Source organism: Nicotiana sylvestris, chromosome 11, assembly GCF_000393655.2.
Source record: "Nicotiana sylvestris chromosome 11, ASM39365v2, whole genome shotgun sequence".
NCBI lineage: Eukaryota > Viridiplantae > Streptophyta > Magnoliopsida > Solanales > Solanaceae > Nicotiana > Nicotiana sylvestris.
The window spans coordinates 162,242,923-162,315,011 of NC_091067.1; the positions used below are offsets into that span (position 1 = coordinate 162,242,923).

The 72,089-nt window shown below is 37.8% G+C and overlaps 3 protein-coding genes across 6 annotated transcripts; 2 read left to right on the forward strand and 1 right to left on the reverse strand.

Moving 5' to 3' along the window:
- Positions 1–11,765: 11,765 nt before the first annotated feature.
- Positions 11,766–24,046, forward strand: LOC104246832 (E3 ubiquitin-protein ligase BRE1-like 2). The gene is made up of 19 exons (XM_009802720.2): positions 11,766–12,191; positions 16,975–17,136; positions 17,235–17,322; positions 17,444–17,674; positions 17,853–18,020; positions 18,484–18,677; positions 18,753–18,836; positions 18,954–19,073; positions 19,154–19,340; positions 19,420–19,580; positions 20,179–20,250; positions 20,337–20,413; positions 20,897–21,091; positions 21,545–21,617; positions 21,698–21,784; positions 21,899–22,036; positions 22,120–22,322; positions 23,010–23,172; positions 23,513–24,046. The coding sequence occupies exons 1-19, from the start codon at positions 12,072–12,074 to the stop codon at positions 23,642–23,644; spliced, it is 2,655 nt and encodes an 884-aa protein (XP_009801022.1). The 5' UTR covers positions 11,766–12,071; the 3' UTR covers positions 23,645–24,046.
- Positions 24,047–25,764: 1,718 nt separating this feature from the next.
- LOC104246831 (uncharacterized) lies at positions 25,765–29,091 on the forward strand. 2 transcript variants are annotated; one of them, XM_070162806.1, is made up of 4 exons: positions 25,765–26,067; positions 27,227–27,295; positions 28,495–28,667; positions 28,755–29,091. In XM_070162806.1, the coding sequence occupies exons 1-4, from the start codon at positions 25,830–25,832 to the stop codon at positions 28,947–28,949; spliced, it is 675 nt and encodes a 224-aa protein (XP_070018907.1). In that variant the 5' UTR covers positions 25,765–25,829; the 3' UTR covers positions 28,950–29,091. The 2 variants fall into 2 exon arrangements, with proteins under 2 accessions (XP_070018907.1, XP_009801021.1); XM_009802719.2 differs by having other exon boundaries at positions 25,768–26,139.
- A 1,747-nt stretch (positions 29,092–30,838) lies between these two features.
- LOC104246829 (uncharacterized) lies at positions 30,839–36,535 on the reverse strand. 3 transcript variants are annotated; one of them, XM_009802716.2, is made up of 9 exons: positions 36,378–36,535; positions 35,081–35,406; positions 34,142–34,267; positions 34,023–34,062; positions 33,851–33,933; positions 33,184–33,252; positions 33,020–33,073; positions 32,651–32,779; positions 30,839–32,497 (listed from the first exon to the last, which is right to left on the reverse strand). In XM_009802716.2, exons 2-9 carry the CDS (start codon positions 35,363–35,365, stop codon positions 30,872–30,874), a joined length of 2,412 nt encoding a protein of 803 aa, XP_009801018.1. In that variant the 5' UTR covers positions 35,366–35,406; positions 36,378–36,535; the 3' UTR covers positions 30,839–30,871. The 3 variants fall into 3 exon arrangements, with proteins under 3 accessions (XP_009801018.1, XP_009801019.1, XP_009801020.1); XM_009802717.2 differs by lacking the exon at positions 36,378–36,535 and adding an exon at positions 36,207–36,365; XM_009802718.2 differs by lacking the exon at positions 36,378–36,535 and adding an exon at positions 35,795–36,190.
- Positions 36,536–72,089: the final 35,554 nt, after the last annotated feature.

Genomic DNA, 72,089 nt, shown 5'->3' on the forward strand with positions numbered 1-72,089 from the left:
TTCTGCAAGGTTCATGGGATCTCAAGACATAGGACTGTCAGGCATACCCCACAGCAGAATGGAGTTGCCGAGAGAATGAACAGAACTCTTCTTGAAAAGGCTCGTTGTATGCTCCTACAAGCCAAAATGTCCAAAGTATTTTGGGCTGAAGCAGTTCACACTGCTGCTCATATTGTCAATCGATCTCCAGCATCGGCAATTGACTTTAAGACTCCGAATGAGGTATGGTCAGGTGAACCCTCTAACTATTCATACTTACGAGTATTTGGGTGTCCAGCTTATTATCACGTTAATGAAGGAAAGCTTGAACCAAGGGCTGTCAATGAACCATACACAATTGCGAAGGGGAGGGAGAAGAGGCAAACACGAGAACCGGAACGCCTTATAAATCAAGCAAACTTGATTGCATATGCGTTCGTAGCTGCACAAGAAGAGATTAAAGATCTGGAGCCCTCCTCGTATATTGAAGCAACTTCTTGCAAGGATGCCGCACAATGGCGGTTAGCCATGACTGAAGAGATGGAGTCTCTTCACAAGAATCAGACATGGGTCTTAGTGAAAAGACAAAAGGGGAAGAGGACAGTTGGATGCAAGTGGGTCTACCGAAAGAAAGAGGGAATTCCTGAAGTGGAAGATGCTAGGTTCAAGGCGAGATTGGTTGCAAAAGGATTCAGTCAGAAGGAGGGAATTGACTACAATGAGATTTTCTCTCCAGTCGTGAAGCATAGCTCAATTCGCGTGCTACTAGCATTGGTTGCCCAATTTGACTTGGAGCTTCAACAGCTTGATGTCAAAACTGCTTTCTTACACGGTGATCTAGAAGAGACAATCTATATGGATCAGCCTGAAGGTTTCCTAGCTGAGGGAAAAGAAGATCACGTATGCCAACTAAAGAAGTCTTTGTATGGTTTGAAACAATCCCCTAGACAGTGGTACAAGAGGTTTGATGCATTCATGACTACACATGAATTCTCAAGGAGTGCATTTGATAGCTGTGTGTATCACAAGAAGATGTCTGGTAACTCAATGATTTATTTACTGTTGTATGTTGATGATATGCTTATTGCTGCTAACAACATTACAGAGATAAATGCTTTGAAGAAACTGTTGAGTAAGGAATTTGACATGAAGGATTTAGGAGCTGCAAAGAAAATCCTTGGTATGGAGATTTCAAGAGAAGACGGTGTTGTACATCTTTCTCAGAAGAGGTATATTGAAAGGGTTCTCAAGAGATTCAATATGCATACGTGCAAGCCTGTAAGTACACCATTAGCTCCTCATTTTAAACTTTCAGAGTTACAAATGCCTCAGTCCGAGGATGAGGTGGAGCATATGTCAAAGATTCCTTATGCCAGTGCAGTTGGTAGCATTATGTATGCTATGGTATGCACACGTCCAGATATTGCTCAATCTGTAAGTGTGGTAAGTAGATACATGTCCAGCCCAGGAAAGAGGCATTGGGAAGCTGTCAAGTGGATATTGAGATATCTCAAAGGAGCTTCTGGTGTTGGTCTGACCTTTCGAAAAAGTGGTGGAGGTATTTCAATTCTTGGTTATGTAGATTCTGACTATGCAGGAGATCTTGACAGAAGAAGGTCCACAACTGGATACATCTTTACCCTCGTTGGCAGTGTCGTTAGTTGGAAGTCGACTCTACAGTCGATTGTCACTTTGTCTACGACAGAAGCAGAATACATGGCAGCAGCGGAAGCGGTGAAGGAAGCTATCTGGTTGAAAGGTTTAGTAGTGGAATTGAGTTTGGTTCAGCTGGAATCAACTCTTAGATGTGATAGTCAGAGTGTTATTCATCTAATGAAAAATCAGAGATTTTATGAGCGGACTAAACACATTAATGTCAGATTTCATTTTATTTGAGATGTTGTTGAAGAGGAAACTATCAAGGTCGTGAAGTTTATCACAGACGATAATGCTGCAGATATGTTGACCAAGATAGTCCCACTCGCTAAGTTCGCACACTACAAGGACTTGGCGGGGGTATGCATCAATTGATGCAACTTCGAAGAGAATAGTTGTTAGGTGGATGTGGTATGTTCAACAATGGTTTGATTCTTCTTGTTTCTTACAACGGGGTTGCCTAGTAAGCTTAGAAGTTTTGGCCAGAGTTGTTCACACGCACGCTCGAAACGCAAACCAAGGTGGAGATTGAAGGTGTTGGTTTATGTTTAGTCAACAATGGCATGCCAATTGGAAGAGTTGGTGGAAAGAGTTGGTGTGGATGCTAGGAGGAAGCTTCCTCCTTTGATGTCACCCATGACATCAATAGGAGGTAGTTTGATGTCACCAATGACATCAAGAGGAGGTCTTTACCTCTATAAATAGATGCACTCCTTCATTTATAGAAACCATCCCAAAAATAATACAACACATTGTAGTGAGTAGAGAGTTAAGAGAGAATTTCTCTTAAGTGTAATTGGGAACTCTCCCCTTCCCTTGTTAATATTAAAAAGGCAACTGTTCTCTGGTGGACGTAGGATTATTTTGATTCGAACCACGTTAAATCTTGTGTTCTTTCTTTTACGTTTCCGCTAACAGGTTTTTTATGGGTATATAAGCAATTGCTCTTCTTCTAGCTCTTAAAGAGTTGAGAAGAAGGCAAGCCTCGCGCCGTCGTCATTGCTCGCTCGCTCGGCTCGGCTTCGGATTCAGATTTGGTCAAATGATCGATTGATTGATTGATTGATTTTTTTGACCAAATTTATTAAATATTTGTCTTAATAACAACATATTAATATTAAATCCAATCCGTTTTTCTATTTTGGTAACAGAAAATTAACTACCCTCTTTATTTTCCCTCTTTAATGTTGAGTAAATAGCCATTTATCTTATGTCATTTATGTTGTGGCCGTTTTTGCATAAACAACCATTCTGAAGAGTTGCACCTCTTCAGATTTCAGCCCAACTTTAGCTATAAATACAAGGCTATTCTGCTCAGAATTTCTATACGATTTTCTGAGTTTCTCCTCCTTCTTATGCATACTTTTAGTATCAAACAAAGCAACAGTAAGTGTGATTTGCTACCGAACTTTGTGTTCATTGAAACACTGGGTTTGAAGTACCACTACACCAGTGTGTAATTCGTTCTATCCTAGGAGGAAATAATCCATAACCTTGGGTTAGTAGGGGATTAAATTCCTTAAGGAAACACTATGAATTCAGTGGGCTCGAATTGGTTTTCTGTTATTTCATTGTTCATTCCTATTTATGTTCATTTATATTTCCAGAATTATTTTACAAATACAGTTTACTAACAAGCTTAAGGAATTTAAAATATTTTCTGTATTTGTACTCACTATTTCTGGAGAGTAAAACCTTTGTGGTTTTGTATTATATTAAAATCTACGTGATTTTAACGTTTGTGTCATTCTTTTACAGAAATAACTAATGATAATGTGAACCAAGTTGTTCCAACAGTGACTGCCAATGCCTCAACAAGCTGAACAACACCGGCATTATTGGCACCGGCGGAGAAACCCGAAAAAAATTTCGGGATTGATTTCAAGCGCTGGCAGCAAAAGATATTCTTTTATTTAACTACTCTAAGTCTCCAGAAGTTCATAAAGGAAGATGTTCCTGTGATGTCTGATGAAACTCGAGAAACTGAACGCTTTCTCGTGATTGAGGCGTGGAAACATTCAAATTTTCTGTACAGGAATTATATTCTAAATGGGCTGGAGGATGCTTTGTATAACGTCTACAGTGGCGTGAAAACGTCAAAAGAACTGTGGACTGCGCTTGAAAAGAAATACAAAACCGAAGATGCCAGGTTGAAGAAGTTCGTTGCTGCAAAGTTTTTGGACTACAAAATGGTGGATAGCAAGTGTTATTACCCAAGTTCAGGAATTGCAAGTGATTATTCACGATCTCCTTGCTGAAGGTATAAATCAAATTAATATTAATGTTGAAAGTAGTAATCTTAGTATTTTTACTAACAAAAAATTCACTAAAGATCTTGTCATCAATGAAGTATTCCAAGTAACAGCGATGATTGAGAACTTGCCTCCTTTGTGGAAGGACTTCAAAAACTACTTGAAACACAAACGCAAGGAGATGTCCCTTGAAGATCTCATTGTTCGGTTGAGAATCGAAGAGGACAACAAAGCTGTTGAAAAGAGAGGCCGTGGAAACTCAACACTAATGGGAGCAAATATTGTTGAAGAGAACAAAAAGAGGAAGAAGGCTTCTAGACTGAAATACAACCCAAGCAAGAAGCGGTTCAGTGGAACTGCTGCAGCTGTGGAAAAATCGGACACAAATCTACGGAGTGTCGTGCTCCGAAAAAATACAAGAAGAAGGGTCAAGCAAACATGGTTGAAAAGCATGATGATGTTGATGACTTATGTGACATGCTTTCCGAATGCAACTTGGTGGGCAATCCTAAAGAGTGGTGGATTGATTATGGAGTCACTCGCCATGTTTGTGCTGTTAGAGAAGATTTTTCTACTTATGCTCCTATTGGACCCGATGAGACGATTTCTATGGGAAATGCTGCAAAGGCCAAGATTGAAGGATGTGAGAAGATATTTCTCAAAATGACTTCCAGCAAAGTGGTGACTTTGAACAACGTCCTTCATGTTTCTGAGATTTGGAAGAATTTAGTCTCTACTGGGCTTCTTGTTAAGAACGGTTTTAAATGTGTTTCTGTATCCGATAAGGTTGTAATAAGTAAGAACGAGATGTTTGTAAGAAAAGGTTACCTCACTGAGGGCCTTTTCAAGCTGAATGTAATGGTTGTTGAAAATAATAATAAAATTTCAGCTTCGTCTTACTTACTTGAGTCAAATGAATTATGGCATATATGTTTGGGTCGTATTAATTATAAAACCTTACAAAAAATGATTAATTTGAAAGTATTGCCTAAGTTTGAATGTGACAAATCAAAATGTCAAGTATGTGTGGAATCTAAGTATGTTAAACATCCTTATAAGTCATTTGAAAGGAATTCAAATCCTTTAGACTTAGTTCACATAGATATTTGTGACATGAAGTCAATACCATCTCGCAGTGGAAAGAAGTATTTCATAATTTTTATTGACGATAGTACTCGATATTGCTATGTTTACTTACTTAATAGTAAAGATAAAGCAATAGACGCATTCAAGCAATACAAAAATGAAGTTGAAACACAACTTAATAAGAAATTCAAAATGATAAGAAGTGATAGGGGTAGTGAATATGAATCTCCTTTTGAACAAATACGTTTAGAATATGGAATTATTTATCAAACAACGACCCCTTACATGCCCCAAACTAATGGGATTGCAGAAAGAAAGAATTGTTCATTAAAGGAGATGATGAACGCATTATTGATAAGTTCTGGTTTACCACATAACTTGGGGGGGAGCCATTCTTGTGGCTGGCCGAATACTAAATCGAGTACCCCATATCAAAACAAAATTCATTCCATATGAAAAATGGAAAGGAAGGAATCCCAACTTGAATTATTTTAAAGTATGGAGGTATTTGGCAAAAGTGCAAGTTCCTAAACCCAAAAGGGTAAAAAAGGACCGAAAACTGTTGATTGTGTTTTCATAGGATATGCGACTAATAGTAAAACATATCGATTTCTGGTTCATAAATCAGAAAATCTCGATATTCATAATAATACGGTTATAGAATCAGATAATGCTGAGTTCTTTGAAAATATATATCCGTATAAAAAGGAATGTGAGTCGATTGGTGAAGGATCTAAATGACCTCGGGAAGAAACAAAAGAAAGTACACTTAACCAGGAGGATCCAAGACGTAGTAAACGTCAAAGAACGTCTACTTCATTTGGACCAGATTTTGTGACTTTCTTATTAGAAAATGAGCCTCAAACATTTAAAGAAGCTTTGTCTTCTTCGAAATCATTGTTATGGAAAGAGGCAGTCAATAGTGAAATAGAATCCATACTGAACAACCATACATGGGAGTTGGTTGATCTTCCTCCTGGAAATAAACCGTTGGGTTCTAAATGGATCTTTATGAGGAAAATGATAGATGATGACACTATCGACAAATATAAGGCAATAATTGTGGTCAAAGGGTATAGATAACGAAAAGGTCTTGACTATTTTGATACATACTCTCCAGTTACAAGAATTACGTTCATACGAACGTTAGTAGCGTTAGCTGCAGTTTATGGTCGTAAAATTCATCAAATAGATGTTAAGACAATCTTCTTAAATGGAGAGTTGGAGGAAGAAATCTACATGGAACAACCTGAAGGGTTTGTGGTTCCAGGTAAAGAAAAGAAGGTCTGTAGACTTGTTAAGTCCCTTTACGGACTAAAACAAGCACCCAAATAATGGCATGTGAAATTTGACCAAACAATGTTGTCAAATAGGTTTAAGATAAATGAATGTGATAAATGTGTGTACATTAAAAATGTTCCAAATCACATAGTCATTGTTTGCTTATATGTGGATGATATGCTCATAATGAGTAATGACATTGCCAACATAAATGCTACTAAGCGTATGCTAACTAGCAAGTTTGATATGAAAGACTTGGGAGTTGCTGATTTAATTATGGGGATTAAGATCCATAAGACTCCTCAAGGTCTGGCATTGTCACAATCTCATTATATTAAGAAAGTGCAAGCACTTAAGGTTTAAAGTTGCAAAGACTCCAATTGATGTGAATCTTGCATTAGCAAAGAACAAAGGCCAAATCATATCACAATTGGATTATGGTCGTGTGTTGGGATGCTTAATGTACATCATGAATTGTACACGACCAGATATAGCTTGTGCTATAAGTAAATTGAGTCGATACACGAGTAATCCAGGTCAATCTTATTGGATGGCAATAAAACGAGTTTTGGGATATTTAGAACATACCCAGGGCTTTGCTTTGCACTACAGTAAATATCCTGCAGTGATAGAGGGATACTATGATGCAAAATGGATCACTGGTTCAACTTATTCTAAGTCCATAAGTGGATATGTGTTCACTATTGGTGGAGGAGCGGTATCTTGGAAGTCATCCAAACAAACTTGTATTGCCCGCTCTACAATGGAGGCTGAATTCATAGCCTTGGATAAAGTCGGTGAAGAAGCTGAATGGCTCCGCAATTTCTTGGAAGATATTCCATTTTGGCCCAAACCGTTGGCACCAATATGCGCACATTGCGATAGTCAAGCGGCAATTGGAAAGGCTGGGAGCATTATGTATAATGGTAAATCTCGTCATATACGACAAAGACATAAAACCGTTAGACAATTACTCTCTAGAGGAATTATCACGATTGACTATGTAAAGTCAAGTGATAATGTGTCGGATCCACTTACAAAAGGCCTAACTAGAGAGGTAGTTGAGAAATCATCAAGGGGAATGGGACTATGGCCGTGAACAAGTCATAGTGGCGATAACTCTACCTAGAAGACTGGAGATCCCAAGATCTAGGTTCAAGAAGATCAAACAAAGTCATTAATGACGGTTCAATATTGTCAACTAAACTTTTGGTCCATTCTCGTGATGAAACAATGTTCAGTATCAAAGATAAAATATTAAGGCCTTTTAGTGATTTCTAAATTTGATACGGGGTATATCAAATAGTGTATATATGGGATGACACATTTAGGAATCACCTATGTAAGTGTGAAGTGTTAGCCGCTTCTAGGAGAACTTTGTAAGGCCAGTTCTCTACGCACTTATGAAACTAGGCGGTGTTCATGCCTGAAACGAACACAATAATGAGAACCAAAGACGGTTAAGGGTTGGTTGTGTGACTTGTGGTTGCCTAGGTATACACCAAAGTTCGACGGTTCAAAGATATCAAATCTACAGATTGATCGAGTATATCTGACATATGTTCACTACGGAAAGTTTAAAGGGAAACCTACTTATCCAGATGCAATTAATCCTTGCTTGCGAATCACACAGTTTTTATGTATACTTTCGTGATATAGCCATTCCCCATTCATGTGGGGGATTGTTGGGTTTTTATGTATTTAATATATTAAATACTTAAAAGAGGGTGAATGGGAAATGGAGGAAAATGAAATTTTTGAGTGAAATTTTAAGTTCCCCCCCCCCCTTGGCAAAGGGACATTGTCCCATATTGGAAGAGGAAGAGGTTTTTTGTGAGTATATAAGCAATTGCTCTTCTTCTAGCTCTTAAAAGGTTGAGAAGAAGGCAAGCCTCGCGCCTTGTTTCCCCCATTAGCAAAGGGACATTATCCCATATTGGAAGATGAAGAGGTTTTTTATGGGTATATAAGCAATTGCTTTTCTCTAGCTCTTAAAGAGTTGATAAGAAGGCAAGCCTCACGCCGTCGTCGTCGTCGCTCGCTCGTCTTTGGATTTGGATTTGGATTTGGTCAAATGATCGATTGCTTGATTAATTTTTTGGACCAAATTTATTTGTTAATAGTAAAATATTAACAGAAATGTTATTAAATATTTGTCTTAATAACGGAATATTAATATTAAATATTAATATTATCCAATCCGTTTTTCTATTTTGGTAACAGAAAAATTAACTACCCTCTTCAATTTTCCCTCTTTATTGTTGAGTAAATAGCCATTTATGTTATGACATTTATGTTGTGGCCATTTTGCATAAACAACCATTCTGAAGAGTTGCACCTCTTCAGATTTCAGCCCAACTTTGGCTATAAATACAAGGCTATTCTGCTCAGAATATCTATACGATTTTCTGAGTTTTCCTCCTTCTTTTGCATACTTTTAGCATCAAACAAAGCAACAGTAAGTGTGATTTGCTACCGAATTTTGTGTTCAATAAAACACTGGGTTTGAAGTACCACTACACCAGTGTGTAATTTGTTCTATCCTATGAGGAAATAATCCATAACCTTGGGTACTAGGAGGGGATTAAATTCCTTAAGAAAACACTGTGAATTCAGTGGGCTCAAATTGGTTTTCTGTTATTTCGTTGTTCATTCCTGTTTATGTTCATTTCTGTTTATGTTCATTTATATTTCCAGAATTATTTTACAAATACAGTTTACTAACAATTACTAACTTGTTAGGTTTTGTTATTACGCTTTGCGACGAAAAACTGTGAAAACAACAATTCTACAACAATGACTTTTTCATTAGATAATTTAATCTAAATAGTCGTCCATCTAATCGATTAAATTAGAAATAAGCGATAGATATATAATATATTTCAAACAGTTGTATTATATATATATATATATATATATATATATATATATATATATATATATAGTCTGTGTTTAGTCTATGTACATTGGCTAGGAGAAGTAGACAATGAATTTAACCGGCTATTTGTGTAAAGATCCCTTCATTCATTTATGAGTGACCATTTGATGGGCCTCTAAAACTAAACAGTAAAAATTGCACGGGGCGCCCTATTTGGTCGCCCCTATTTAACTTATACCCATTTTTAAATTTTTTAATTTGTACCCACTTTTTAAACAACTTCAGCCCCCTTTCTCATCCTCCTTCTCCTCCTTCGTTTTCTTCTTCTTCTTTCTTCTGCTACTATTGGTGCTGCTATGAAACTTCAGTTCATGGGATGATTTCCATAGATATGTTTATTAGATTATTTAAAAATAAATTATAAATAATTACGTAAGTTAGTATACAATAATTTGTGAATATTTTCACATACATAAGTTAGTAGACAATGATAATTCTGTTCTTTTCACGTTTATTGTTTCAGAAATTTATGATTTAGATACTGTTGGCAATCTGATTATTTATCTAGTATATTAGAAAGTTTTTTCAAAAACTTCAGCTTATATAGTGCCGAAATTTTTACAAATGAACTAAATAACTTCAGCATCTTCTGCTGAAGTTTTTGAAAAAGCTTTATGACAAAACTAATGTATCGAGGACAAAAAAACTTCAGCTTTTAGTGTTGAAGTTTTTACAAATGAAGTAAATAACTTTAGCATCTTCTGCTGAAGTTTTTGAAAAAGCTTATCCAGGACAAAAAAAAATTTCAACTTATTTAGTGCTGAAGTTTTTATAAATGAACTAAATAACTTCAGCATCTTCTGTTGAAGTTTTTGAAAAAGCTTAATGACAAAACCAATGAATCCAGGACAAAAAAACTTCAGCTTATTTAGTGCAATTACAAATAAAAACTTCAGCAAATAGAGAACAAAACTTCAGCTACTATGCTTAAGTTCAGCAATTACAAACAAAAACTTCAGCAAATAGAGAACAAAACTTCAGCTACTATGCTTAAGTTCAACAATTACAAACAAAAACTTCAGCACACTTGGTTCAGCACACTTGCTACTTCAGGCCCGTCTACTAGAATGCTGAAGTTTTGCGTGATTGTCTTTGCTACTTCAGCCCCGTATGCTGAAGTTACGCGAAAAAAGGGGTACGTTTGCAAATTTTTTTACAAAGCGGACACAAGTTAAAACGTGACACAAAAACGGGTATAAATGCAAATGCCCCTAACTAAACAGTTAATGCCTTCTTGGGCCTAGATGGGCCTATTGACATTCTTTGGGCAGCTCTTGCAAAGTTGGGTGCGGATTAAGCCCAACCTTTCGAGCCCAAAATAAGCTCAATGTCTTTTCCTTAGCCCATTAGAAGAATTTGGAAATTGGTAAGTATAAATGATTAGTTGTGCCTAAGACTAATATCTAATGATGTGGTAAGAGATGGAAAATAATGTTTTACTAATTAGCAATTACTAGTGATTGATATCTAACAAATATAGTTTTCTTAAGTAATCATTGAAATTTAAGATAATTAAACGTATCTATGAGATTGAGTTGATTTGGAATTTAATTAAATAGTTTGGATTGTTTATTATGAAAACATAATTACAAGGAGAAAAGAAAAGGTAAAAATTGACTAATGTCCTAAAATTGAAATTTTTCCCTTGATTTTCATAAGGTCAATAACACGCAAAAAAAAAAAAAAAAAAGATTTCTTATCCTAATATTATGAAGCAACAATATCCAGTCAAAATTTTCCTCAATCTAAATAGTTTGGAAAGTTTTTCAAATTTTGTTTTCTTTAAGTACATTCTAGATTAGCAAAATATATGGCATCAAAAGGAAAATTATATAAAGATGTGCATAAAAAGAAATGCTGTTACACGCGCACATACCAAATATGTATGATTTCTTTTTCTTCTTCTTTGTACTTAATGATTTTACAAAGTTAGCAAAGACCTTAATTTTCTATACAAATATGTTAGTCAACAAAACAGATATCATTGTTAAACTGAGTTTTCATAATTTCTATAATTACTTAATATAGTCTCATCATAATCAATTAATTAAAACAATTAATATCCTTCTTAAACAATCGGTATTAATGTATGTTAGCTAAATTAAATACTAATCTTCAAATTCTACAATTACTTTATCGCCATCGCAATATCCTACAAAGTACAAAAGATCGTACCGATGAATTAAATACTAAAAATCGAATTTATAGATTATATACAATCTATATTTAATTTGCGTCAATATTCATCTATTTCTGAATCAACATCATATAATCGTCATTATTCGTACCTTGAGTCATTCCTACTATACCTCTAAACTGAACGTTAGCATGCAACAAGTAAAAAATCGTTATTGTTTAATGCTTGCAGACTCGAAAAATAATCTATTTTACGCCACAATAAATCACATATTTTTCATATAAATAGTCAAATATGAAGATTTCAATTATCCAATAAAAACCAAATTTGGAAAAAATGATAAATAAGGCCCAAAAAATTAATTTTCAAAAGCCCGAATCAAATATATATAATGGCCCAAAAATCCCCAAATATTACAAATTTTCAGTTTCTCCAACTGAACTATTTTCTCTCTCAGCACATCGGGCGTGCACACAAAAGCACAAAATACACACACACACACAGTTCCTCCATTTTAGTGAACTATTCTCTTCTTCAACCCCACCACCCCCTTAACCCACCCACCCCAAAACAATCCCCACCCACTTCCCCCTTCTGGGTTTTATCAGTTTTTATCATTTTCTTTGATTTTTTTCTCACAAGTTCCTACCTTTAATTTCAAGAATTTGGAAAATTTGAAGTCTTTAGAATTGAAAATTTTGATTCTAAAGTCGGGTTCATGAAATTAATATCAAAGATTTAAATGGAGAATTCTGCTGCTGCATCTGACGAGCCTCAAAAGAAGCGTCCTCATCTCAACACTGTTTTAATCTCCTCTCCTACGATGGCTCGCCATTCTAAAGCTTCTTCTGATAATAAAACTGTAAGTTTTTTTCCTTATTCTTTAATAGCCACTATTTGTTATTATTGTTTTTATGGTTATTTCTGTAACTGAATTTTTTTGCTGTATTTTAGCTTAGTTATATATATTTTTAGGGTTCTATAGTTTAAAAAAGAATGACCCTTTTCAATGTTTCATATGTGGTTCAATTTATTTTAGCTTAAGGCGATAAAAAGTATTTGTCTTTGCTTTGTTTGTTGATTTTTAGCTTAATGCTTTTATGGTTTTTGTAATTGAAGTGGTTGTATTGTATGTTAGCTTAGTGACATATGTTTTTAGGGTTGCATAGTTTGAAAAAGAATAACCCTTTTCATATGTGGTTCTATCTTTTTTAGTATAAGGAGATACAAATTGGTGTACTTTATTTTATTAGTTTGATTTTTAGCTTTAGTTTTTTTGTGAAAAGGCTTGTTGAGCTGTAAAAGCTCATTTGGTTGCTGACTAGTTTTCAGTTTTATGGATGAAATAGAGTGTGGTAGTTTATGCCATTAGAATCGATGTTTGTGTTTTTGCTATAAAACCTAAAGTTAGGACTTTATCTGCGATAAAGTTGTGATCTTGATGAGAGCTTGTTCAAGGATGATCAATTTGTTGTATGGATGATCCATTAGGGTATTATTTGCTGTAGTGGGCTAGTGATGAAAAGCACACCCAAGGGTTGTATCTTAAAGGTGAATGTCAATGAAGGTGGAATGTAAACCATGGCGAGCTAGGTTTGAATCCTAACTTTGGTAAAAAAATTAAGTTTATCTTCCCCCTCCCCCCCAAGTCTAGGTGGATAGAGGTACCTTATACAAGTATTGGTGGGAGGACGTAGGTACCCACTGGGATAGTCGAGGTGTGCGCAAACTGATCCTGATACCAAAGGTTTAAAAAAATAATGGAAAGAAAAAGAAAAGCACATCCCTAGCTATTGGTTTAAAGTTACTTATATGGAAAGAGTTGATCTTGATATCAAAAAGGAGTTTTATTAGGTTGTGCCTGCATGGGTGTTTTCTCTCTCTTGAGGTTCTTATTGCCAGATACTATCTTATCTCCTGTTAGTCTCAGTTGTTGCCTTATCTAAGTCCTATACATGTGCTGCTTTTTTTTTGTTCGATGTTTTGAAGGTTCTGGTTAATCTAAATGTTGAACGTCAAGTGATTGTTGTTCTATGATAACTTGGGGAATAACTGATATAAGTAAAATGGCGAAAGGCTCTCTCCCTCGCTTTTATTTGTCTAATAGAGTGAAAATCTTTTAAACAATGATATATCTTTCGAAATTTTAAATTTTGTGGGACTAAAGTTATAGAAGTTACAGTCTCAAGGGGATGGCCTAATGGTCAAAAGATGAAGCAACAGGTTTGGGAACAAAGGTTTGAACCCCAATAGAGGCTATATTAAGGAATTCTTTTGGTAGGCCCGCATTTTACGGGTGCCCCTTTGGATTCGGTGAGGACGTGAGGTTTACACAAGCTGACTGGAGAGTGCCATTACTGAAAAAAGTTGTACAAGTTACGGATGTACAGAACCGTCTATCTTAAGACATTCCTTTTTTGGGCGACTGTGGTATTTCCCTAGAGGTGCATCCTTGTTGATTGCTATTAATTACACATCTATCTCATACTATTAATTTCCCTCACCTTTTGTATAAATGTACTGCTAATCCACTAGTGCACAAAGTAACTTTCTGTTAGAAAATTGTGAAATGTATCATTGATTCATTGTTTCGCTAATTGATTTTAACTTTATTGCAAGAACTTCTTCTCAATTAAACACAACTGATTATCAAGTAGTCTTTGGTTAATGCGGTTTGGTGAATATAGAGCAATAACTGATAAAGGATTGCATATTGTTTAATCTTCACGTGGAAAACTTTGCCAATTTCATTGTGCCAGTCACTTGCTTTTGCTTATGGTGTGATAGTTGGTTCAGATAACTGAGCGTATATTGCCCAAAATAACTTGTCACTTGCCTTTGTATGATTGTGTATCCTACATATTACTGGACCTGCCATGAATTACTGCCCTTTTCTAGTTAGGTAAATGCTATTGTTTTTTTTTTTCCTGTGTAATTATTAGGAAGCCTTTATTATAAGATGTGATCATTGTGAACCTTAAGGGGGTGCACTTTTAAACTGCTTATGCCTTCATTAACTAGTTGCTAAGTTAATACGACGATAGGTGCGAAATGCCAAAAGAAATTTGCACTATTCTGCCAACTTAGAGGAAGAGAATGGAAAGAACTTCAAGTAAAGATGGATGCTATAAATGGAGGTTGATTTTCTGCGTTGCTTCTTCCTCTCTTTGGCATGTTCTTCCTTGTCCTTATCCTCTCAAATACTCTCCTCAGTTCTCCGGCCTAAAAAATGTGAACCACCATTGAATATGTTTCACACGGTTTTCATTTTTTGCAAAATATTATCCATTCAACTAGAAGAGCTCAAACATATCTAGGCACTTAACAAGCATCCAAGGGTGTGGCCTAGTGGTCAATGAAGTGGGTGAGAACCATGAGGTCTCAGGTTCAAATCCCAGTGGAGGCAAAAAATACTAGATGATTTCTTCCTATCTATCCAAGCCTTGGTGGATAGAGTTACTTGGTATCAGTTGCTGGTGGGAGCTGGCAAGTATCCCGTGGAATTAGTCGAGGTGTGCGCAAGCTGGCCCGGACACCACAGTTTTAAACAAAATATCTAGGCACCTAACAAATCTGAAAATAAAACCTTCAAAATAGTTGAACGACGAAATCGTCAATAATCATCATTTTAGTAGCAAAGTGAATTTGGACACTGTAAAAGAACACAAAGCTTGTTCAATATTGTGTGGTCATGAAGAAATGAAACTTCTGAACAATTGGAGGACGTCATTCACTTCTAGTTTGTGTACAATTACAATTTTGTTTGGCTTGACCAAATTTAGGATGAAACTAAATCACCATACATCTTATTTACCTTTATTGTGGATCAAATCAAATTTAGTTTGACGAGAGAGTTGTAGCAAGTACTCGGAGTAAGAAATTTTCTCTTTTAGCATTTCAAAACAAATGCGTCTTCCGTAGCCATCACACCAAAAAAAGGAGGGAGCTATGAACATCAAGGACTACAAGCCTCTAAGTCCAATGGGAAATATCTACAAGGTAATTTCTAAGGTGCTTTCTAGTAGAATAAAGAAGGCGTTGGATGAGACAGCGTGTGCCTCTCAGAATGTATTCGTGGAAGGATGACAAATCTTAATGCAACTTTAATGGCAAACAAAGTGGCTGACTCTAGAAGGAAGCAGGGAGAGCCGGGGATCTTGTTGAAATGGGAACTTAAGAAGGCCTGTGATCGTGTGAACTGGGAGTTCCTGGCTTTGTAATGTTGAAAATGGGATTGCAGGATATGTGGCGGAATTGAATTTAGTTCTGGTATCAACACTCAGATTCCTGGTCTTAGTGAATGGCAGAATTAAGTTCTGGTATGAACGGTCAAATTCTTGGTCATAGTGAATGGCAGAACATGTAGTTCTTTTGGTAGCTCGAGGGGTTTGAGACAAAGGAACTGCTATCTCCTGTGCTATTCATTTTTTTATGTTAACATATGTAGGTAACTAGTTATTCCGTCCATCTTAAAGTAATAGAATTTTGATTTGATAGAGCTGTCTTGAAGGTTGGGAGAGGGGGGGAAGTGGACATCGGTCCCCAAAGAAGGAAGGTTACAGCTTTTGGCTGTAATGAGTCTAACTTTAGGTGAGCTGATTTTAGATATGAAATTTTCCCTGTCTAAAATAGTAAAAATTATTTTGAATTTCAAATTTGGGACATCTGCGGACAGGTTGGTTTTGATTTGAATATCTGCCTTTTGGGGAAAATCCTGCTCACTGTGTTACTTAATTATCTGATTACCTTTTTTGTTTCCTTCTGTCAGTATATGAACGTCTTGTTCTTTAGTTAATTTTTTTATGGGGCATATCTCAATTCCTTATCAGCACGAAACTTACTAAATCTTGTGATGATAGTGACACTAACAGGACTATCATGGTTATCTTGTAAAAGTTCTTCCTAGAAAGTAACATTACTCACCAGGAAAAAAATTAAAATTAAAAATAAAATCAGCAAGAACTTTATTGGTAGAATCTTGCACAAATTTTGTTTCCTTTAGACGCATCTGTTGCGAAAATACAAGAGTGCATGTATGTATATATATATATGTGTGTGTTCCTTTAATTCAGAGAAGCAACATTCTTATATTTGCGCTACTGGTCAATATATGCTCATAATTGTGCAGGGATAACTCAATTTAAGAGGTAAAGTAACATATCCTTAAGAGTTAAGTGTTGCAGATGGCTTTGTGAAATTACATATTTTTTTTTAATCATCTTCCTCTAACCTGATGTACAGTGTTTTCCTCTGCTTTTGCTTAAGAAAATAAATAACTCTTGATGTTTAAAAATTACATGATATTTTTATTTGGAAACAATGTTAATGAGAAATTCCATTTTCTTTGTTATATGTGGATGAATTGAAGGTATAGCTTGGGTTCCAAAAATGTTTAATTTTTTTGATAACCAAGAAATCCCCTAGGGTTAATGGCGCATGGTTCGAAACTCAGTGGATGATGGGCCTGCCTCTACACTTCTCCAATTAAATGCCATGCTTTTGTCCGCCAGGGTTCGAACCCGTGATGTGCGCCTAACCCACACATTACTCGCTGCACTCTTACAACTAGAACAAAGTCTTAGGGGCCCAAACATGTATGAAATTTAATAAAGATGGATGAAAGATTGGGTTTCTTTTTTTGACAGGTTGATGCTGCAGTTCTCCATTATCAAAATCAAAAACTAGTTCAGCAGTTAGATGCACAGAAACATAAGTTGCATGATCTTGAAGCCAAAATGAAAGAATTGAGGGACAGACAAGCTTCTTATGATAACTTCTTGGTTAAGTTAAATCGAATCTGGAATCAGGTAACTTCGTTAGGTATCCTAATTGTGTGGTGATTGATCTAAATAGCCTAACTTGTGATTTGCATTGGTTTGATGGTCTTCTAAATAATTCCATGTAGCTAGATGATGATCTGATTCTCCTTGGAGCATCCAGTGGGGCAGATCAAATTGCTTTGAAGAGCTTGGATCATCTAGATTATTCTCGAGGTTGGCTGTTACAAGTTTAAGTGAATTTGGGTTTCTTTATTATCCTGGAAGCTCAATATAGAAAAGATAAGCTCCTTTGCATTATATTGGGAATAACTCGTTGATTTCTAATAACATTTAGGTTCAGTTCCATCTTGTCCTGCGGAGGAAATGTTCCTGTGTAGGGTGTTGAAAACCAATGATATTCCAGGCGACGCCAATGCTGGATCCATTGTGAATATCAAGGAAGCTCTTGATCTGCGCCATTCTTCTACTCTTGAGTTGATGAAATCGTTGGAAAACGCTATTGATGCTCAGCGTATTAAAACTGAAAATCTTACTCATGTTTTGGAAGGAAAGCCATCAGCAGAAGGTTGGGAACCTGGAAAGACCTTGATGTGGTCCTACTTCCCCCCCTCCCCCTTTATTCTCTGATTACTTTGCAAGCGTTAGTTTTCTTCAGAATTTATTTTGTTACTATGTACTATGTATAGAACTGGTGCTTGAATCTGGTCTAATCTGATTATTTTACCATCATTGGAATTTTTCAGATGCTATCATTCTTTTAAGTAAGATCGATGATATGATGAAAGATGAGGCTAATTATCTCCGTCAAGTAATTGATGTTCTTCATTTGAAACACAAAGAATATGCTGATGCAATCGAAGCTTGTAATCAAAGCCATTCAGTGGATCAATCTGAGTTAAAGCGCCTTGAAGGTATTTGCAACATTCCTTTGTTCCACACGTGAACACAAGTTTTTAGCTCATACGCATTCATTTGTGAAGTCTCTTAAGTACAATCAGTGTTATGAGTTACAGATCAACATTGATATCAAATTCTGGGGCATATGTATGTGGTTGTTCAAATTGATATGTAATGTTTAGCTTTAACCATTGTGTATGATGGCATAGATGTGCATGTCTATTTTTCAGCTCATACATGTACCTAATGTAAGGTATTGAGTACAATCAGTAAAATTAATTAGCATTGCGAGTTAGAGTTCAACTTTGATATCAAATTGATTGGTGTTTGGTATATGAATTTCAAATTGGAGATGTAGCGTTTAACTTCAGGCATTGCATATGGTGACATGGATGTGAATATCTATTTGTATTGGCTAACGTCTTTTAAGCAGCTGCCACTGTGCCTTGAATATGTCTCTTTTGCTAATGGTAAAAGGTGAGCTGGAGGAAAGCATGTCAGAACTTGAAGATAGTAGAAGGAAGTTAGTTACTCTGAAAATGCAGAAAGATTTGGCATCTGGGGGGCAGGTAACAGTTTCAAGTGCGGTAAATGGTAGTATGTCACCAGAGAAGCCTACAGACCGAACAAAAGGTGTGCGGGAACTGAAGGAGTCTATAGAAGAGGCAAAGGTACCGTCACTATAACTTACCCTGTGTCTTGCCTGCGTGATGTATGCACATTTAAATGTGATGTTTTGATTGCAGGCGCTGAAAGAGGACCGCCTCTCTGAGCTTCAAGATGCCCAGGAAGATAATCTACATTTGTTGAAGCAGTTGCAAGATCTTCAGGTTTTCACCAAGAATTTCCTGGATTCAGTTTTTCAAATTTAAAATGTATTTGACATTAAAATGCCAAGTGCATTTATATGTTGTGAGGCTAAATTGTGATTTTTCTTGACCATACAGAATGAACTAAAGGATGACAGATACGTGTCTTCATCTCGTGCTTATACCTTACTCCATGATCAACGTCACCATTGGAATGCTGAGGCAGAGCGATACAAAGCTCTGACAGACTCTCTTCAGGTTAAGCTACATTACTCTTCATTTCACATTGTGGTTTAGATGGTACCTAGCTTGTCGTCTTTGCTTATAATTAAATTCAGGCTGACAGGTCTTTCATCGTACGGAAGGAGAAAGAACTGGTTATGAAAGCAGAGGCTATGGATTCAGCAAGGAAAGCAGTTGATAACTCCGAGTCAAGGATTGAGGAATTGGAGCATCGCATGCACAGATGCATTATTGGAAAAAATGAGCTGGAAATCAAAATGGAAGAAGCAATTCAAGATGCAGGTCGGTGTATTTTCGAGTCAGATTTTTCTGTTGGTATGTTTATGTAATAATCTGCTTACTTGAAGGTAGACTTTTGTAGGAAGAAAAGACATTAAAGAGGAGTTTCAGGTGATGGGCTCTGCTTTATCAAAAGAAATACAAATGATGGAAGCTCAGCTGAATCGTTGGAAGGAGACAGCTAAGGAAGCTGTTTCCTTACGTGAAGAAAGACAGTCATTGGAAGCTTCAATAGGAAGAAAGGTTTGGTCTTGGTGCCATAATATGATTTATATCTTATTACTTCTCAGTTAATGAAAAGGAGATCAATTTCTTAACTAGGAAAAAAGGGATTGGGGTGTCCATTAAGATAACTAATGGAAGATCTTTTTTCTTTGAGAAGGTAATGGAGAGTGTGTTACATCAATGCTGCTGTTAAATCTTTGTGGAATTATTTGCCTTGTGATCTTGTGTTTTGGGTTCTTCGGGTTTCTTTTGGGTGGGGGTGGCGGGTCTATCACCAGAGTGTCCCTAGTGAAAGGTCAAAGTTGTAAACCCCACTTGTCTCTGGTTTCCCTTGCCCCTTCCCCACAAACACCCAAAATAAAAATAAAAAAGGGAGCTGAAAGAATAGGGAACATACATATTATATTTCAAGTGATTCCATTTTTATTTCTGAGCCTTGGTGGGCACTAGCCAGTGTTACCCGATACTTGTGCTGGTAGGAGATGGCAGGTATTTGGTGGGAATAATCGAGGTGCGTGTAAGCTGACTTGTACACCATCGTTTTGGAAAAATAGGCAGATGTTATTTCAAGTAACTCCATTTTTTTGTTCTGAAATGGTTCAACTTGTTGCTGTAGGCTACTGAGCACAAAAACTTGATCAATAAATGTGCTCACCAGACTGGGGAGATCCGAACGCTAAAGGAACTTGTAAGTTCTTTAGCATAGACCTTTGCTTGTTCGTTACCAAGTTCTGTCCTTGTCATTACAAGTTACATGCCCGAGTCTTCTTGCAGGCTGAGAAGATGCAGAGGGACAAACAGGAACGTCAAATATTCTTGGACATGCTTGGCCAGCAAATCTATGACAACAGGTAGATTAATTTATTTCACTTCTTGGGATTTAACCTGTGATAAAATAGAAGTATCTGTGGCTCTATTTTATTAATCGACACAACACGTGTATGTGTGTGTGTGTGTTGTATGTATGTGTTATATGTATATAATAAATATATGTCCTCGTGTTCTATTGGTTGTCATATGTTACTAGAGATGATGTGAAAATAATTAAGTGGCAATAAACGATCTCACAAGCGCATATGAGAATCAAAATGTTTGGGGATTGCAACTGATATAATTTAAAAAAAAAACATTTGTGGAGGTTGCAAAGACTGGTTCCACTTTGTCGACCTGCAGTATTTAGTTGGAGAAGAGTATAGGGGTGGGCCCATTATTTATCGAGTTTCAAACCGTGTGCCAACAGGCGCTCGGGGACTTTCTCAGTTAGCAAAAGAAGTATGTTTTCACTAAATTAGTAGTCTCCTGTATTCACAACAAGACTTTGACCACTTTGCTAGAGACATAACGGAAATCAGAGAGTCGGAGAAAAGAGCTCACGCACAAGCTGAAATTTTGAGAGCTGCTTTGAATGAACATGATTTGGAATTGAGAGTGAAAGCTGCTAATGAAGCTGAGGCTGCTTGTCAGCAGAGGCTTTCCGCTGCTGAGGCAGAAATTGCAGAATTGAGGGCAGAACTGGATGCTTCTGACAGGTTCCTTTTTCTGATGCTTGCTTCTAAACTTATGATGCATTTTCAGGTTATCATAATTTGTGTCTTTCTGGAATGTCTATGTACTTGCGTGAAAATTGTGTCACCTTGATGCACCAACAACAGTTGGCCAGTCTGTCAAATGCCTTTTATCTTTTTTTTGATGACGGTGGTGTCCGCCCAGCTTGCGTCCACCTAGACATGAATATATCTGCTTTAGACAACACCTATTTAGAAATAAAAATAAGCAGCCAAAAAAAAAAAAAGAAGAGGTACTAGCAGTAGGTATCCTGCTACCAATGTATGTCCACATGTATATATCTGCTTTATCCGGTGTGCATCCATCATCTATTTAAAATCTAATAATGTTCTTCTGTGTATCCAATGTTGATCAAGCTTACCAATTTATTAGAGACACTCCTCTTTATCCTGTAACCATATAAGGTTTCCTTGCAGAGGTGTTTTAGAGCTAAGAGAAGCGATAAAAATAAAAGAAGGGGAATCAGAAACTTATATTTCCGAGATTGAGGTACTCAACTGGATGTGTTTGTTACAATTTATTGCATCACTTTCTCTCTGTTGCCTTTCTTCTGATCTATTTACATTTAGACTATTGGTCAAGCCTATGAAGACATGCAGACACAGAACCAACATCTTCTCCAGCAGCTGGCAGAGAGAGATGATTATAACATAAAGGTCTCTATTATTATATTTCCCTTTGTTGCAATGAATATTCTACACCCGGTGGTCATTCATAGGGAGTGATGCAGTTGACCTGTAGTCATGTTTACTTCTGCTTTTCAAGTGCAGTTAGTATCTGAGAGCGTGAAGATAAAGCAGGAACAAAGCTTGCTTCTCTCTCGGAAGCAGGTATCAACAGGTAAACTTCAAAAGGCTAAAACATCACTGGAATCTCTGAAAATGAGGATGGCTCAAAGTGAAGACCAGGTAGCCTTTTGCCTCTTTTGTGGCACGTAGAGGTTTAAGTTGGAATTGTTTGTTCTTTTCTCAACCATTATAATATGTTGTAGATGAAAGTTCACATCACGGAAGCTTTAAGTTATATCCAAGAAGATAGACATCTTGCAGTCACCCTGGAAACTGCCAAGCGAGAATTGGGAGATGCTGATAAGGAATTGAAGTGGCTGAGATCTGCTGCTTCCTCCGCTGATAAGGAATACGAACAGCTCAAGAGGAAGTTGGCCGAAATAGGGGTGGAGCTGGGAACTGAAAGGTGATATTCTTTTCAACAAACTCTTTTTATTACCCCCCCACCCCCCAAAACAAAAATCATGTGTACGGTAACCCTTAGTAGTTTAGTTTGCTATTTTACAAAATTGAGGTTGGATGTAGATGACTTAGCCTTATGTGGATAAATGTTCTTTAATCTAATGTCTGTTGTACAATAGACCCTTGGCATAACTGGTAAAGTTGTTGGCATGTGACCAAGAGGTTACGGGCTCGAGCCGTGGAAACAACCTCCTGCAGAAATGCAGGGTAAGACTGCATACAATAGACCCTTGTGGTCCGTCCCTTCACCGGACCCCGTGCATAGTGGGAGCTTAATGCACCGGGCTGTTCTAATCTAATATCTGCTGTAGAATGTGAGCTAATGAGCAATCTGCTGGTTGCCTGGCTTTATCTTTCTGTTGTACATCTTGAGGTTAATTATAGCTAATTGGAGCATAGATAAAACATGCATTACTGGTCTAAAGGTCAATGCTCTGTGCACAGGACTTTTTGGACTGGGTCCTGAATATAGTCTATTCAAGCCTTATGGCTTCAGCTGTGTGTTGGAATTTAGCATTTGCATGTTTCTGATCTTATAAAATGTTCTTGCTCATGAAGAAAAATAATCTGTTTGTGCATCTGCTATGAGTTCTTTCTTTATTCAGAGTTCATGAAAATTTTGCTAATCTAGGAGTGAGAAAAAGAAGCTTGATGAAGAGGCAGTGGAGTTGAACAGAACTGTTGATGAGTTGACTTCTGCAAGTGGCGAGGCTGCAGTACAAAAACTGCAGGATGAAATCAATGATTGCAAGGCTATTCTCAAATGTGGAGTGTGTCTTGATCGGCCAAAAGAGGTGTGTACATGTGTTCCTTTTTGCTCCGGAAGTGGGTAGTCTTATCTGGTTGAATACTTTGCCGCAAGCATATATTTTTCAATTCTAGTTCAGGATACTCGGTTCCCTTCTGTGTTTTAGAGTAAAGGTTGACCGCAAGAACAGGGTTTCTTCTGTGAATATTTGATGTATAAATGCCCCTAGAACCACTTAGGGCTACCTTGTATATTTATAAAGTTCAAAACGCCATATCGGTTTTGTAAATCTAGAAATGGCTTCTTGTAGGTATAGAGTTCGGTTATTATTTATTATGCGCTAGCAATGCTTTGAACCTGATTCTGTTCCTTTAAATATTTGGCAGGTTGTAATCACAAAATGTTATCATCTCTTCTGCAATCCATGTATTCAGAGAAATTTAGAGATTCGTCATCGCAAGTGCCCTGCTTGTGGAACTGCTTTTGGACAAAACGATGTTCGTTTTGTGAAAATCTGACCAAACTCTGTCAGTTGCAGCTCGCTGAACATGTACATTATTGCTGTTCTCTGAGGGTATCGTTCTAGAAGCCTACTAGGGGCAGAATTCATACCCTTGTGAAGAAGAAAGTGCTACCTTTTATTTTTTCCTTTCAATTTTCTTTTCCCCCCTTAGGGGTGCACCCATTTTTTTCTTTCTCCACATCTCTTTACTCAATACCTCTTTATATAGTCTTTTTTTGTTACCCACATCTCTTCTCTTAGTCTCTCTTTATGTAGTCCTCTTTATTTTTTCTTCACATCTCTTTCTCCCTTAAATCCTTGATTTAGCAGGTCTTCTTTCAACTGTATTTTGTTACAAACAGTGTAAAGCTTTATCATGTAGTGAGTTTTCTTAATGGTATTGAAGCATCTTCTATGAGATTATTATTATGTAGCTTAGTGAGATGGCAGGTTTCTGCATGTCATTTTTGTTCCAAAATTTATATGCCACGTCAGTGTCATGTCAGCATTTGTGTTTACGTGTTAAACTTTATACAAGTTGAGGTGACTACTTGTGCACCCCTAAAGTTGGAGGCATACTTGCCGGCTGAAGCCAAGTTTGAGGGTCTGTTTATGTATTATGCCATCTTTGTGTATAGTACATTTGCCTGACTTTGGTACATTGATTTTTGGGCATTGTCTTTTGTTTACTGCATTGATGAAGTGAAGGGAGCTGAAATGTTTCATCTCTCAGAGATAAAGGTTTTAGTTGAACTGATTGATGTTGAATGTTGTATTCCAGAAGTTTGCTTATTTTGTACAAATCAGTGGGAGGGTCCAAAGGAAGCATCTTAACTTTGTAACTAACCAAAGGAAAAATCAAAGAGATTTTTTATCCGTAGACTATTTTCACAAGGTTGGGGTAAAGTTTGCACACGTACTGCCTTGATGGTTGTTATGTTATCATAGAGAAAATTGGAAAATAAGCGGATTTAAATCATATTTTTCATATAGTAGAAGATATCACCAATACTTCTAGTTTAGCAGCTTCGTTGAGAGTTTCTAGAGCTACTCATGGCGCATTACCTCAAGGATGACGTATAGTTTTTTTGCCGAATTATATTACAGAATCATCTCAAAGATTTCAGTCAGAGCTGATGTATATCAAACGTGAATTCCTCCTTTAAAAAAATACTGCTGCTTTGATCTTGCTCAACAAAATCATTACAGCAAAATAATATATGTAGTTATGTTTACCCTTAAAATTGGATAAGGATTGAATTTTACGCGATTTTAAGGATACGTGATATAACTTGATACATATTAATATTGAAATTAACGACAATAAAATAAATTCAAACTACAAAATTGACTAGCCTTAGCTTCTGAGTTTGATCACCTCCGAGCCAAGAAATATCTCAACTAATGTTTAGACCTGAACAACAAGATGATAAGAACTAGAAATGATTAGTATATTGCTTTCTTTTGGTGTGTTACAAATGATCAGAACCCCCTTTAAAAAATATCATGATATGCTAATTAATTGGCCTCTTCTTGATACGTGCCGAGATTTTTGCCGTGATTCTCGACCGATTGCGGATATTTCGGCTTTCCGTTATTTGACTTGGTAAGTTTTCCTCGATCTTGCTTGGTCTTGATCTTGCTCGATCTCGATTTTTGAGTCACGAGCTCGACGATCTACTTTTGCGCCTTGATTCGATATAACCCGAGCTAGAACTTTGACCTACCATATATCAGCCTCGAGTGGACAAACAAATGGACGAACCTAGTTTTGAGCGTATACAAGTTCAATATTCATTTTCTCATTTTTCCTGATCTTCAATATATAAAATTTTGAAAAAGATATAGACTACAAGGATGGTCTTCTCATCTTTTTAAATTCTGTTTCCTTATTCATAAAATTAAAGTATTTGCCTTACATCATTTTCCTTTGTGAGATAATAACTACAAAGCCTTTGGATGGGTCCCACTATATACTTCATTTTTGGATTTATTCGTAAATTATCAAACCTTATGTTTATCCACATTCCATACCTTAAAAAAATATCGACCTATCTACTCAGCCAAAACAATCATCAAAATGACACCGTTTCACCTCAGAATTTACTTCTTATATAGTAATCTCTATAAATATCTCTCAAAGAGCTTCCGAAATCTTCACTCTCTCACTTTATTTCACTTTCCAAATCCAATCAAAAGCAATGATTCTACAAACCACAACCCATTCCTTCACATTTTCATCTCAACCCATTTCAAGAAACAATCTTTTCTTCAAAAATCTCACCTTTTTCACTTCTCCTTTGTTACCCAAATCTTTTTTACCTAATCTTGATTACAAGTTTTATTTTGGTAACAAAAGGAACTCACTTAGTGTTGCTAGTGGTAGAACTAAAACAACCATTGATGCTACTTTGCTTGAAGCTCCTGTAATATGGGCAGGTAGAGTTTGTGTTTTTTATGCTCTCTTGAAAGCTGGCTTAGCTGGATCTCCTTCTAATCCACTTGTCTCAGGTATTTTTTTTAAAGATAAAAAGCATTAAGAATAGGCAAATGGGGTTGTGTTTTTTATATGAAAAGTATGGGATTTGAGTATTTAGATTGATTTGTAGTGTAATAATGAGAAATGGGGTTATTTTGCTTTATGTGTAGAAGTGTTTTTTTTGAGTCTTTAGCTTGATTTGTAGCGTGTTAATGAAAAAATGGGGGTTCTTTCATTTACTTAGGAAGTGTGGTTTTTGATAATTTAGCTTGATTTGTAGTAGTGAGAGATGTTTTTTAATTTTTATTATATATATATATATATATGGGAAAGTATGGTATTTGAATATTTAGCTTGATTTACAGTGTGATATTGAGAAATGGTACTGCTTTGTTTACTTGGGAAGTGTGGTTTTTGAGTATTTAGTTTGATTTGTAGTGTGATAATGAGAAATGGGGTTATTTTGCTTTATGTGTAGAAGTATGTTTTTTTGAGTCTTTAGCTTGATTTTCTAAATTGTTAATGAGAATTGGGGTTGTTTCTTAAATGGAAAAAACATGATATCTGATATTTAGCTTGATTTGTAGTGTGCTAATAAAAAATGGGATTGTTTTGTTTACTTGGGAAGTGTGATTTTTGAGCATTTAGCTTGATTTGTAGCGTGTAATGAGAAATGGGATTATTTTGCTTTATGTGGATAAGTATGTTCGTTTAGTCTGTAGCTTGATTCGTAAATTTTTAATGAGAAATGATGTTTTTTTATATGGAAAATCGTGATATCTGATATTTAGCTTGACTTTTAGTGCGATAGTGAGAAAGTGGGTTGCTTTTTTTTGGTATGGGGAAGTATGATATTTGAGCATTTAGCTTGATTTACAGTGTAATAATGAGAAATGGGGTTGTTTTTTTACATGGGAAAGTATGTTATTTGAGTATTAAGTTTGATTTACAGTGTGATAATGAGAAATGGGGTTGTTTTTTAGTATGGGAAAGTATGATATTTGAGTATGTATTTAGCTTGATTTTTGGTGTGTTAATGAGAAATGGGGTTGTTTTGTTTATTGGGGAAGTGTGGTTTTTGAGTCTTTTAGCTTGATTTGTGATGTGTTTTGGTTGTAGATTTGGAGGCTGATGGGAATGCTGATTTGGGTTTTGCCAAATGGTTTGAAGAGTTACAAAGCAAACCAGGTTTGTGGAGTTTCTTTGGTACATCTACTTTTGTTTGTATTTGTGCTCTAGGAATGAAGATTTGTACTGTATGAGTTGATCTATTGATATGCTGATCAACAATCTTCACTAGTCTTACTTCTAGAAAAATACTGGCTAAGTAGAGTGGTTCTTTCTTTTTTTCTTCTTTTTAATTCTTGTGGCAATTGATAGGAGTATTACTTACATGACCAGCTGTTTTGATCAATGTTCTAAAGTCAAGACTAGCTTAGGAAAAACCAACATAGTAGTTGGACATAAACTATATTTTGATGGGGTTTTAAGTCTTGAGCTCAACTTTAAATCCTTAAGGGGTCGTTTGGTATGGTGGATAAGCAAATATAATCCTGGGATAAAAATCTAGTACCACCTTATCCCTTGTTTGGTTACTAATTCTGGGATAGTTATCCCAGAATTAAAAATAGCACCGGGATAACTTACACATGCCAGAGGATGGAATAATAATCCCAGGATAAAGTGGTAAAATTAATAACCCAGGATTAATACAACATACCAAACAGTCAATAAGAAATAATACCAATATAACCAATCCCAGTATAACTAATCCTAGCATAACTAATCCCAGCATAACTAATCGCAGCATATCTTGTCTTCAAACCAAATGACTCCTAAGAGCTTTGTTAAGGCCTCATGGTTTTGTATCTGAGAAGAACTTCCAGATTAATAGGAAGAAAGATTAATCGGAATGAATAATAACTTTTCTTCTATGATCGATCAACATAAACATCAACACCTATAGCACAAAAAAAAGGGCTATGCTCTTTGTGCTGTCTTACATTGCCATAGGACACTGATTCTCACCTCCTTTGTCCTCCTTTTGGATGAAAGCAGTTGGAAGTGGACAAAATGAGGATTAACGAGAAGGGAATAACAACAATAAGAATTTGAATCTTCTTAATACATTCATGTTAATGGAAAATGTATTTTTGTCGTCGTACATGATGTTACTTGAACAAGTAGTTGCTTTGACAATGCCACTTGCTACCTCCAGCGGTCGTACATTTGCCACTTGCTATTGATAAATCTGTTCTGTTCACTCTTTGTTACATATGATTTACATATTTGTAAATGTAGTTGCTGCTTATCTGCAGACCAGTTATTCTCTGAACATTTTCTGCCGCTTGGTAAATGAAAAATTTAATGAAATTCTTGTTTACCAGAGAAGGAAGCTTCTGACAGAAGGAAATTAGTGAGCAAATGGCATCCCACTACTAAGGGAACACTAAGACGAAATTACAGGATACCATCTAAACCTGAAGGGCGACGCCTTCTGAAAGCCATTGCTTCCTTGTTATCAGACGATGACCACTTCAGAGATGCCACTTCTCACAAGGTAACGAGACCTTCAAATTTTTTTAGGTGTTGAACTACATAAATCTTTGTTCAATATTTCCTAAGAAGTATTTATTTTATCCTTCAGGGTTGTCAGATTAGGAGGGAGAGTGCTCATGGAGAAAGTGTCTGTTGCAACAATGTGCGAGCGTTGTTTGATGAGCTCCCCACGCCACATCTTACTGTCGAGATCACCCCTTTCCCTGCTGGTCCTCTAACTGAAAATGACTATGCAAAAGCTGAAAAACTAGAGAGGGTACTTAGATCAGGTCCTTCTGTCTAATTAGAGTAAGCCATATTGAACTCCTTTTCGTATGTATTTCTTCTCTTTGTACATAAGCAAGAGAAACTTGTGCAATGTTCCTACACCCCTTTTCCAACAATTTCTTGATTATTAAACAAAAGAAGTACAAAGTATATGATCATGAGATATCCAGCAAGGTGAAGATTGTTGACTAGCTTTTTCTGCATTACCTGAAGCCTAAGCGGTTGTTTGGTTGGGAAACAAGTTATTCCATGATTAATTATCTCGAGATTTTATTCCGGGATTGTTATCCTACCCTTCCATAGGTGGGATTAGTTATATTGCGATTTTATTCCAATCAAATATGGGATAAACTCATCTTGAATTTAATTTTGGGATTAATTATCCCGTATCCCGTACCAAACGAGCCCTTAGTGAACTCATTATCAGTTTCTATAAAAGTGAAGATTGTTATGAAGAGATTCTTTGTTCTAGTGAAAGCTTTTTATACCCGACTAAAAGTAAACGAAGTACAAAAAAATATGCATATAGATACAAAAAATAAATAAATGAAGGATCTATATACTGTCTCCTACCTCCTTCCAATTTGAAAGCAAAAAACATACAGCTCGTTGGGCTACCCGCTTCTTCCTTGTACTAGATTTTGACTTGAATTCCCCCTTAAAAGCGAAAACGTACTATATGCCTTTAAAATAAAAAGAAGGCCGGAAAAAAGAGAGAGCTTCTTTCTTTTCTAGCTTTGGCAGGAGGAATGAAAATCCTATCCTATATACAAAAAAAAGCACTTTGCCTAAAATCCCAAGTTGCCTCCCCTCTCCTCTGAGGCCTATCGCATCCGCGGACTAGAAAAAATGAACAAAAAGTAGTTAAGTCGTGAGATGATTTGGGTAAAGTTTATTCTTTCTATAAAAATAAATCTTAAGGGAAGAAATCTGGAAAACTAAACAATAAGTCATTGAGCATCATCCTCAAAATCAATTTAGGCATCGAATAGTATGCAACAAAGTATATATTTCAGTATAAACTTCTGCATAAATTAACATAATCCCCGTATCATTAATACATCATTTTGTTTTTGGGGAAGTTAAATACCATAAACAAACGTGATATTACTAATTCCCGTACTATAAGTTATTTCCTCCGTTCACTTTTACTTGTCCAGTATTTCAAAAATAAATTCACTTTTACTTGTCACTTTTAGCATATCAAGAGAAGACAATTTCTTTTTTCGTGTTATATCCACAATATTAATTACTCATTTCAGATCATTTTCTCAAATCCACTAAAAATATGCATAAATTAATATGGATATCATGGTAAATTCTGCACGTCATTTATTATTTCTTAAAGGGTGTTCAAAATCCACAGCGGACAAGTAAAAGTGAACAGAGGGAGTATATGAGAAATAAGTATTATTTAATACAAGGTAAAGAGTAAAATGCCCATAAATTAGGGAATCCCTACACCGTTCCTATATCAAATTATCAATCCATGTATTAATACTCACCAGTCACCACATAACAATAACTGCATTATTATTCGCTGCAAAAATAATTCTATATTATTATTCACCGCATAAACAATCCATGCGCTATAATCTCTGCAAAATAAGTGCTACTGTGCTAGTATACCATTCACCATCCACCCAAATTCCTTCAACAAGTAGGCACCAAGCAAGTACGGATATGCATCTTTTATAGAAGTGTTTCCTAAACACATTGCTTCTCCTGTAAAATATATCTATGAGAAAGCATTTTCTGCAATACAAGGGAAGGGAAATTGGAGGGGTTGGTTACTGTCTCTATGAACCCCAGTAAAAAGAATTGCATATTAAGAATTATAAGCGATACATGGACAACATAGAATTTTGCTTAAAGCAGGAGCGGGGGCGGGGGGGGGGGGGGGGGGGGGTTTAACGATCAACTCGAAGACAGCTTGAATCATTTAACTCCAACAGAGGCCATCAAGTCTTCATATTCAGGATCACTCTCTTGTTTTTCTACCATTGCCGGATTACCACCGGGATGAGGACGCCGAGGGACAGAAGTGGGTGAGAAGGGGTCATATATTTGATGTGCTCCAGAGGAGCTGGAGACAGGCCTACTGTGTCGAAAGAAGACATTGTTGGGAGCCTCAAAATTTTGTGGTCGAAGCATGGCAGTTGGATTATTTTGCTGAAGAGGCATCGGGTTTCCTACTCTAGGAGAGAAAGAACCTACAGGATTCGGAGCTGGCCTAAAGTTCAGAGGTTGCATTTGAGGGCCGGTAGGTGAAGCTATACCCTGATTTGAAAATGCCGGGTGCCTAAATTGAGGGAGAGGGCCAGCAGGTCCTCGGGCGAAATCAGGTGACATGTGTGGTCCTGGCTGATTAATCTGATTGCTTAATAGAGGTCTTGGGAACCCTTGATTAACAGGTGGGGGATTTGTACTGTCTATTGCTGGTCGTAGATAAGGGCGCATCATCTGGTTTGGAGGTGAAAATTCCTGAGAACCAAATTGCCCAGCTGGCCTGGAAACAACTTGAGATGCTGGATTCTGTGGATGGTGAGGCTGGAATGTAAAATCACTACTGGCCTGCAGTGGTTTTGGAGCTCCAGAGGAAGGAGGTCTCATGGAATTAATATTAAGAGAACTTCCATGATTTGGATTAGGTGAGAGACTATGCATGACTTGTTGTCCGCTAGATACAGGGTGGTTCAAGAAATGAGCAGGGTTAGATCCTGAAGATGGATGCATTGGAGGCGGCATACGTGTTTGAGATTGAAAAACGGAATTCGTAGATGGAGCTGGTCCAGATGACTGGGGTGCTAAATTATGGCCATGTGAAACATCTAAATGTGGAGCGGTAGAGATGCCCATAGGTCGTGAAGAAAGATGATGACTTCCTTGACCCGTCTGGGTGTTCCATGGTGACTGTGACCATCCAGGAGAGCTCCCGCCTGGGGTCAATGGTCGGTCTGGGTATGCCATAGGAGGGATAGACTGAGGCATTGAAGACATAACAGATCTCAACCCCTGTGGAAACCCTGTTGGATTTGGTTGGCTCTGAGAAAATTGAGGTGGAGTCATATTGGATTGAGGTGGTGTAGACCCTAAAGATGGTATCAGATGTCTAGGTCCACCAATTTGTCCGAGATGAGTGGAAGGCATGAAAGGCTGCCGCATTAGTGGTGGTGCCTGTGGGCTAGAGTTAACAAAAGGGTTTCGCGGAACTGAACCAAATCCATCTGCCATACCCTGTGGTGGGCCAAAGGGTGAGGGTGCATTTGACAGGTTGGTAGGAGATGGAGATACTTGGTGAGGGTTGCTGACCAGGGATGCTGAAGAACTCCAGGAGTTAATGGGTCCTGGAAATGGAGTTACTGTATTCTGAGATGTAGGTCCAGGAAACCATTGTCCTTGATATGGCTGAAAATGACCTTGTAATTGAGCAGGTTGCGTCCCCACAACTGGTTGAGCCACCCCTTGATTTACTACAGGAGGAGTCGTTGGGCCTGGTGTTGCTTCGCCGGAAATAGTTTCTCCATCACCTGACGATTTTGCGGTAGTCGACGCTGGAGTAACCTGAAAGCCAAATGGAACACTTCACTTTATGACACAACCAAAACGAAGTTTCAAGAAAAACGCTATTGCATGGAAAAAGGAAAAAAATCTGAACTGCCAAACTGACATTGACAATAATACCGAGTAAAACACATCATACTACTGTTTACTTACTGAAGCTGGGGTAACCAGAAGTTCAATTAAAGCAACTGCAGCGTCAACCTTTTCATATGTCTCAGCTGATACTTGGACATACATTTCCTCATAAGCACCAGAATCATTTTCACCAGAAGTAGCTTCTATCTGGGACAGATGTAACACAGAAGTTAATTTTCAAGATATCATGTTGAATAATAAGAACATGCCGTTGCCGTTCGTATACGAGACTTGAAGCCCAAACACGACGATAGATTGCATACTGGGAGCCAGTAGGACATAGATTTTATAAAGCTCCTGTTCGGAGGTGTTCAAATGCCACTAAAAATTTATTTGAAGAATTACCTAGTCTAAAATATAAATGAAGGATTAAATTGGGGGCATTACCTTCTCTCCAGTATCTGCTTTGGTACCATAAACCTTTACTTGAGCTCCAGTTTCCTGGTTTTCAGTGATAAAAAAGCACTCAATGACCAGGAACTCTTTTGACTACTATGCGATCTACTCAATAAGTAGAACTTCAAAGGTCTTGGATGCTAGAAATTAATTACCTTTTCCAGTTGCTTATGAGCAGGGCCAAAAATCAAACCTATAAAATTGTACCCAGGATGTTCTTTGATCTGCATTGAAAACATGCAGAGATGCCTCATGAAGATCTACCACTTCACCTTTAGTGAGAATTATGCTTAGTCTTAGAGGAATCTAATTTCATGTCTCTTGATTAATATGCTTTTGAATTCCCATACTTGTATCATACAGCTTGACCTTAAATAAGTTAATACATCAATAAAGCAAAGCTTAACTCTTGGCAATCAGTCTAAAACAAAAGATACGACAATTAAAAATGTGTACATCTGCTTTTTCATATTTAAGCTGCTCCTTTTTGTTGTGGAAGCAAGAGTTGGTGCAAGGAGACGGACAACAATTTCTACATTAATCACCCACAGTGCAAAGTTTTTCTTGTTTTGCAAGGCAAGCAATCATGCTTATTGGTATTAATGCATTTTCAAATTTTATAAGATTTCAGTAGTAGTTACTAGAGTAGTAATTTTAAGCCGAGAAGTGTTATCCAATAAAATACAGACGATCCTTAAAATTGCTGCAGTTAATAAGAATTCGAAAAATTAAGAATCAACTCACAGAACCCAAAATGGAAGCTACTACAAGGAGAAAAGAAAAAGAAAAAACACAAAGTGCCAGAAACTGTATTAAACTTACAGGTAATGGGATCTTTGCCTCCTTGGGTACAGGCTTATAACCAGCAGGTGGCTTATAGCTGGGATTCAGTTTTAGAATCTCCCCTGAAAATGTATAAAAACAGGTAATTTGTATGGTATATTTGATAATGGAAGAGTAAAAGCCAGTACTCAAGGGATCAATCACAACATACCAATGGCTTCCTGTCTTTCAAGTTCCAGTGAACTCACGCTCTACATCCACAAAAGACATCAGCTTTTGAAGCTAACCCAAGCAAAATTTGCTACTAAAAGATCTTATAAATTATTTTACCTCATCATTAGGTTGATGGTCCGAAGACTCATGATCTTTAGCAGGGGAGGCTGACAGTGCGTCCTTGCTGCCTTCACCCTCCAAAGTCCTAGAACTCAGTAGCTGTGTTATTTGATCCACCCGACTCTGCCCAAAATTTGTACCATTACAAGGCAGCAATATCACTTAGTGGCACCTGGAGTAGGAATTCATAAAAGCCATTCACATAGAATGCACCGACTCTTAGGACCAATGAACAAAGGGAAATCTTTAATTGCCACCAAGCAATAAAACTCCTTCCCATAAAATTGAGGCCTTAAATGCCTGCAAAACATTTTTTTTGTGTGTGTGGTGGTGGGGGTGGGGGTGGGGGTGTTGTTGGGATGCTAGAGTCAATCGAATTACAAAGTTCAAGAAACGGTCCACTTGAGAAGAACAGGAACAACCATCAATTCCAAATCTAGGATGATCCTCATGTCGCATAAATATGTGTGTGGTTATGTTGTATCTACTGTTTTGAATTGATCAATGTAACATAATATATATACACTTCGAGAATTAATATGTGCACACTTCTTCATCATAAATTAAATGGATAGACTTATTGCACGTACTGTGTGTAAGTGTGGACTTATGCATATTCCATAACATAGTAAAAGTGAACTTTTATGGCAGTCAGTGCCCTTTGCCCATGTTGTGGATTTCACAGGAAAAGGCATGACAATGTTATAATTCTTTTGTATCTATATGGGAAACTTGTGCTGCATAGCCTGAAGGAGCACCAAAAAAAGTGTAATTTTGACACGTCCCTACAATACTGAGTTTGGAATTAATGGCAGTTTATATTCTTTTGATGAAGAATATAAAAGTTATTTCTTTCTGATGCTAGAAAGACTAAAAGGAACGTAAAAACCAATAAAAAGTGTAACTAGATATATATTTCAAAGCATTCTAAAGCACCTGATATGCCAAGGCTCTTGCTTTTCTGACAGTGGTATCTTGCGTAAGATCAGGGCCCCACTTGGTTTTCCTTTGCACCTGTTTACTGCTCTCTTCATTAACAGAATCACTACCTCCTTTTTTCCCTCCTCGATATACCGGAACCAATGAACCTGCTAACTTGTTTTTTGGTATCACAAATCCGGTTTTATTGGCAAACATAGAGATCTTTGGGCTGCTCAATGATGTTGCAGATGAAGCAGCCGTCTGGATGCGGCTAGATGCCTGCTCAAGTTTGGCGCTCATGTTTCCTTTTAAGCACACTCCAGTACTCGGTATACTAACACCTGCATTACGTTTGTGGTCAAGAAATCAATCCAATGGGAATCATAGCCAATTGAAAGCAAACTATACATTCAAGAAAAAAAACAATGTAAGTTGCCTATCTAATATTGAATTCAATTCTGGCCATAAGTATGTAAATCATTAGACAGCTAAATCAACAGAGATTAGTTCAAGCACTCATTGATACAAAAGAGGCAGCTAGTCAAAACTCCACCTAATTCCACCAAATTTAAGTATGTAAAAGCCACATTTTAACTAAACTACTACTTGTGCTACTACTACACTTATAAAGAAAAAGCATTAGCATTTAGATATTACAACATAAAAGAGCAGCCCGGTGCGGGGTCCGGGGAAGGGCCGGGCCACAAGATCTATTGTACGCAACCTTACCCTACATTTCTGCAAGAGGTTGTTTCCACGGCTTGAACCCGTAACCTCCTGATCACCTGGCAGCAACTTTACCAGTTACGCCAAGGCTCCCCTTCAGATATTACAACATAAGGATTTCTTTTTCCTTTTACAACATAAAGAGCTCTTTACAAATTCCATAGCTCGTAAATCTTAGAAAAGGCAACTGGAAATGAATATGAGGCAGGGTATCCAGTCCACTTTTGGCCTTCACTAATCTCCTATATGCTTTACATGGACCACATAAATTCCATGGCATAGACAAAATCATAAGAATAAGAAGTATGAAATCCACGGAATTGAAGAACTAACAATCTCACTATTGGGTAAAATCTCACTATTGGGTAAAATCTCACTATTGGGGTCTGGGGAGAGTAGAATGTACCAGACTTACCCCTCACTCGAAGTGTAGAGGCTATTTTCGGGAGACACTCGGCTCAACAGATAGACAATAATATCAGAAAAGAAGCACGGAATTGAAGAACCTTAATATCAAAAACCCACTTTGTATTTCAGACCTAAACACACAAAAAAAACACATTTTTATAAAGGAGAGATGAAGAACCTTAATTGAATAACTTGAAGTGTACTCTACAGAAGAAAAAACATGGTGGGGATAATTTGGGATTTTGGATTGCAAAAAATGGGGGAAAAAATTAGGATTTTGTGTGAGAATTGAAGAGTGAAAAGGATGATTGAGTGTCGAGTGAAGAGAGTGGAGGTTTTTTGAGGGTTAATGCAATAAGGGTTTATAATTCCAGTGATCCTTTTTTTTATTTGTCATTTACGTCCCAAACTTTACTTTAAAAATCAAACTGCTCCTTTAACTTTAAATAATTGACATTATCCTCCTCCTATTCTATATCTTTTTGCCCTTGTCAATCTCAACCCTTTCTCGATAGGCCAAATTCATTCACAGACCTTTAAAGTTGTCCGTCCTTTTCACTCAACACACTCTATCTTAAGTGTGTTTCTTTTAAATACTCCAAGCATAGCTCAAATGTGTCATTTGAACATAAAATTTGAAGGTAGTCAAACACAATAGGTGTGTGTAATTCACATGCCAAATTGACGAATAAGACGAGGACATATGAATTTAACAAGAAATTTTAAAAAAAAATGGAAAAAAAATTAAAAGTAAAAACGAGAACCCCACCCCACCATCGTCATCTTCCCCAAATGACCCATCCTTGCTAGAGAAATCAATTTCTGGTCATTTCTTTCCAACGATATCCTTCTTCTCCAATTTTTTTTTCCTCTTTCTTCACGTAGTAGCTTTCGCCTGAATTTGTTTGAAAGATCCAAATATGATTTCTTCTTCTTTAGATTCACGAAACTTCGCCGAAAAAATTAAAGTTTCGCCGAAATATTTTGAGATGTAAATCTGATTTTTCTTTAGATTTAATTCACAATTTTAATTTTGTTGAAAAAACAAAATTTTATCGGGAAAAATGAAGTTTCGCCGGAAAATATTACTGTTCAGATTTTTCTTCTTCCAAGGGCATCTCCAACCTTTACCCTATTTTTGGTCCCAAAATGGAGATTTACCCATTTTGGGAATAACTTACTCCAACTATTCCCCAAACTTTTTTATATTCTTCTCTCTCTTCTATATTATTATTATCTTTCATTTCAATTTCATTTGTTAATTTCCATTAAACAAATTCCATCTTTTATTTTTATTAATTTGTAATTTCCATAATTAAAACAATTCTACAATAAAATTAACTTATAATTTTACATAAAAATAATAAATGCACGAAAATTAATTTATCAAAATTATACACCAAAGTTAAGATATAATATTAATATTATAAAGACATTGCATAAACATAATTAGGTATATATAAAGAGATAAATTAAAAGATTAAATAATAAAATAATGATAAAATGAATAGTAATGGTGAGATGAATAGTGTATCCCATATTTGAGGGAACACTATTCATCCCCATTTTCGGGACAAAAATGGGGAGGGTTGGAGCTAAATTCTCCCAAAAAATTTTCCCATTATGGGAGATGGGGGCAAGGTTGGAGATGGGGGCAAGGTTGGAGATGGCCTAATTGTTAATTTTGTTACTTTTGACATATCCAAATGTTGACAAGAGAAGATGGAGGTAACAAGGCTTTTCTCTCTTGGTAAAGCTCACATGGTGGAGCTCTTTGATTCTTGAACTTAACTTTTGCTAATCTGGTAAGACTTTGTTGTTTTTGGGCTGAGAAGCTAGGTAAAGCTCACGTGGTGGTGCTCTTTGATTCTTCAACTTAATATTTGCTAACCTGACAAGATTTTGGCTGAGAAGTGCTCACATGATGGAGCTCTTTGATTTTCGCCGGAATGCTATAGCTAAACGTGAGGAAGAAGAATGGAGAACTGTAGGTGTTCTTCGTAGGTAGATAGAGATGTGAGAGAAAAAAAGTTACTACTTTATTTTTTCTATTTTTTTTTTCCTATTAACGCTTGTTCTTTGAGACCCATGACAATATCATTATATGAAATGTCACGCTCTTTAAAGAGGTGGGCAGTTTACACTATGCCACACCAAAATTGTGTCTAACTGACATATTTGAGGTGTTCAAATGAAACAGACTTAAGATAGAATGTTTAAGCGAAAAAAGCGGATAACTTTAAGGGTTTGTTGATGTATTTGGCCTTCTCTGTACTAGTAAAGGATGCCCATGCATGAGCCCAATCACTATATTGCACGTCTTGTTTATTTATTTTTTTGAAAAGTTTGCACAATTTAACCGTCTCAAAATAATAATCAACTCTACTTTTTCGGATATTAATATAAATTATACATATCTATACATAATCAATATTTATTTTTCTAATTATTTTTTTGCCGATTGGACGCTGTCACGCCTCCTTTTTCCGGCACCGCGAGGGTACAAGGGAGTTTTTTCAGTTAAAGGACAATCGAAACGGGATTTGTTTATTTATTTCAGAGTCGCCACTTGGGAGATTTAGGGTGTCCCAAGTCACCAATTTAATCCCGAATCGAGGAAAAGAATGACTCTGTATTACAGTCTGCGAACCAGAAATCCGGATAAGGAATTCTGTTAACCCGGGAGAAGGTGTTAGGCATTCCCGAGTTCCGTGGTTCTAGCACGGTCGCTCAACTGTTATATTCGGCTTGATTATCTGATTTTATACAAATATGAACTTATGTGCAAATTTTAACTTTTTACCGCTTTTATTATTATATTTATTTATTTTTTTTAAAAAAATGTGAACATCGTTTAAAACATGTCTTTGGATTACGTCACATGAAATGCACCCGCAATCCGGAACACATTTTTATTCAATGTTTTAGGATTTAGATTTGGGTCGCATGAAATGCGCATCCGAGTTTAAGAAGGTAAAATTAATTAAATCGCGCCTAAAGAGTCTAGCGCGTTATTATCTTTGGGGAAGGAAGTGAAATTCACTAAACAATCCATCCCAAATTCTAAGTATTTTTTTTAAATAAATAAATAAATAAATGAGATTGGAGAATCCTGCAAATTTTTGTATTGTTTACATCTATTTATTTTTAGCGAAATCCTTCCTTATTTCAAGAATATCCTTTAATGACTACATTTTTATTATTACTAAGTTTGTCTATAAATATAAAATCAATCTCTACATTCTGAAAAATAACATATTAAATAGAAGAGAAAAACAAATATCAACGGAAAGTAATAAAAATTATAATTATAAATACAACTTGAAATTGTCAAATAATTTTTTTTTTTAAAAAAAAAACTAATTATCCCATAGTCGGATTAAAAATCATATTGTTAGATGACTTGAGCTATTGAAATTAATTATTTACAAATACTGAAGATTAGAAATAATCTTGATTACTAAACCGTATTTCTAAAAATTAAATAATTTAACCTTAACTAACCTTGTTTTAATTCAAATCATGTCCTAATACTTGATTCGCAAAATTAATTCATGTTTTAACTGAATTTAGCTACATAATTCCGATTAACTTAACGTTGACGATACTAAAACCCTTATGAATAAAGAACTTAATCAATTTTGCCAAACTGATTTAATAAAGCCATTTTTACGTTATTTTCTTCTATTTTAATTATTTGATAGTTTAATCAGTAATGAACAGGCTTAAATATATACTACCTAATAATCAGGTTAAAACAAAACATTATTTAATACATCGCTACAATATGACTAATTATGCAAAACAACGGTGATTTACAGAATAATAATACATGAAATAACCTAAATGCAATTAATAAAAAAACTAAATTAAAAATTTAAACTTCCATTCTTCATTTTCAGCTTACAAAAGGCCAAAATTACAGTTGTGTACCTGGTATTGTCAATATAAGAAGAAGAAAGTCAACCACGTAGTACGTAACACAACAACAATAATAATAACCAGCAATCCAGTCAACAGAAATCCCAGTGACAGATTTCAAAATCAAAATAAAATCCAGAAACACCAACAACAAACAACGGACAGAAACCAAGGGAATTTTCAGATTTTGAAAGGCTAATTAATGTTTAACCCTTCTTTTCTAAACCCGTATATCAGAATATTTATCAAGTGTGTACTACTCTCTCTTCGAATTTCCAGCTCCTTTTTTATTTGTATTTTTTTTTGAAAGTTTTAATATTTTTTCGGAATTTCTTTCTCTCTTAAATATTCAGCTCTTTTTTTTTCTCTATATATCTCTCCTCTTTTTTCTGTCCCCTCAAAATCTGATTCAAGTCTTTTATTTATATCCCATCCCAAAACCCTTTAATCAATTAATAAATCAACCACTTTCTCCTACCAAACTCATTATCTTCCCACTCATCCCCCACTACATTAAACAAATATATCAACCCCACCCCATTACATCTTGTTCCCCATGCCTAACATAAACAAATACAATATTCCCCTCCACTACCTTATGTCTTGTCCCCCATTATATTAAACAATTATATCACCCACACCCCATTACATTTTGTCCCCTATGCTTAACATAAAGAATTATTCAAAATGTTCAATTCCCAAACTACCCCTCCGACCTTATTGCAATTACCAATTTACCCCTGAACGTACTGCAATTTACCAAACTACCCCCATCAGCTATAACCAATCAATTAATCAAACTCAACCAAAATATAGCAAATATGACCAATTTCTAACAATGTTCAACAATAAATTCAAACTAAATGATGAACAACAAAGAAACAACTAAAATTATCTTGATTGAACAACATCTTTAACAACAAACAAACCTACTTTCAGATTCAACACCAACAAACATGTATATTCAGATTTCTAAATTCAATAATCATTTGAACTTAAAATTAAATCTAACAACATTACAACCAACAATTTCTATATTAAAACTAAACAAGATCATGAAGCAAGCTGAAGAAATAATCATAAATGATAAACAACAAACAAGAAAATCAAACTATACAAATTTCGGATTCAAGATCAACCAAACAAAGTATGAACATAAATGAAAAGATTCAACAACAATAACAAACAAACTTTATTCAAACTTCGAATTAAACTTAAACAAAACAAATAAACATATTCAAATCACTAATCTTCAAATAATCAATTAATCTTTCTTAATTAAATCCAACAAAAATTATAACAAAGATACATGATTCAAAAATTAAAACCAAAACATAACTTCACATTAAATCACTGAATTAAAAACGAACTTCAAAAAATGAATACGAATTAAATCTATATTAACAACAAACAACGGATTTAAACGATTTAAACTAATACCTTTCTATATTAAAACTAAATCCTCTTAAAATTAATAAAACAAACTGAAAAATAATATAATTGAATCTTCAACTTAAATCTAACAACAATATAATTAAACTAACAATTTTTATCTGAAAATAAATAAGAAAAATAAAGCAAACTTATGCTAATTCAAAATCTGAAAATATCAAACAAATTATGGACGAAATAAAACTTAGAACAACTAACCGTAAATGACCAACGACGAACATCTAACGAACTCTAAACGAAACCAACGAAACTTGGACATAAACGGACTTGAAGACGACGAAGCAACAAGCATCAGTCGAGGTGAAAGATGAAGAAGAACGCAGCAAGAAGCAGAAGCAGCTGGAAAGGCAGCAGCAGCAGCGGCGCAGCAACGGCAGCAGCAGTAGCAGCGCAGCAACGACAGCTGAAGCAGCTCGACGCAGCAAGAAGCAGAAGCAGCTGGAACGCAGCAAGAAGGAGAAGCAGCTGGAACGCAGCAAGAAGGAGCAGACGATGCAGTAGGGGAAGCCATGGATGAGCTCAAACTCGACGATGACGAAGCTCGATGGAGGAGGGCAGCTATGGAGTTGTTGGTGCGTGTGTGTGAGTGTGACGGGGTGAGGGGGAAGGGCTGGAGGGGGTGGTCGTTGGGTGAGGGGAAAGGCAGCCATAGGAGAGGAGTTGGAGGTTTGAAGAAGAAGAAGGTAAGAGAGGGGGGGGATGGGTAGTTTTTAGGTTTTTTTTTTTTTTGGGTTTTTTAGTTTTTTTTTTTTTTTGTGAAAATGTAATATATGGGAGGGGGTGTTGGGATATTTGGGTTATGGACCGGGTCGACCCGGTTTGAAATGGACCGTGTCGTGGGGAAGGTTGGACAATTGTTTGGGCCTGGGGTTGAAATTTGAAGAAGTGGCCCAATCCGATTTTTCTTTGTATTTTTGCTCTTTTTCTTCTTTTATTTTTCTAGAACTAAATTATAAAAATACTTAAATTATTATTAAGAACTAAATTAAGTTATAAAAGCGCATATTAATTCCCAATAACAATTAACGCATAATTAAGTAATAATTAAGCATAAAATTGTGTATTTGGACATTAAATGCTAAAAATGCAAAAGATGCCTATTTTTTGTAATTTTTTAATTTTTGTAAAACAAACTTAATTACTAATAATTATAGAATTAAATCCTATATGCAAAAATGCGACATATTTTTGTATTTTTTTATTAATTTAACAAATAAACATGCACAAACAAATACAAATAATTATCCAAAAATATCACAAAAATTCTCAAAATTGCACACCAAGGAAAATCATTTTATTTTGAATTTTTTTTGGGAGTAATTCTCATATAGGGCAAAAATCACGTGCTTACAGCTGCCCTCTTTGCCCGAAGACACGAAGGGTTTTCGTGCAAAGATAAAGTGAGCGATTTTTGCCCATCCGAGTACTCCGTGTGAAGCAGTTTTTGAAAAAGATTTGAACGAACCTTTGCTTCAGAGATTTCCTACATATCTTGGGCTGAACAGGAATCAGGTCAATGTAGTTCGGGAAGTTTTGGTAGCTGGGACTACCATGGGACTGCAATGTTACTGCTGTTGCATGCTACTTTTACTGTTTGTTGACCTCCTTATTACACCATGCTTTAAAAGAAAATACGAAGCTAGACTAAGCTAGAAATTACAGAATCTTATCTGTCTTCCCCTTACTCTGGTTGCCTTGCTTTCTTGTCGGCTTGTGTTTCCTCTGGTGCCTTTCTTTCAAAAACTGCTGGGATGACACTTGCCTTTTTCCTTCTTGAACATAAGTTTTATTATTCCGTTCTGTCTGCTGGGGACACTATTCCTTCATTAAAGCGTGTTATGCTGGGGATTTTTGTTGTATCCTTCTCATTACTGATTTCTCTGTTTGATCTGGAAATGCGTTCCTCTGTTCTGCAGGCAGGCTCCTGACTTCAATCTTAACTTTTGAAAGATGACACAACCTCAATTCTCCAGGCGGGCTCCTGACTTCAACAACTTTAAAAATATAACAACCTCCGTTCTCCAGGCGGGCTCCTGACTTCAATAACTTCTTTAATTTTATCACCTCCGTTCTCCAGGCGGGCTCCTGACTTCTTCAATTCCTTAAAATTTTATCACCTCCATTCTCCAGGCGGGCTCCTGACTTCTTCAACTTAAAATATATCAACCTCCGTTCTCCAGGCGGGCTCCTGACTTCAACAACTTCTTAAATTCTATCACCTCTATTCTCCAGGCGGGCTCCTGACTTCTTCAAATTCTTGCATTTTATCACCTCCATTCTCCATGCGGGCTCCTGACTTCTTCAACTTTCTCAAAATTTTAACACCTCCATTCTCCAGGCGGGCTCCTGACTTCTTCAATTCCTTAAAAATAACACCTCCATTCTCCAGGCTGGCTCCTGACTTCTTCAATCGTTAAAAATAACACCTCCAGTCTCCAGGCAGACTCCTGACTTCTTCAACTTCCTTAAAAATAACACCTCCATTCTCCAGGCGGGCTCCTGACTTCTTCAACTTTCTCAAAATTTTAACACCTCCATTCTCCAGGCGGGCACCTGACTTCTTCAAATTTAAAAATATAACAACCTCCGTTCTCCAGGCGGGCTCCTGACTTCAATAACTTCTTAAATTTAATCACCTCCATTCTCCAGGCGGGCTCCTGACTTCTTCAACTTCCTTAAAAATAACACCTCCATTCTCCAGGCGGGCTCCTGACTTCTTCAATCGTTAAAAATAACACATCCATTCTCCAGGCGGGCTCCTGACTTCTTCAACTTCCTTAAATATAACACCTCCATTCTCCAGGTAGGCTCCTGACTTCTTCAACTTTCTCAAAATTTTAACACCTCCATTCTCCAGGCGGGCTCCTGACTTCTTCAAATTTAAAAATATAACAACCTCCGTTCTCCAGGCGGGCTCCTGACTTCAATAACTTCTTAAATTTAATCACCTCCATTCTCCAGGCGGGCTCCTGACTTCTTCAACTTCCTTAAAAATAACACCTCCATTCTCCAGGAGGGCTCCTGACTTCAATAACTTCCTTCAAAATTGGTGTTTTATTCCTCTGAAAATTGCTGGGGATAACACCGATATTTTATTTCATCAATGTGTCATTTTCCCTCCTTTAAAGACTATTTCCTTTAAAGCTGGTGCTTTCACTTCCCTGAAACCTGCCGGGAATAACACTGCTGGGGAATTATCTTTCTCCTTTTAACAATGGTGGGGATGATACTGATTATCTTGCTTCTTCCAAGATTGCTTTTCTCTTAAAACTTGTATCTCCCTTCTCGTATACTACTGGGTATTTTTTCCTTCCTTCAACACTTGTGTTATTTTTTTTCAAATGACAATCTGATTTTAAAAAAGTTTTCGTAATGAGAAAAAAAAAATTTCTGCCCCAGTTTGATGATCTTCTCTGTGACCCTGTCTTCCTGCGGTCAATAATATTTCTTTTCCCTGTTTCAAATCAAAGAAAAATTTATTAGTTTAAAATGGAGGCGAGTGGTCGTGCCACTTCTGCTGAGGATGGGTTTTCCCTCTTCTTTTCCTTTCATTGCTATAAAACTTGCTAGGGAGAATATTGATTGTTGGGGCTGATATTCCTGCTGGGGATGGTTGTCGTTCTTCTTCCTTCCCGCTCCGTGTCGTCCGACCATTGTGGAGCTTGGTCGAGAATCTGTCGGAGTTGTCCTTGTGTTTCGCAAATCTGCTGAGGATCATCTTGGGATTTGATCCATAACTTCTCTTGGAAATTTGGGCCTCTTAGGATCCAGACCCATTCATCATTTGGTCTTGCGACAAACTTCTTCGTTTTGTCACCTTATCTTTGGCTTGTCCTTTTCGCATTTCGCCTTGCACCATTTTGGCAATTGGTAGTAAACTCTGAAAATCCTTTTCAAAAATAAACTACTGGGGAAATGAAATCTTTTAAACTAAGAAATGAAAGAGTGATAATTTTAAAGATAGAAAAAGAAGTCTTTCTGAGCAAACGCTGGGGAAAAAGAAAAGAAAAGAACTTACCTGAACGATATAACCAATCCCAATGATCATGTCGTACATTCCAGATCGATCAACCTAGTCTATTTGTATCAATCAATCTTTCGGATGGGCTCATCTCGCTGGGGATAAATAAATACTCAACTTTTCCAACGGTGGACCTTTTCCGCCAACCTCGCCTTGTCGCCTCATAGTGCCCCTCGAGGGGTTTTCACTAATAAGACTCTCTCATTTCTCTCAACTCTCGTTGCCTTATGGTGCCTGTGAAGGTTTTCACCAAAAAGACTCTCATTTTGTTTTATTTTTCAGCTGGGGATTGGAGCGTGTCGATACGACGCTCTTTGTTGGGGGATTCTTTCGGCTATCAATTCATTTCTAGTTTATGATCCTCTTCTCTGCTGGGGATCAGAGTGTTGTTCCTAACTTCCATGTGCATGAAGTTGGCACTTCTCGGATATTGATCGGGAGGTCTTTTTTGGACATCAATAGGGATTTTTGTGTGGGGTTAAAAGAAAAGGCTATCAAAAAGCTCAAAATAATTTTGACGGGTAAAACATTACAACTCTTGGAATCAAACTTTCTTTTCCAAAATTATAAACACAACTTCTGCTCCAGTTTTTCTTGCTTGGGGATTCTTATTATTTTTGTTACACTATGACCGAGCCGCGAGGCGCCTACGTATCCTTCTTTGAGGAATCAGGTCAAACATAGTTCTCATCCTTTGTTTTTCTTGTGATTTTTCTTTTGTCTTTATTATTTTTTTTCTTTTTATCTTTTATTTTAATTACTGACTCCAAAAGAGGGATATGAAAGAATAAATAAGGATAAAAAGGGTAAGCAAATGTTAAGGTGTTTGGATAGAAGAAAGAATTGCCTCCGTCATTTCATTCTCCGATAAATGCCAACCACAAACAAATGACAATTACAATCAAAAGAGATCATACATAATATCTTTTAACTGCGTCGGAATTGATAGCCATGTCGATGCATTTCCCTTCGATATCTGTTAAACATAAAGCGCCATTGGACAACATTCTGGTTACAATGAATGGTCCTTGCCAATTCGGGGCGAACTTGCCCTTTGCTTCTGCTTGGTGTGGCAGGATTCGTTTCAACACTTTTTGCCCCACTTCAAATTTTCTGGGGCGCACCCTCTTGTTGTAGGCTCTTGCCATTCTCCTTTGATATAACTGGCCATGACACACAGCTGCCAATCTTTTTTCATCAATCAAGCTCAACTGCTCCAAACGGGTTTTGACCCACTCATCATCATTAATCTTAGCCTCGGCGACAATCCGAAGGGAGGGAATTTCAACTTCTGCCGGTATTACTGCTTCAGTCCCGTAGACCAACAAATAAGGGGTTGCACCTACTGAGGTTCGGACGGTAGTGCGATAACCCAACAATGCAAATGGTAATTTTTCATGCCATTGCCTGGATCCTTCTACCATCTTCCTCAGTATCTTCTTAATGTTCTTGTTGGCCGCTTCAACAGCTCCATTTGCCTTGGGGCGATAAGGTGTGGAATTACGGTGTGTAATCTTAAACTGTTCACATACTTCTCTCATCAAATTACTGTTAAGATTAGCACCATTATACGTGATTATCACTTTCGGGATCCTAAATCTACAGATGATATGGGAATGGACAAAATCCACTACTACCTTCTTGGTTACTGCCTTGAAAGTTTTGGCTTCAACCCACTTAGTAAAATAGTCGATGGCCACCAGAATGAACCTGTGACCGTTCGAAGCTGCCGGTTCAATAGGCTCAACGACATCCATGCCCCATGCCACAAATGGCCATGGTGCTGATATTGTGTGCAATTCCGTTGGTGGAGAATGAATCAGATCTCCGTGTATCTGACATTGATGGCATTTTCGTACGAAAATGATACAATCATGCTCCATAGTGAGCCAATAATATCCTTCTCGAAGAATCTTTTTCGCCAATACATATCCGCTCATATGTGGCCCACAAACTCCAGCATGTACTTCTGTCATAACTGTCGTGGCTTGGCTGGCATCTATACATCTCAGCAATCCCAAATCTGGGGTTCTTTTGTACAACACTCCTCCACTGAGGAAGAAACCATTTGATAATCGCCGAATGGCTCTTTTTTGATCTCCGGTGGCCTGCTCCGGGTATATCCCCATCCTGAGGTACTCTTTGACGTCATAAAACCATGGCTCGCCATCCACTCCTTCCTCTATCATGTTGCAGTAGGCATGCTGATCACGAACCTGGATGTGTAACGGGTCAACATGAATTTTGACTGGGTGATGCAACATTGATACTAAAGTGGCCAATGCATCGGCAACCTCATTGTGAACTCTTGGGATGTATCTGAACTCCACTGATCGAAATCGTTTGCTCAGATCGTGCAAACATTTTCGATATGGTATGAGTTTCAAATCCCGTGTTTCCCATTCACCCTGAATTTGATGCACCAGGAGGTCCGAGTCCCCCAAGACCAAGACGTCCTGGACATCCATGTCTGCCGCTAATCGCAAACCCAAAATGCATGCTTCATACTCAGCCATGTTGTTGGTATAGTAGAAACGCAGTTGAGCTGTAACAGGGTAATGATGTCCTATTTCAGAAATAAGCACTGCTCCTATTCCAACTCTCTTCGCGTTTGCGACTCCATCAAAGAAAAACTTCCAACCTGGTTCCTCAGGTAAGTCTAACTCATCTATATTCATTACCTCCTCGTCAGGAAAATACGTCCTCAACGGCTCATATTCTTAATCAACCGGATTCTCAGCCAAGTGATCTGCCAATGCTTGGGCCTTCATGGCTGTCCTCGTCACGTAGACGATGTCAAACTCCATGAGTAGTATTTGCCTTTTTGCCAACCTTCCTGTGGGTATAGACTTCTGGAAAATATACTTTAACGGATCCAGACGGGAAATGAGATAAGTAGTATATGCGGATAAATAATGTTTCAACTTCTGGGCCACCCAGGTTAGGGCGCAACATGTCTTCTCGAGTTGAGTGTACTTAACCTCATATACTGTAAACTTCTTGCTGAGATAATAGATGGCTTGCTCTTTTCTTCCTATAATGTCGTGTTGCCCCAACACACAACCAAAAGAATTCTCCAAGACCGTTAGATAAAGAATTAACGGTCTTCCCGACTCAGGGGGAACCAATACCGGTGGATTTGATAAATATTCTTTGATCTGGTCGAATGCCTCCTGACATTCCGACGTCCATCCTATTGCAGCATCCTTCTTTAACAGCCGAAAAATGGGTTCACAGGTTGCTGTGAGTTGAGCAATAAATCTGTTGATGTAATTCAATCTTCCCAACAGACTCATTACTTCTGTCTTGTTCTTTGGCGATGGCAACTCTTGGATAGATTTGATTTTTGATGGATCCAGTTCAATACCTCGCCGACTAACAATGAATCCCAAAAGCTTCCCAGATGGAACACTAAATGCGCATTTGGCCGGGTTGAGCTTAATATCATACCTCCGAAGTTTTTGGAAAAACTTCCTTAGGTCTGCTATGTGGTTCTCCTGATGCTTGGACTTTATGATGACATCGTCTACGTACACTTCAATTTCTTTGTGGATCATGTCATGAAACACAGTTGTCATTGCTCTCATGTACGTTGCCCCAACATTCTTCAAACCAAATGGCATTACCCGGTAGCAATAAGTTCCCCATGGCATAATGAAGGCTGTCTTTTCTGCATCTTCCTCATCCATCAGAATCTGATGATACCCAGCATAGCAATCCACAAAAGATCCAATCTCACGTCCGGCACAATTGTCGATCAAGATATGGATATTGGGTAAAGGAAAGTTGTCTTTAGGGCTTGCCCTATTCAGATTGCGGTAATCGACACACACCCTGATCTTTCCATCTTTGTTTGGTACCGACACCACATTAGCCAACCAAATCAGGATATCGAGTGACACGAATAACCTTTGCTTGCAGCTGCTTGGTTACTTCTTCTTTAATCTTCATACTCATATCCGTTTTGAACTTCCTCAATTTTTGCTTGACGGGAGGGCACGCCGGGTCAGTGGGCAATTTATGAACAACTAAATCTGTGCTTAACCCCGGCATGTCATCATATGACCATGCAAAAACATCTTTGAATTCAATAAGTGTTTTGATCAATTCCTCCCTGATATTTGGTGCAATGTGGATGCTTATTTTAGTTTCTCTGATATCGCCGGCATCCCCTAAATTGATGGCTTCTGTGTCATTTAAGTTGGGTTTGTATTTTTCTTCAAACTGGCTCAACTCCCTGTTTATCTCCTCGAATGCTTCATCCTCATCGTATTCCGACTCATTATCATAATCGACCTCTTGTATGATTAGCTCGGAATTAGATTGATCTTTTAGATTAGGTTGAAGATCCATTGTGCATGCCATGTCATTAGAACCAGTATGAAAAGAACTGTTCCGAAAAGAAACGAAAGAAACAAAATTAAAATAATAGAAAATATTAAAGAAGAAACTTTTCGTTTTATTTATAGGATAACAAGGTTTCACACTGTATTCAAAAAAGAAATCTGGATTACAACCCTGGAATAATCCAGAAAACAGAAAAGGAAAATCAGAATCAACTACCAAGACTCCCTCCAAGTAGGAAGAGGAGTAGTCGTCCAATTGTTGACCTTGACTTTGGGACCCACAAATTGTATGTCTGCCTTACTGGAGCCCTCTCCAGCTTCTATCATGTTGACGTCGGTAAACATTCTTCCAAAGCATTCATTCAAATCTCCGTTTGACCCCATCAGAGGTCCAAGAACTTCGGGGACTGGCAACTTTCTGCATCCTGCTTTGACAAATGATCTGGACAGGCGTGGGACTGGTTTAGGAAGGACCCAAACTCTTTTCTTCAATTTGCGGGCTCGCTTCACATCCGCTGCGGTAGGCTTGAATCCTAACCCAAAAGTTTCCAGGTTCTTGGGCAAAGAAACTGGCTGGATCATTCCCTGCAAATCAACCCCCAGACCTTTCCCTGGTACAAACCCATTATTCAACATTTCTGCTGCTATCATGAAGGCTGCAGCTGTGATTCTGGGAAGTGGAAGGCCCTCGCCCTCAGGAATTTTGTCTACAGAGACTGCATCAAAAACCTGATAAACCCATGGGCCCTTATCATCGTCGGTTTCTATGAAGGGCACAATAGCATCACTGATGGCGTGTGTGCCATCATCCCCGTGTATCACAATATCTTGTCTATCCCATTCAAATTTGACCACTTGATGCAGTGTAGAAGGTACTGTCTTAGCTGCATGGATCCATGGTCGACCCAACAAAAGATTGTACGACACTGCCACATCTATTACTTGGAATTCCATAGTGAACTCAACTGGACCAATGATTAGTTCCAGTACGATATCACCTACTGTGTTAATGCCGCCTCCATCAAAACCTCGGACACAGACACTGTTCTGGCGGATCCTGTCATCAGCAACCTTTAGCTTGTTGAGAGTGGCCCAAGGACAGATATTGGCACTTGACCCGTTATCAATTAATGCTCGAGTGACCACCGATTCTTCGCATTTTACCGTCAGATAGAGTGCTTTTGTTGTGCTCAGTACCCTCTACCGGTAACTCATCATCAGAGAATGTCACTCGGTTTACTTCAAAGATCTTGTGCGCTACCTTCTCCAAATGGTTCACTGAGAGTTTGTCCGGGACATAGGCCTCATTCAGAATCTTCATTAAGGCCTGACAGTGATCGCTTGAATGGATTAACAAGGATAACAATGAAATCTGGGATGGGGTCTTTCTCAATTGCTCTATAATTGAGTAATCCTGTGCCTTCATCTTCTTCAAAAATTCCTCTGCCTCTTCCTCTGTTACAGGTTTCTTTATTATTTCAGGATTGACTTTTCTCAACTCTGCGGGAGCAAAACACCTTCCTGATCGAGTTAACCCTTGTGCCTCGCATACGTCTTCTACAACCTCCTTCCCCTTATGCGTCACCGTCACTTGACTGTAGCTCCACGGCATAGCCTTCTCACTTGTTATCGGCAACTGTATGACCGACTTGATAACAACTGGTCCCATATGGACCCCTTTTACTACCAACCTTGGTTTGTTTGTCACTCCCTGCAACACTGCTTTGACCAACTCTGGCCTCTTCTCAGTAATAGATGACCCTTTCCCTGCTATCACAAAGGGCTTGTCATATACCTTTCCCGACTGTACCACTGCCTTTCCACTGGTCGACTCTTCATTAGTACTGGCGCAAATCATCATTACTATTTGTGAGGGTGTTTTTGGTTTCCCTCTCTCGTGCACTAATTCGATCATGTGGGCTTCATGGTGCACCGGTAACGGATTTTCATTGATGTTGGGGGCCCCTGGTGCCTTAACCTCGATCCTATTTGTGTCAATAAGATCTTGTATAGCAGTCTTTAGCTTCCAACATTTCTCAGTATCGTGCTCGGGAGCACCCGAACAATATTCGCAGCTCACTGAATGGTCCAGATTTCTGGGAAGGGGATTTGACAATTTGGTTTCAACAGGGCTCAGTAGGCCTATCTGTTTCAACTTGTGAAACAGAGTAGTATAGGTTTCTCCCAACGGAGTGAATGTTCTTGGCTTCTGCATCCTTTCGTTCCTGAAAGCCTGATTTCTGCGGAAGTTCGGCCCTGAAGGATTCCTGTAGGCCCTCGGTGGTGGATATGTTTTTGTAGAGGTAGATATGTATGTTGGGGAGCCGGTACATGCCATTGCGGATGAACCGGAGGCTGGGTATAAGTTTGGGCGTGATGTATGGAAAAATGTTGTTCTTGTGGCGGGTAGTAGGGTTGTGGAGGGTTGTATGGATTGTGTGGGTAGTTTAGATGATGGGGTCTGGATTGGTAATGAGGGGAAGGGCCTTTAGATCTGGACCAATTGCCTGCCTTTATTGTCGTGACTTCCTCTCTCCTTTTCTTTCCGAGCGCACCTCCCGTGCCGCTCTGAATGGCCTGAGTTGTTGCCTTAATTGCCGAGTAACTCAGGATCTTATTGGACTTAAATCCCTCTTCTATCATGCTTCCCATTTTCACCACTTCATTGAAGGATTTGCTGACTGACGTCACCAAGTGACCGAAGTAAGTCGGCTCTAGAGTTTGTAGAAAGTAATCTACCATTTCTCCTTCTCTCATTGGAGGATAAACTCTGGCTGCCTGTTCTCTCCATCGGAACCCAAATTCCCTGAAGCTTTCCCCGGATTTCTTATCAAGCTTTAGCAATGTGAGACGGTCTGGGACTATATCAAGGTTGTATTGGAAGTGTCCTGCGAAAGCCTATGCCAAGTCATCCCAGGTGTACCACCTGCTCGGATCTTGTCTTGTATACCACTCCAGTGCTGACCCGCTCAAACTTTGGCCAAAGTAAGCTATCAGCAGCTCATCTTTTCCCCCTGCTCCCCTCATTTTTCTACAAAAACCCCGTAGATGTGCCATAGGATCGCCATGCCCTTCGTATAAATCGAACTTGGGCATTTTGAACCCTGCTGGTAATTGAACGTCAGGGAAAGGGCATAGATCCTTGTAGGCCACGCTGACCTGGTTGCCTAACCCGTGTATGTTCCTGAAGGACTGCTCCAGGCTTTTAAATTTCCGCATCACCTCGTCCTGCTCTAGGCTATTAGCCGGCTTTTCAATCTCCGCCGGGACCTCAAAGTGGGGATTATAGGTATGTGGCTCGGGTGCTTTGAATGTGAGTTCAGGGGGTAATATTGTGTGTCGTGAGCCTGAAATAGTGGCTCACTGGATGATCTGTGCAATGGGGCTGGGGGAGGTGCCACAAAGACGGGAACATTTGGTGGAGGAGGGTTTTGATTGGGTGGTGGAGCTTGGGGATCATAAGCCTCTCTTCCCTGATAATAGTGATGGCTTGAGAAACTTGTTGAAGGACCGAGAGAGGGGTATTCTGACGTATGTCCTGGTTGGAGAGTAGGAGTAACAGGTAGTTCCTGCCCTTTTGGGCTCTAGCTAAGGCTATCTGCATTTCATTCATTTTCAGCCTCATCTTTTCCATTTTTTCCATGGCTTCCTTCAGCATCTGATTTGCCGTTTTTTCCGACTCAACATTGTTGTCTGATCCAGTCATGCTTTCTGGTATAGGACATTTCGATCTTGTTTGATAGTGGTATGGTGTCAGTACGCTCTAACAACTAACTGATATTGATTGGAAAAACAACAAACTTGTCAGTGTTAGAGTCTTAACAGATATTGTAATTGCACGTTGGGGGGATGCAATGCTCTTAGGCAGTTAATCATTTCTAACATGCTTTTTCTCTGATCGCATGCATCATCCCGGCTTATTTTGTTCTGACAGATATATATACAGATATATATATTTTTTCCATTTTTTTCATAATTACGGTCGAATCCTATAGAGATTGCCTACGTATCGTGACCCCGCACGAATCAGACCAAGCGTAGTTCGTGCCATAAGTAAAATAAAGTCCCAATTTTTCCTTTTATTACTCAAATATGCTATTACAAGCCATCATTTGAAAAAAAAAAGCAAACGAAAATACAGACTCCATTTTTCTTTTTAAGAATGTTTGAAGAGAACATAAGGGTAGACAACAGACTCTGAAAAACAAACAAGTGCGAGATTGAACTAGGGATACATTAAAGCTTTGGATTTTGGTGCCCGCGAGGCATCTTTCGGCCTTTCCGCGGGCTTTGGTGCCAGGCTCCTTTGCAAGCTTTTTAGTTCCTCCATGATCCGGTGGACATAACCCATGACTGAGGAAAAAAGGATATCACGGGGCATCTCTTCACATGTTAGGCACTTTGTGGTGATGTAGCGCCCTATTTCATTGATCCTACCCCTGATTCTATCCCTCTCTATGCACATCTGTTCTATCCGTTGATTCTTTAGTCCCAATATTCGAGTATTGTCAATGAGCTGATCTTGGAACCTCTCCATTTGTTCTTCCATTTGGGCTATTGACTCATAGCAGCGTTCCCTAACTGTTCTAGCATCCCGGGCTTGTTTGAGGACCCGATTGTTGAGAATGGAGTTTATCTCTCTCAATGTCGCAACACTCATTTCGTAGTCCCTTTTTACTTGCCATAGGTGCTCTCTCCGTGCTGCTGTAACTTTGGCCCACCTGACCCACATTCTTGTTATACAAGCCTTGGATCTCTCCAAGTCTTCTCGGCTTTTGCTGACTTGATTTCTCAATTCTGCTATCAACCTTTCATCAGAGCGACGTTTCTGTCGGTCGCTATCACTCTTACCGACTTGGCGAATTCGGGCTTTCAGTGCCTGGTTTTCTTTGGCTAATTTGTTCTTTTCACCCTGCTCCGAGGCTACATGAATCTTATTTTCAAGCATAAGCCTTTCAATTTGTCGCTTCAGCTTCCCGATTTTAGCCCGGTAGCCTTCCTCTCTCACTAACCAACCCCACTGTTCCTGCGAATCATCCGTAAATTGTTGGACGTGAGCTCTTTTAGCAGGCCTCTGACGAATCTGGAACCTTTTCCCGAACCAAACATCGTATTTTGGGTCTACCTCACCCTTAGCCAGCTCTCGAACCATAGTCTTGGGTTCAAGGAATCTACATTCGTGCCACAGCTTTCTAATTTTTCCTTCGGGGAACACGACTCCTGGACTCAACTCAATGGCGTGCTTGCTTAGATCCTCATCAGTGGGAATTACCTGAAATCTTCCTAGTTGGCGCAGTACCCGATGAGGAGCATATGGTTGGATGCTACGAAGTCCCATCAAAAGAACATGACATTCCTCGGCCGCCATGTATATTACCTCAGTATCATTCAACCACCCAAATGCCCATTCAACTTGGTCGGCTGTTGTTGACCTCAATTGTGCAAGCCATGCTTCGACGCCTTCGGGAAATATGACGCCTGTCATTCGTTTCTCAAAGCCGCTAATGCAGTTTCTCTCAGTCAACCCGTGGTTCATGTATCCCACTCGGTGATGGAGGTGTTCTTGCATCCACAGCTGGAGTAACAGATTGCATCCCTGAAAGAACTTGCCTCCTTCTCGGCATATAGTTAAAGCTCGGTAGATTTCAGACAAAATCAAAGGAACCACAGTACTGTCGGTTCTTTTGATTGCAACATCGGCCATCCCTACAAGGCCTATCTCTATTTTTTTATCTTTGCGGGGACAGACCACAACTCCCAGAAATGCTGTGATAAATGCCAAAGTACGTCTTGCTTCCCACTTGATTCTGTTCCCAGTGTGAATTAATCCGAGGTTTGGTTCTTCCAAACCCTGAGGAATTCCGTACCGTTGATACAAGAATTGGAGAGTACAACATCCCTTCGACAAATCATCATTCTGCACCTTCCGACTAATGCTTAGCAAATCCAAGAACGCGTGCGGAGATACTGGTCTTGGTGAAAGTAAATACTGCCCTCTTAGTTTCCCATTCAACCCCGCATATCCGGCGACTTCCTCTAGTGTAGGTGAAAGTTCAAAGTCAGCAAAACGAAACACGTTGCGTGTTGGGTCCCAGAACGGTATTAGAGCCTCGATGATATCTGTCCTTGGCTTGATATTCAACAGATCGACAAAACCTCCCAAAACTCTTTCCACTATCTTTATACTATCCTTTCCCATATCATTCCACCACATGTGGAGTTGCAAAGGGACCTACTGAGAACGGTTCATTTTGACTTGTGCTCATCCTGCACATTTATTATAGTAATTAAAGAAGGAAAAACTTTTATTTGACTCGAAAACTATCTATATTCCAAATGACCCGGCTTTCAAATACGGCTTTTGAGGACGAAGAGATTTTTTTTTTTTTTTGAAAAGTAAGACGTCTAAAGAAATATTTTTTGAATTTTTAACTCTTATTTTTTTTTTCGAGATTCAGAAGCCGGTCAACATGCAAGATTGAGCAAATAAATGCACATAAAACAAATAAGATGCCTCAGGACGGTCTTTATTTCAGGTTGCTATCCCTAGACGGACCCAACCCCTGTGTTGAGTCCCTTAAGAAAAAATGCACATGGTGCAAATAAGCATTCCTATTAGGGATCCGGCATGAGGCTGAGTTATTCTAGGTTCAGAACCTTGGGTGTTTGTTCTAGACCTGGCTTACCCGAGCGGACAGCTCGAGCCGAGGGGGAGGCAGCGTACCGGGAATACAGAAGTTTCACCGGCTTTGCAACTTATCCAACCTCGTTCTAAATTGGGAATTTAGACACTATACAGAAAAGAAGTCACACGAAGTGCACCCTTCTTCATGATTTAGAAGACTCAGAGAGGAGATGGGTTTCGGCACAGCTTATATACAGTTCACATAAGATCAAAGCGGTAAAAGCAGTTAATTAGCACATTAAGCACAGATCATGTAACAAAATCAAACGAAGCCAAATACAACAATTATTCCAAGCTTGAATTTTGAACCCTGAACCAGTGGTTCTGGGTCACTCCAATCCCCAGCAGAGTCGCCAGAGCTGTCACACCTCCTTTTTCCGGCACCGCGAGGGTACAAGGGAGTTTTTTCCAGTTAAAAGACAATCGAAACGGGATTTATTTATTTATTTAAGAGTCGCCACTTGGGAGATTTAGGGTGTCCCAAGTCACCAATTTAATCCCGAATCGAGGAAAAGAATGACTCTGTATTACAGTCTGCGAACCAGAAATCCGGATAAGGAATTCTGTTAACCCGGGAGAAGGTGTTAGGCATTCCCGAGTTCCGTGGTTCTAGCACGGTCGCTCAACTGTTATATTCGGCTTGATTATCTGATTTTATACAAATATGAACTTATGTGCAAATTTTAACTTTTTACCGCTTTCATAATTATTATTTTAAAAAAAAATTGTGAACATCGTTTAAAACATGTCTTTGGATTACGTCACATGAAATGCACCCGCAATCCGGAACACATTTTTATTCAATGTTTTAGGATTTAGATTTGGGTCGCATGAAATGCGCATCCGAGTTTAAGAAGGTAAAATTAATTAAATCGCGCCTAAAGAGTCTAGCGCGTTATTATCTTTGGGGAAGGAAGTGAAATTCACTAAACAGTCCATCCCAAATTCTAAATATTTTTTTTTAAATAAATAAATGAGATTGGAGAATCCTGCAAATTTTTGTATTGTTTACATCTATTTTTTTTTAGCGAAATCCTTCCTTATTTCAAGAATATCCTTTAATGACTACATTTTTATTATTACTAAGTTTGTCTATAAATATAAAATCAACCTCTACATTCTTAAAAATAACATATTAAATAGAAGAGAAAAACAAATATCAACGGAAAGTAATAAAAATTATAATTATAAATACAACATGGAATTGTCAAATAATTTTTTTTCCCATAGTCGGATTAAAAATCATATTGTTAGATGACTTGAGCTATTGAAATTAATTATTTACAAATACTGAAGATTAGAAATAATCTTGATTACTAAACCGTATTTCTAAAAATTAAATAATTTAATCTTAACTAACCTTGTTTTAATTCAAATCCTGTCCTAATACTTGATTCGCAAAATTAATTCATGTTTTAACTGAATTTAGCTACATGATTCCGATTAACTTAACGTTGGCAATACTAAAACCCTTATGAATAAAAAACTTAATCAATTTTGCCAAACTGATTTAATAAAGCCATTTTTACGTTATTTTCTTCTATTTTAATTATTTGACAGTTTAATCAGTAATGAACAGGCTTAAATATATACTACCTAATAATCAGGTTAAAACAAAATATTATTTAATACATCGCTACAATATGCCTAATTATGCAAAACAACAGCGATTTACAGAATAATAATACATGAAATAACCTAAATGCAATTAATAAAAAAAACTAAATTAAAAATTTAAACTTCCATTCTTCATTTTCAGCTTACAAAAGGCCAAAATTACAGTTGTGTACCTGGTATTGTCAATATAAGAAGAAGAAAGTCAGCCACGTAGTACGTAATACAGCAAAAACAATAATAACCAGCAATCCAGTCAACAGAAATCTCAGTGACAGATTTGAAAATCAAAATAAAATCCAGAAACACCAACAACAAACAATGGACAGAAACCAAGGGAATTTTCAGATTTTGAAAGGCTAATTAATGTTTAACCCTTCTTTTCTAAACCCGTATATCAGAATATTTATCAAGTGTGTACTACTCTCTCTTCGAATTTCCAGCTCCTTTTTTATTTGTATTTTTTTTTGAAAGTTTTAATATTTTTTCGGAATTTCTTTCTCTCTTAAATATTCAGCTCTTTTTTTTTCTCTCTATATCTCTCCTCTTTTTTCTGTCCCCTCAAAATATGATTCAAGTCTTTTATTTATATCCCATCCCAAAACCCTTTAATCAATTAATAAATCAACCACTTTCTCCTACCAAACCCATTATCTTCCCACTCATCCCCCACTACATTAAACAAATATATCAACCCCACCCCATTACATCTTGTTCCCCATGCCTAACATAAACAAATACAATATTCCCCTCCACTACCTTATGTCTTGTCCCCCATTATATTAAACAATTATATCACCCATACCCCATTACATTTTGTCCCCCATGATTAACATAAAGAATTATTCAAAATGTTCAATTCCCAAACTACCCCTCCGACCTTATTGCAATTACCAATTTACCCCTGAACGTACTGCAATATACCAAACTACCCCCATCAGCTATAACCAATCAATTAATCAACCTCAACCAAAATATAGCAAATATGACCAATTTCTAACAATGTTCAACAACAAATTCAAACTAAATGATGAACAACAAAGAAACAACTAAAATTATCTTGATTGAACAACATCTTTAACAACAAACAAACCTACTTTCAGATTCAACACCAACAAACATGTATATTCAGATTTCTAAATTCAATAATCATTTGAACTTAAAATTAAATCTAACAACATTACAACCAACAATTTCTATATTAAAACTAAACAAGATCATGAAGCAAGCTGAAGAAATAATCATAAATGATAAACAACAAACAAGAAAATCAAACTATACAAATTTCGGATTCAAGATCAACCAAACAAAGTATGAACACAAATGAAAAGATTCAACAACAATAACAAACAAACTTTATTCAAACTTCGAATTAAACTTAAACAAAACAAATAAACATATTCAAATCACTAATCTTCAAATAATCAATTAATCTTTCTTAATTAAATCCAACAAAAATTATAACAAAGATACATGATCCAAAAATTAAAACCAAAACATAACTTCACATTAAATCACTGAATTAAAAACGAACTTCAAAAAATGAATACGAATTAAATCTATATTAACAACAAACAACGGATTTAAACGATTTAAACTAACACCTTTCTATATTAAAACTAAATACCTCTTAAAATTAATAAAACAAACTGAAAAATAATTAAATTGAATCTTCAACTTAAATCTAACAACAATATAATTAAACTAACAATTTTTATCTAAAAATAAATAAGAAAAATAAAGCAAACTTATGCTAATTCAAAATCTGAAAATATCAAACAAATTATGGACGAAATAATACTTAGAACAACTAACCGTAAATGACCAACGACGAACATTGAACGAACTCTCAACGAAACCAACGAAATTTGGACATAAACGGACTTGAAGACGACGAAGCAACAAGCATCAGTCGAGGTGAAAGATGAAGAAGAACGCAGCAAGAAGCAGAAGCAGCTGGAAAGGCAGCAGCAGCAGCGGCGCAGCAACGGCAGCAGCAGTAGCAGCGCAGCAACGACAGCTGAAGCAGCTCGACGCAGCAAGAAGCAGAAGCAGCTGGAACGCAGCAAGAAGGAGAAGCAGCTGGAACGCAGCAAGAAGGAGCAGACGATGCAGTAGGGGAAGCCATGGATGAGCTCAAACTCGACGATGACGAAGCTCGATGGAGGAGGGCAGCTATGGAGTTGTTGGTGCGTGTGTGTGAGTGTGACGGGGTGAGGGGGAAGGGCTGGAGGGGGTGGTCGTTGGGTGAGGGGAAGGGCAGCCATAGGAGAGGAGTTGGAGGTTTGAAGAAGAAGAAGGTAAGAGAGGGGGGGGGAGGGTAGTTTTTAGGTTTTTTTTGCTTAGTATTTTTAGGGTTTTCTTTTCTTTGTTTTGTAAAAATGTAAGATAATAGGGGTGTTGGGTCTTTGGGTTATGGACCGGGTCGACCCGGTTTGAAATGGACCGGGTCGTGGGGAAGGTTGGACAATTGTTTGGGCCCGGGGTTGAAATTTGAAGAAGTGGCCCAATCCGATTTTTCTTTGTATTTTTGCTCTTTTTCTTCTTTTTATTTTTCTAGAACTAAATTATAAAAATACTTAAATTATTATTAAGAACTAAATTAAGTTATAAAAGCGCAAATTAATTCCCAATAACAATTAACGCATAATTAAGTAATAATTAAGCATAAAATTGTATATTTGGACATTAAATGCTAAAAATGCAAAAGATGCCTATTTTTTGTAATTTTTTAATTTTTGTAAAACAAACTTAATTACTAATAATTATAGAATTAAATCCTATATGCAAAAATGCGACATATTTTTGTATTTTTTTTATTAATTTAACAAATAAACATGCACAAACAAATACAAATAATTATCCAAAAATGTCACAAAAATTCTCAAAATTGCACACCAAGGAAAATCATTTTATTTTGATTTTTTTTTTGGGAGTAATTCTCATATAAGGCAAAATTCACGTGCTTACAGACGCATAAAAAGCCATTTTTTCCTTTCTTCACATTTATTGTTGGTTTTGTCTATCTTTTGAATAGTTAATAATTCAAATAGAGGTCAGTAATATCTATTGTATTTTTCTTAATTACTCGTTAGAAGTTAAAGTTTCACCAAGAGTTAGAAAAATTATTTTCTTCACCTGACATAATTAATAAATATGATAGTCATATTTTGGTAATTAAAGAATCCTCTTTTAGCCACCCTTTTGTCCAACTTAGGTATTCAGTTTACGAGTCCGAAATCTAAATAATGACTTTTGGGATTCAAAATACGTTTCTACAATTTTAAAAAAAAGTTATTTTTCTACCTAAAACATAATATAATACTGGGTTTTACTTTAACAGAATTTTAGTCGTTAAAGTAAAGTGCAGTATAATACTGCGTTTTACTAAAGCACAGTATTATACTGCGTTTTACACTTTTAATTTAAAACCCTCCTTTCTTCCCCACCCACGACAGAACACTCCCCCTCCTCCATTAAAATATAGCAGCGGTCCCTCCCCCCCCCCGATGACCCCACCCGTTACAAAAAAGGTGAAGATTGTAGGTCCCGCATACAACCCAAGCCTTCGATTGTTGTGGTTTCCTTGTTTCGGGCTCAAATTTCAAATTTTCGACATTTCTAAAAACATAAATCGAGGTATTCCGATTTAGTTTATATCGAAACTCATATAATAAAGCATATTTGTTGTCTTGAATGTGTTTCCACGTTGTTTGTGTGTTGTTTGCGATTAAATTTATATGTTATTTTTATCCGGATTAAATTATTAGTGTTTAAAAAAAAATAGTTAAAAGTTGAGAAATAATTTTTCTTATTAATAAAAATGTTCATAAATTTCTTTTACTTCTTTATATGTAATTTAGTGAATGTTATGTTATTAAAATATGTTTGTTGTTTTTATTTAGTTTAGATTATTTATTTGCTTAAAGAATAGTGCCCTTTTAGCGTAGTAAAATATAAAGCTTTATAGCGTAGTAAAATATAGAGCTTTATAGCGTAGTAAAATATAGAGCCTTTTAGCGTAGTAAAATATAGAGCCTTTTAGCGTAGTAAAATATAGAGCCTTTTAGCGTAGAATCTCTGTAGTTTAAGTATCTACTAACTACAAACTCTATCCAATTACACTTTACAAAAATTAATTATTTAATTTATAAAACAAACACACAGAACTAACAAATTAATATATGCTTTCAAATTAAATATTGAGCGTGAAACTCATAGATATATACTCTGTCCAATTAAAAATTAATTATTTAATTTATAAAACTAACAAAATTATAAAAATATTGAAATCGACACACATAAGAATTCAGGATAGCTTGGTGCTACTGAGCCTCAAATATCGAGTTTGAAACCCATAGATACATACTCTGTCTAATAAAATAATTAAATAATTAAATATTAGTTACTATAACACAAACAAAATTCTAAAAATATTGAAATTGACACACATAAGAATTCAGGATAGCTTGGTGCTATTGAGCCTCAAATATCGATCCTGGAACCCATAGATATATACTCTGTCCAATTAAATAATTAAATATGAATTATTATAACACAAACAAAATTTTAAAAATATTTAAATTGACACACATAAGAATTCAGGATAGCTTGGTGCTACTGGGCCTCAAATATCGAGCTTGAAACTCATAGATATATACTCTATCCAATTAAATAATTAAATATTAATTATTATAACATAAAAAAATTCTAAAAATATTGAAATTGACACACATAAGAATTCAGGATAGCTTGGTGCTACTGGGCCTCAAATATCGACCCTGGAACCCATAGATATATACTCTGTCCAATTAAATAATTAAATATTAACTAATAAAACTAACACACAATTAATATTGTTTAATTTACAGTAGACGACATGGACGTGCCGCCTGTGCATCCTGGACCTATCTCGGATGAGATATTAGTATTACAGGGCGATCATAGGTCCGCCTACGTATGGGAGGGAGAGCTAGCGGAGCAGATTCTCCACACCAGGAGAGTGGATGACGTGTGGGACTTTATTAGGGAGAGAGGTTTCCATTCCCGCGTAGTCCAGCGCCTACGTGACACGGGCTTCTATAGGATTTTGAGATTGGGCGGCTGCAGCTCGACTGGTCTCTGATCACGGCGTTGATAGAGCGGTGGCAACCGGAGACACACTTTTCACCTGCCCATTGGCGAGGCCACCATCACGCTTCAGGATGTTTAGGTTTTATATGGGCTGCCTGCTAATGGATTGGTCGTTGCACTGCCTCAGTATATGAGATCCATGACGCGTGCCCAGTATTTGGACTTGCTGCAGCAGTTCACTGGTTTCAGGCCACATGGTGAGGCTGTAGCTTCAGGGGGCAGTCACATTTCTGTGACAGCTATTAGACATCATTTGGAGGCATTGCACCCCGACATCACCGGCGAGACAGAGGATTTACATATTCACCAGTACACGAGGTTGGCGCTGTTCCTTTTTTTGGGGGGTGTCTAGTTCCCGAACACTTCGGAAAATCTAGTGAGTATGCGATTTCTACATCATCTTCAGCAGCTAGATGAGTTACCCCAATATAGCTGGGGTGCTGTTGTTCTTGCTTACCAGTATAAGAGTATGTGCCGAGCTCGCATGGGCACCCAGAGCGACGTATGTGGTTTTCTGCCGCTTATACAGGTGACAACATATTCGAATACTCTGTTCATTACTTCCAATTCTATATAGTCAAAATGACTCTTAAATTTTCCGTCAACCTTGTATGTTAGGTTTGGGCCTGGGAGCGGTTCCTGCCGTTGCAACCACCTCTACCACCATTACCTCCGGATGTAGCACCTTCGTTACTCCCTCTAGCTAGGAGGTGGGTTCTCCGGCGTGGAAACTACCGAGCCATTGATACTCATCATAATCTCCCCCTTGTCAGGGATGTGTTGGATATGCTGGAGGTCGCACAGGTAAATATGTACCTAAACTTACTTGTTATAAATTCACTTGTATTGCGCATACTCACTTTTATGTTATTATTTGATAGTTCATCTGGACGCCATACAACGACGAGTTGATAGCTGGCCTGCCCGATTATTGCTCGGTCGGTTGATTGATTTGGAGCACTTCCGTCCCACTGATGTGCCTCGATATTGTGGAGCATCATGCCACAGAGCAGGTACTTCGCCAGTTTGACCGTCCGCAGACTATACCGAGGGAGCCTACATGGGAGGCTACACATTATCAGCGGGATGATCATTCGAGGGTGGACGACGCATTTGTAGCATGGCTAGAGGCGCGAGTCCATACTTGGGAGCATCGAGAGGACCTGATTCCGCCACCACCTTCACAGATCCAGGTGGAGACTATTGAGATGTATACGTCATGGTACCGCCATCACACTCAACTGATGATCGGGAACCCCGTTCATCAAGCTTGCGGTCGGTTCACACCATACGCTGGGAGGCACGGGGCACTAGTATGTTTTTGTTGGAACCCATACTTATAACTGTGATATAGCGTTATGTAATTAATATTTTAAATGTTGTGCAGGCTATTGGTCATCATTTATTCTACCGGTTGGGACTGCAGATGCAACAACATGCCGACAATCCTGTAGTCGCTGAGTATGGCCGGCATGTGGTAGAGCTGGCTCTCCGGACACTGCAGCGAGCCAGAGAGGACAAGAGGTTAGATCACACTGCTGAGTATGTGGCGCCAGAGTAACACCATCAGGGTAGGCCTGTCGCACGAGGCAGGGGTCGGGCACGAGCCAGGGCCGCCCCACGAGGCAGGGCTATCCCACGAGGCAGGGGTACCCCACGAGGCCGTGGGGGATGGCGAGGAGGTGATCCCCAGCAAGGGGGCGCATGTTGAGCCACCTGTTGAGGCACCTGATGAGGATCTTGGAGATGATTAGCTGGGTTACATCCCTCAGCTAGACGAGCCTTCTAGCAGCATGTCGTCGTACAACCTTCAGCTGGAGCTGTCAGCATCGTAGGTCACCCCGTTAAATCCATTGTTGATCACGGGTACATTCGACAGAGATGTAAAGCATTTCTTTTCAAGCCCATCTACCGCAGCTTAGGATCGGCCGACCCGAGACGTGGATGGTGAGCGCAGGTTGAGTTTTGGCTCATCCCCGACAGTTGATGCGGATCTATCACAGGCGCATGTATATTTGCATTACTGTTAAATTTTAATTTGTTTTTTTTCCTTAATGATTTTCCATAAATTAATTTTTATTTTTCTTATTAAGGCTTCGTCCCAGCCAATCACGGAGCCCACTTTATGCGATGATGAGGACACCCCGAATGCTTATATTCAAGAGCCCGATGAGACCATGGTAAGAAAATATTTTGGACTTAACACGTACATTACTAATGTACATTTTCATATACTAAGCATAGTAATTGTTTTGTAGGTTGCTGACGGACCGACGACCCCTTCTACCGATCCTGCCAGCTCTACTGATGATCATGCTGCTGCGCATCCTCACATAAAGAGGCGATGCGATAAGGATGATCCTGATAGTGTACCTGGGCGACAGGGAATGCACCTCAGGCCAGCAGCTGCATTGAAGCACACAGGCTGTGGGACTCATTGATTTTTTTTGTTTGTATTTTATGTAAATAATACATTATGTAAATAATGGCAAGAATTTTATTTTAATAATAATAATTTTATTTTAACACAATTTGAACAACAATTTTATTTTAACACTACAACACAAACACAAACATAACAAACCTAACATAACATAAATTCAGTAAAACTAATGAAAATACATGACACGGGAAACATAAAGATACACTACTACGTTCAACACGTACATGTCATTGTTTAGTCATGACCGCCTAACATTCTCTGCTCCAACTACTTAAATTTGTCTTCCAGCTTATTTTTTTGTTCTTCCACCTCCTTGAGCTTCTCCTTCAACTCCGCAACTTCTCGTTTGGATTATCGCTCTCTTTCCCACTGCTTCAAACACAAACTATGAAGAGAATACAACTTGTCTTTGTAGTATTCCTGCTGACAGGGTTCATTAATCCATACCTCAAAATTGCAAACAGGTTCGTGGGAACCCCTATAAAACTTGTTCATACATGCCCAGTAGCGACGTCCAGCTTCTTCCCAACAATCGTGCATCATGCATTTTTGTCGCACTCGCACCTTGGGACATAAAGGGATTGAGACATTTGTTAAAGCGTAAAGAAAAACCTTGCTTTTATAGAAATATTTGCTATTGGTTATTGTTAAGCGCAGAAAATAACTACAATGCGCCCGTTATTTATAGACAAGATTTCACCTAAAACGTAGTATTGTACCGCGCTATACATATTCAATTTTTCTGAAATGAAATAGCTTTTGCACAGTCGGCCAGCTTTTCAGACCGACAAGGCAACACACAAAACGTTGTATTGTACCGTGCTATACATATTCAATTTTTACTGAAACGAAACAGCTTTTGCGTAGTTGGTTCAGCTTTTCAGACCGACAAGACAACACACAAAATATAGTATTGTACCACGCTATACATATTCAATTTTTCTTAAACGAAACAGCTTTTGCGTAGTCGGTCAGCTTTTCAAACCGACAAGACAACACAAAAAACGTAGTATTGTCCGGCAAAAACTGTTCCAGAATAACCACCCGATGACTGGGGGTTATCCCTACTATGCACACCCTCATTATTGGGAACGTCTTCAACCTTGACATACATTTCCAACAATTTTATTACAATAAATTCCTTGTATCATCCAAAATCCGCAAAAAATCTCTAAGAGTTTCATCATCTTTGATGTTAAACTTAGAAAAATAAGCAAACCCCTGTAGAGTCACATAATATGGAAATCTACCGGTTACTTTAAGGTTCACCAAATGTTTTCTCACACTCATTTTTTTACATAACAACGATACCAATTTATCATACTCCATTGTAAGTGGCAATTTAACATGACACTGTGGAGATGAACTATACCTTATAGAGTTATTCTCCATTACAACCTTACCCTCCCCTCCCCCCCACCAAAATATAATGAAACCCTTATTATTGGATCTTTAGACATTATAAAAATGCTTGATAACAAGAAGAGAAGTATGAACGGAAGTTTGAAGGAAAGTTTTGAATGAATTTTCATAAAATTCTAACGCCTTTAAATAAGGCAAGTCCTAGCTCGGGGTGCAGATTTTTTTTATGTAAAACGTAGTATAACAGATTTTTTTTATGTAAAACGTAGTATAATACTGCGCTTTATATATTTGAATTATTGTTATGTTAGTTAACCGTAGAACACTTATTGGTGGGCCCAAAAAAGAAGTAAAACGTAGTATAATACTGCGCTTTAGGTAAAATGCAGTATTATACTGGGCTTTACTTTAATGGAGGAGTTTGGGGGGGGGGGTTAAATTGAAGGTGTAAAACGAAGTATAATACTGCGCTTTAGTAAAATGCAATATTATATTGCACTTTACTTTAACGGCTAAAATTCCGTTAATGTAAAGCGCAGTATTATACTGCGTTTTAGGTAAAAAAAAGCAACTATTTTTTTAAAAACTGTAGAAACATATTTTGAGTCCCAAAAATCATTATTTAGGTTTCAGACTCTTCAGTTTACTCAATATGTCATCTTTATTTTCTAGTTCTGATTTGAGATTAACATATCTTCCATGGATATCACTAAGAGTGGAGAAATCACAATAAGTTACCATTAGACTTTATAAATTCATAATGTGTATCATCAACTCGCTATAAATAGTATCTTTTAATATGAATTAAGATTCTAACTGAGGTTCTTAGAATAAGTTCTGAAGTGATATCGTCATCTATCCATGTATCATAAAAGATGCAATGGTTCATGTATGGTTAGAAATTATGCGGAATTCCTTTTTATCCCAAAAAGCCAAAAAAAAGAGGAACATTTATGGAGAAACAATAACTATTATTTCTTGGGTTATTTTTGATGGGCCGACAAAATTTTAGGCGATTCGGGTCCAACTGGATGCATACAGATGGTGTATACTATAACACACGAACATCTAAGAATCATGCAGAATTCTTTTTTTATGACCCCGAAAATGTCAAAAACATAAGAACGACCATGGTGAAGCGATGGCTATTGTTCCTTGGGTCGTATTTGATGGGTCGGCAAAATTTAGGCGATTCGAATCCGGTCGCCCGGATACATGCAGATGTCGTGGGCTATTATAGCAAACGAAAATCTGAAAATAGGGCGAAATTCCTTTTTATAGTCCCAAAATACCAAAAAATAAGGAACGAACATGGAAAAGCGATGTATATTGTTCCTCGGATCATTTTTGATAGGTCAGCAAAATTTTAGGTAATTCGGGTCTGGTCGCCCGAATGCATGTAGATGGCGTGGGCTATAGCATAATAAAATTTGGAAATCGGGCGGGATTCTTTTTTTATGGTCCCAAAATGCCAAAAAAGAAGAACGGTTATGGCGAAGCGATGACTATTGCTCCTTGGATTGTTTTTGATGGCCCAATAAAATTTTAGGTGCTTTGGGTCCGGTCCCCCGGATGCATGCAGATGACGTCGCTATAACACACAAAAATCTTGAAATCGGGTGGAATACCTTTTTTATGACCCTGAAACTCCAAAAACGAGGAATGGTCATGGTGAAGCGATGACTATTATTCCTTGGGTCATTTTTTATAAGTTGGCAAATTTTAGGCGATTCGTGTCCGGTCGCCCGGATGCATGTAGATGGCGTGAGCTATAACACACAAAAATCTAGGAATCGGGCAAAATTCCTTTTTATGGCCTTAAAACGCCCAAAAATAAAGAACAGTCATGGCGAAGTGATCACTATTGTTCCTTGGCCCATTTCTGATGGGGCAACAAAATTTTAGCCGATTAGGGTCCGATCGCCGTGATGCATGCAAATGACGTGGCTTATAGCACACAAAAATATGGGAATCAAGTGAAATTCTTTTTTATGGCCACAGAACACCAAAAAATGAGGAACGGTCATGGCGAAGCGATGATTATTGTTCCTTGGGTTGTTTCTTATGGGCCGGTAAAATTTAAGGCGGTTCGGGTTCGGTTGCCCGGATACATGCAGATGGCGTGGGCTATAGCACATGAAAATCTGGGCGTCGAACAAATTTTTTTTGTGGCCCCAAAATGCCAAAAAACGAGGAACGGTCATGGCAAAGTGATGGCAATTGTTGCTTGGGTCTTATTTTATATGCCGGGAAAATTTTAGGCGATTCGGTTCCAGTCGTCCGGATGCATGCATGGTGTGGGATATAGCACATGAAAATTTGAAAATCGGATGTAATTCCTTTTTATAGCCCCAAAACACCAAAAAATAAGGAACGATCATGGCGAAGCAAGACTATTATTTCTTGGATAGTTTTTATGGGCCGACAAAATTTTAGACTCGGGTCCGGCCGGCCGAGTGCATGCAGATGGCGTCGATTATCAGACACGAAAATCTGAGAATCGAGGGGAATTCATTTTTTATGGCCCCAAAACTCCAAAAAATGAGGAAGGGTCATCGCGAAACGATGACTATTGTTCCTTGGGTTGTTTTTATGAGCCGACAAAATTTTAGGCTATTCGAGTCCGATAGCCCGGATCCATGCAAATGGCATGGGCTAATAGCACACAAAAATATGAGAATCGGGCGGAGTTCCTTTTTATAGCCATAAAACACCAAAAAAATGAGGAACGGTCATGTGAAAGCGATGACTATTGTTCCTTGGTTCTGACAAGCCGGTAAAATTTTAGGTGATTCAAGTCCGGTCGCCTGAATGCATGCAGATGGTGTGGGCTATAACATACGAAAATCTGGGCATCGGGCGTAATTATTTTTTATGGCCCTAGAACGCCAAAAAACGAGGAATGATCATGGAAAAGTGATGAAAATTGTTGCTTGGGTCTTTTTTTATATGCCGGCAAAATTTTAGGCGATTCGGGTCCAATCACCCGGATGCATGCAAATGGCGTAAGCGCACACGAAAATCTAGGAATCAGATGAAATTCCTTTCTATGGCCCCAAAATGCCAAAAATGAGGAACGATCATGGCTAAGCAATGACTATTGTTTCTTGGGTAGTTTTTGATAGGCCGACAAAATTTTTAGACTATTCGGGTCTGCCTGGCCGGATGCATGCAGATGGCATCGGCTATCGGACACGAAAATTTGGGAATCAAAGGGAATTCTTTTTTTTGTGGCCCTAAAACTCCAAAAAATGAGGAAGGGTTATCGCGAACGATGACTATTGTTCCTTGGGTCACTTTTTATGAGCCGGCAAAGTTTTAGGCGATTCGAGTCCGTTTGCCCGGATCCATGCAAATGGCGTGGGCTTTAGCATACAAAAATTCGAGAATCGGGCGGAATTCCTTTTTATGGCCATAAAACACCTAAAAACGAGGAACGATCATGAAGAAGTGATGACTATTGTTCCTTGGGTCGTTTCTGATGAGCCAACAAAATTTTAGGCGATTCAGGTCCGGTCGCCAGGATGCATACAAATGGCATTGGTTATAACACATGAAAATCTGGGAATCAGGCGTAATTCTTTTTTATGGCCCCGGAACACCAAAAAAAAGAAACGATCATGGAGAAGCGATAACAATTGTTCCTTGGGTTATTTTTGTCGGGCCAGCAAAATTTTAGGCAATTTGGGTACAGTCGCCTGGATCCATATAGATGGCGTGGTCTATATCATACGAAAATCTTCGAATCGGACGTAATTTTTTTTATGGCCTCAAAATGCCAAAATATGAGGAATGGTTATGGCGAATTGATAGCTATTGTTCCTTCGGTCGTTTTGCTGGACCGGCAAAATTTTAGGCGAGTTGGGTCCGTCCGCTCGGATGCATATAGATAGCGTAGGGTATAGCATACAAAAATTTGATAATCGGGCGCAATTCTTTTTTTGTGGCAGCAAAGCGTCAAAAATGAGGAACAGTCATGGCAAAGCGATGACTATTGTTCCTTGGGTCATTTTTGATGGCCGGCAAAATTTTAGGCAATTCGGTTCCAGTTGCCCAGATACATGCATATGGCGTGGGCTATAGCACACGAAAATCTGGGTACCGGGCGAAATTACTTTTTTATGGCCCCAAAATGCCAAAAATTGACGAACGGTCATGGCGAAGCAATGACTATTGTTCCTTGGGTCATTTTTAATGGGTCGATAAAATTTTAGGCGATTCGGTCCAGTCGCCCGGATGCATGCAGATGGCGTAGACTCTACTACACGAATAACTGGAATCGGGTGGAATTCCCTTTTTATGGCCCAAAATGCCAAAAAACAAGGAACGATCATGGCGAGTTGATGACCATCGGTCCTTGGCTCTTTTTGAAGGGCCAGCAAAATTTTAGGTGATTCGGGTCTGGTCGCCTAGATGCATGTAGACTATAGCAAACGAAAATCTGAGATTCGGGCGGAATTCCTTTTTTATGGCCCCAAAATGTCAAAAAAGAGGAATGGTCATGGCGAAGTGATGACTATTGTTCCTTGGGTCGTTTTTGATGGGCCGAATAAATTTTAAGCGATTCAGGTCCGGTCGTCAGGATGCATGCAGATGGTGTAGGCTATAACACATGAAAATATGGGAATCATGCAGAATTCCTTTTTTGTGGCCCCAAACGCTAAAAAATGAGGAACGATCATGGCGTAGCGATGATTATTTTTCCTTGGGTCGTTTTTGATAGGCCGAATAAATTTTAAACTATTCAGGTCCGGTTGCCCGGATACATGAAGATTGCTTGGGCTAGCACACGAAAATTTGAGAATCAGGTGGAATTCCTTTTTGTTGGCCCCAAAATGCCAAAAAATGAGTAACGGTCATGGTGAAGCGATCTATTTTTCCTTGGGTCCTTTTTGATGGGGTAGGAAAAGTTT

Bases quoted from the DNA above. Each gene is read 5' to 3' on its own strand.
- LOC104246831 (XM_009802719.2), top strand. From the start codon at position 25,830: ATGATTCTACAAACCACAACCCATTCCTTCACATTTTCATCTCAACCC. The intron at 26,140-27,226 runs GTATTTTTTTTA...TTTTGGTTGTAG, and splicing joins TTCTAATCCACTTGTCTCAG to ATTTGGAGGCTGATGGGAAT. The intron at 28,668-28,754 runs GTAACGAGACCT...TTTATCCTTCAG, and splicing joins GAGATGCCACTTCTCACAAG to GGTTGTCAGATTAGGAGGGA.
- LOC104246829 (XM_009802716.2), bottom strand. From the start codon at position 35,365: ATGAGCGCCAAACTTGAGCAGGCATCTAGCCGCATCCAGACGGCTGCT. The intron at 33,074-33,183 runs GTAATTAATTTC...ACTGAAAACCAG, and splicing joins CTCATAAGCAACTGGAAAAG to GAAACTGGAGCTCAAGTAAA. The intron at 32,780-33,019 runs GTAATGCCCCCA...CATCTGTCCCAG, and splicing joins AAGCAGATACTGGAGAGAAG to ATAGAAGCTACTTCTGGTGA.
- LOC104246832 (XM_009802720.2), top strand. From the start codon at position 12,072: ATGGAGAATTCTGCTGCTGCATCTGACGAGCCTCAAAAGAAGCGTCCT. The intron at 19,074-19,153 runs GTTAAGCTACAT...AATTAAATTCAG, and splicing joins CTCTGACAGACTCTCTTCAG to GCTGACAGGTCTTTCATCGT. The intron at 22,323-23,009 runs GTGATATTCTTT...TTGCTAATCTAG, and splicing joins GTGGAGCTGGGAACTGAAAG to GAGTGAGAAAAAGAAGCTTG.